General features: G+C 38.3%; 3 protein-coding genes and 1 long non-coding RNA gene across 11 annotated transcripts in view; 2 read left to right on the forward strand and 2 right to left on the reverse strand.

The window, feature by feature from the left end:
* Nucleotides 1-1,900, reverse strand: part of LOC143862617 (uncharacterized) — a 5,948-nt gene extending 4,048 nt beyond the window's left edge. The window contains exons 1-3 of one of the 5 annotated variants that reach the window (XR_013240385.1): nucleotides 1,637-1,890; nucleotides 1,076-1,316; nucleotides 1-599 (exon numbers count right to left, since the gene is read on the reverse strand). The exon at nucleotides 1-599 is cut by the window's left edge and continues 9 nt beyond it. This is a non-coding gene — a long non-coding RNA (uncharacterized LOC143862617). Of the gene's footprint in view, nucleotides 600-1,075; nucleotides 1,317-1,636 lie in introns of all 5 variants that reach the window. The other 4 variants (XR_013240388.1, XR_013240390.1, XR_013240389.1 and 1 more) reach the window with 4 other exon arrangements.
* Nucleotides 1,901-14,669: 12,769 nt separating this feature from the next.
* Nucleotides 14,670-40,913, forward strand: LOC143861731 (trihelix transcription factor GT-1-like). 2 transcript variants are annotated; one of them, XM_077372621.1, is made up of 5 exons: nucleotides 14,673-15,907; nucleotides 32,194-32,232; nucleotides 36,992-37,123; nucleotides 40,127-40,354; nucleotides 40,495-40,913. In XM_077372621.1, the coding sequence occupies exons 1-5, from the start codon at nucleotides 15,403-15,405 to the stop codon at nucleotides 40,692-40,694; spliced, it is 1,104 nt and encodes a 367-aa protein (XP_077228736.1). In that variant the 5' UTR covers nucleotides 14,673-15,402; the 3' UTR covers nucleotides 40,695-40,913. The 2 variants fall into 2 exon arrangements, with proteins under 2 accessions (XP_077228737.1, XP_077228736.1); XM_077372622.1 differs by lacking the exon at nucleotides 40,127-40,354 and having other exon boundaries at nucleotides 14,670-15,907.
* A 5,662-nt stretch (nucleotides 40,914-46,575) lies between these two features.
* MAD2 (DNA-binding HORMA family protein) lies at nucleotides 46,576-48,494 on the reverse strand. Its single transcript, XM_077372698.1, has 7 exons — nucleotides 48,231-48,494; nucleotides 48,109-48,124; nucleotides 47,878-48,008; nucleotides 47,641-47,761; nucleotides 47,442-47,545; nucleotides 47,060-47,181; nucleotides 46,576-46,922 (listed from the first exon to the last, which is right to left on the reverse strand). The coding sequence occupies exons 1-7, from the start codon at nucleotides 48,301-48,303 to the stop codon at nucleotides 46,866-46,868; spliced, it is 624 nt and encodes a 207-aa protein (XP_077228813.1). The 5' UTR covers nucleotides 48,304-48,494; the 3' UTR covers nucleotides 46,576-46,865.
* Nucleotides 48,495-63,982: 15,488 nt separating this feature from the next.
* Nucleotides 63,983-72,089, forward strand: part of LOC143861937 (putative ABC transporter C family member 15) — a 12,326-nt gene continuing 4,219 nt past the window's right edge. For all 3 annotated transcript variants that reach the window (XR_013240082.1, XM_077372903.1, XM_077372904.1), the window contains exons 1-5: nucleotides 63,983-65,395; nucleotides 65,580-67,006; nucleotides 67,117-67,203; nucleotides 68,033-68,635; nucleotides 69,315-69,479. Coding sequence is in view for 2 of the 3 variants with exons in the window: in XM_077372903.1 (XP_077229018.1) it covers nucleotides 64,567-65,395; nucleotides 65,580-67,006; nucleotides 67,117-67,203; nucleotides 68,033-68,635; nucleotides 69,315-69,479 (3,111 nt within the window). In the remaining variant the exon portion in view is untranslated. The remainder of the gene's footprint in view (nucleotides 65,396-65,579; nucleotides 67,007-67,116; nucleotides 67,204-68,032; nucleotides 68,636-69,314; nucleotides 69,480-72,089) is intronic.

Below are 72,089 nucleotides of genomic sequence, written 5' to 3' on the forward strand. Positions count from 1 at the left end.
AGCAGCTTTTTTACTGCCACTTCAGTTTCGTTAATCAGCCACCCCTTATAAACTATTCCATACCCACCCTCCCCAAGGACATTCTCCTTCAAGAAACGATTAGTCACGAACTCAAGATCCCTCAAAGTAAACCAGTGACCCCATCCAAGATGTGAGAATTCAGGCAGACCAATCAAAGGTGACTAATACAAGTCCATATGAAGAAGATGATCCCCGCTTTGTCATGCTGATAAACCGAGCTGCATTGGTTGATATTATTAACATCACTTCATTTGTTCATACTCAAATGCACTAACATCTCTGAATCCTTATCAAATGATTTATCATGTATACGGAGAACCCCTTCATGGGCATTGGGAAAAAGTGTAGACCCGCACTGTCGAATTCTATCTCGTTTGAAACATTGGCTATTTGGGAAATGGGAAACTTGTCCAGCATCCTCTTTGATTTCTCCAGAGATGTTGCCCATATAGATAAGAGAGAGAGAATTAACATAATGAATGCACCAACACAGATGTCAACCACAGCCCACAATTTCAGGTCAAAAAATGATGTCTTCCTTGATAATTCAACATTCAGAAAACCACCAGATGACATTTCTGAACGAGAATAGAACATGTATCAGGGACTTTTAACTTGCCCACTATGAAACAAAACTAAAGCTTTAAAACCAAACCAATTGTCGCCTCAATGTCGGCATAGTTAGGATATACAACTGGAAATATTATTTCCAAATATGTAGAGAAATCTAGAACAATCAGGTTTTTAGACATGTTTTATAGATCTTCATATGCACAAAGATCTAACATAAAGATTATGGCTACAAACATTAATCTATACAACTGAAGTGCATATAGGGAAATAACGTTTCCCCCCTTTTTTATTTAGTCTACTGATTTTGGCACTACCATGTTTTAATAAATGCATAAACATGAATTATTTATTGGAGAGAATTTAACAAACTTTACATGTTTTTGAAGGGAATACTTTATAAAAATACAGAAAAATACTTTACATGAATGACAGAGGTTCCCACAATGGGGAGAACATGGTTAAAAAGAAAAGGAAATTATACCTTGAAAATTCTCCCAGACCCAACAAGCAAAACCCATCTGTCATTTGATATGATTTAAGTTTTCAAAAGGCCATCACTTAAACCCTTCATCTGATGTGGTTTGAGTCTGCAAACGGTGACAGACTTGGTGGCCAGGGACTACCTCAGGTGTTCTAATTCCAAAATGTCAGTGTCGAATCCCCTGCTGCAAAGGCTACTTTGCATATCCATCTGGGCTCTGAAAATAATGGAATAAAAATGCCTGCAATTTTCAAAGAATGATCAGAAATCAAGGAACAAAAGAAAACCAAATGCAAATGGAAGAGAGAGTTGAAGAAATCACACAGCATACACTGAAGGAATATTTGTGAATCACTAACAAAAAAGAGTGGATACTATATCTATCAGATTCTTATAAATAATTATATAAAAAAAAACAAGAAAGGGGTCGAGAGCATCTATGGGCTCGATTAAAGTAGGAATGTAATGGAAGGAAAAAATCAAGGAGGAGGTCTGGGGCAGAGAACTTCACTTGATAATTCAAAAGTTGGAAAATCACTTCTATTAAAGAAAAATGTATACCTCGTCCTTAATTTCTGTATGTGTTGTTGTCCCAGTAATCCCAATCAGAAGAAAAATGTACAAAACAAAAGAGATAAATGCCCAAGGAGAAGAAGATGTGGGACGATCTGTAAATGAAAAAAGAAAAAGAAAATGAACACTCCAGCAAAAGTGACCAGAAGAAGGGTTTTGCTTGCTCTGGGAGAGAAGACGGAAAGAGGTTTTTTGTGTGAAAGAGAAGGCGTAAAAAGGAGAGGATTTTGGCTGGAAATGACGCGTGGGTTATATGCGAGATTCAAATTTGTAAAGGGACGGGTGGTGGGAGTAGCTAATCCAACTCAAAGATAACCGACGCGTGGGTTATCTGATGGGTTTGAGGGACAGGGGGTGGTAAAAAGCAAATCATGTGGAATGACCAACATACCCTGAAGTAATGAGACTTAATGGGAAGATTTTTTGAAGCAAGGGTAAGGAATTTCTGCAAAAGATGGCTGACGAACTTTCGTTGGTTCACGCTTTTAGAATAGTAAGGATTCAAGGTCTCACCTTCCATTGTAACCTGATCAAACTTGTTGGGCTCAATCATCCTAATTACCTGATGAACCACTTTGATCTCCACCTCATTTGAATGCAGCAAACCCAATCGGTCCAGAGAATTCCCATATCGTTGTTTCATTGTGATTTCACAGGGGTCCACCTACTCAAGCTGCCAGGGTTCCCAAGGCTAACTTGTAATATCCCGTTTAGGAAAAGTTTAACATGTAATGTCCCAGCAGCAATGGTAGATACAAGGGAGCCATTGCATAAAGAGCGGCAAAAGGGCTCCTCATTGGATCCACGTCATTTTCAGTTATGGTTTAAAATCGGTTGAAAAAGAAAAATCAGTTACATTTGATGACGTGGATCCAATCATGAGCCCTTTTGTGGCTCTTTATGCAAGGGCTCTCTTGTATCTATCATTCGTCTTCTATAATACTCAAGATGCTATCAACATCCAATCAGAAAAGTGTAAAACAAAGTGAATAATGCTATTATCAAAATATAGTAGTGCAGATATCAGTCCCACACACTGACACACACACATAGGGTACTGATGTTGACACTACCTTATTTCGATAATTGCACTAACTCACCTTGCCTTTTATTATTTAACCGGCTATCAAAAATTATGACAATTCCCAAAGAGCTCACATAAGCCAATTAAGAAAGAAAAGACAAGGTGAGTTAGTGTAATCATCAAAATATGGTAGTCCGAATATCAGTAGCCAGAAGTAAATGTCAAAACTTTTCACGAAAGTAACAAAACTCATTAATATTGAATATAGGATTTCATTAACGGGAAATTTGTAATGAAAGAAAAATTAGTCAGAAGATCACAACAGTGAGAAAAGCCATTAACCAGGAGCACTCATATAATCAATCCAATCTCATGACAAATCCAATTTCAATAAAGTGAAAGTAGTTGGTAGCTAGTACCTCCACACAACTAATGATGCAAAAAATAAACAGGAAAAAAATCAAGCACTTTAAATCTTTCAGGCGTCTTCAAAGTCAAATCAAGAGCAAAACTTTAACCAAGAAAATTTAAACAATAAAAACCAGTGTTTAAAAACTCCTTGACACGACAGGGAACTCGCCCGAGTCGACAAGGATTTTTCTTGGCCGCGTTCCGTGTCGCACACATTGCCCTGTAGAGTCAATAAAAACTCTTTGACTCTTGAGGCAAAATTGCGATAGATCAGATTTTTCGCGAACCTGGTAATGAATAGATAAGGAGGATGGCATTAATTATCATGGCATTCTAAAGAAATGTAAATTGCAATCCACCTATTTCGGAGAGACTGTATATACATAGTTGAAAGTTTTCATACATCAAAGAAATAGTTCTTTCTATTGTCTTTATATACAATAGTCTGATCAAAGTTTAAAGAAATAGGAACTTTAGGCATTTTCCACTTTTGAATGCATTTCTCAATATGAGAAAGAGTTATATTAATTTTCACTATTCTTGATTGACATAGTCCTAAAATAAGAGCTAGAAGATCCCGAAGTTGAGGGTGAGTTTTGACAGTGAAGACATAGTGATCTTCGAATTCTATCCATAATTCTTCTTAGAGTAATTCTTAGTGGTGAATCAATGCTAAAGTAGCTCAACCAAAAGTCCTAAAACATTTTTTTGGCTAGACGGGCGAAACAAGCATCCACAACTAGGGGACCTCAGACCTAGAAATAACTTATTCGAGACTTCAAATATCCTATTCACCTAAGCCTTTCCGTCAATGGTAAAGTCAAATACATTTTGACGCTGATTAAACAACACCAGAGAACCTGATTTTAGATTGTACGTACTTAACATATGTTGATGCTCCCCATGTTGATCAAAATCTCATGTAGATCTTTTTCTTCCAAAGAAAGGATATTGATTATTGGTCCTGGAGGAGTTAATAGATTATATACACAGATAGAGTCTCTCCCCCACCCCCCCCTCCAAAAAAAAAAAAAAAAGTAGACCCCTAAAAAGTGGGAGGTTTTGCTTATAAAATAATCTAGATTTTTTAAGTTGTTGAAGGGGAATAAAATTGTGATGCCAAGACACCTGGTGGGCCACTTACAGTTACCATAATACAATTGGAAATCAAAAGGAATCTATGATTCATAGAAGAATCAATAGAACTCAGAAAGAAAGATTGGATCATATTGTATCCAACCTTATACCTTATACTCTACAAAAGATTGTTAAAGAGAACAATCTTTGTTTTGATAGAATTGGTCTGGGATGGAAGGATTCGAACCTCCGAGTAACGGGACCAAAACCCGCTGCCTTACCACTTGGCCACGAATGCACTCTAAATAATTGTTACAAAATTCTTGGAATTATTGAAAAATTCTTTAAAAAGGCCAAATGTCTTATGTGTCTTGAAAAAAAATCTAAGAGTCCAATTGATGGTTCTCCCGAAGATGACTAGATGATTGTTGAACACAGCATTGGACCTGTTATTAGAGAGGAATTAAAATTGATGAATTATCGAGACAAATCAGAAGACTGGAAAAAAAGTTTAGGTGAGCATGTAAAAGATTAAGAACTAGAGCCAATGGAAGTTATAATTGAAAGATATTTGTTGTAAATTTGATTTTACACAGAATAATAGAAAGAGGACTCGGATGAAAGAATGATATGAAAGAGAAATGTTGTATACATTAGGATGTCTGCCATGGAGAATTAACTTGTTTAAGCTGGTTTTATTTCTAACAACATAAATAGTTCTATCTATTCTGAAATCCTGAATTATGAAAAATGAGTTTCTTATGTGGTGCTTTAGCACTGTAACTTGTTTGATCGGCCTCAAACCATGTTTACCAACCCAAAGGGTAAAAGACAACATGGTTTTAACTCTCTTCATGGGTAAAGACCTGAACTCATAACAAATCAAATGAACAGATAGTCAAACTTAATCTTAGACAGAATAAAAATATCTCTAATTATCAAGACAAATAGAAATAACACAGCCTTTATTCATGTATAATACTGGCAGTTTTATCAAATGAAATCTGATAATGTTTTCTAATGACCAAATCGAATCATAATAGGATATAATCACTGATTCCTTGAACAAGTACACTCATGATCACAGAATGGTGAAAGGAGCAGCAAAAAGAAAACAAAGAAAGAATTCAAAACAACAAAATGGCTATTCTGTAAGTGACAAATGTCTCACTCTTTCCCGACGGTTGCATTGGTCATTCAGCTCGGTTGGAAGGAGTGGATGCTGTCTCTTGACTATGGTGGTTTGTATCCACAGTACCCACTTTACTGATCTTCTCTGCTACAGCTTTCTCCAGCAAAGCTTGCTCGTGCATGGCTTTTACCATCTCCCTCATGATCTTTTCTTCACCCTAAATTTGATCATTCAATGTTGTTAAAGTATAAAAGAATAAATAACGCCTTCTCCAACAGCTTAAGCTTTGGGAGAAACTGGTTGTTTCACATGGTATCAGAGCAAATGCCTGGGTTCAAACCTGCTTGGTAGCAAAATCCACATGCAATGGCCAAACCCAAAAAGAGGGGCCACATGTGCCACGTGTGGGCCGACCCTAAAAAGAGGGGCCACACATGAGGGGGAGTGTTAGTATAAAAGAATAAATAATGCCTTGTCCAACAACTTAATCTTTGGGAGAAACTGGTTGTTTCACAAATGTAATCTCAGCCTCCTAGTTGGTTGGCTTGAAATACTCATCAAAGGCGACTTCCTGTAAAGAATCATACGTTGCACAAGCAGTTAATATGGAATAGTTAGCAGTCATTCAAATGTCAAGCATCTGCACATAAATGAACTCTTTCTTCCAAGAATAACCATGAGGAATCATAGTCAAGACCACATCTCTAAAATGGAATGATCAGTGGTCATTCAACTGGAAAACAAACCAAAGTTCTACACGTAGGTGAATCCTTCTTTTGATGAATCCCCATGAGGAATCACACTTTCGCTCCTTTTTAAAATTTAATAACATTGGTTGAAGCTCATCTGTTTTGTTGTTTGCAACAGTATTTCTGTAAATCGTCTATTTGCTACATATGCACAAATCATAAATATTCATATATCACCATCTGGACATGACGGGATATTGCAATTTATCAACTACTGATAAGCCAAGAGACTTTCAGGCATTTCAAATATTTTGATTTTTGAGTGGGTGTAATTGCAGAATTTGGGTTTATTGCAGACTTACATATAGCTAAAGCTTGTTGAAAATCTCAAGAACTTGGATGGAAGTAAAGCTCTAAAGCTGGATTTTTTTTTTTATAATGGCAATCAACTAACATAAAAAAGCAAAAGAAACAGCAACACAAAGGAGGTCTCAAAGAAGAGAACAACAAGCTATACAAAGCCAGCTAAAAAAAACAAAAAACGAACAAAACAATCTCATCTTTGTCAATTCCAGAACGTGGAAGCCGATCAGCATCCCTATTAGCTGACCGCCAAATGTGTCTGAATTTTGTCTTGGAATCCCCAACCACATCCAGAATCTCTTTGATAGCATTAGCAAATTAACCTCCAGGGAAAGGGGAAACGGTCGGCATCCCTCATTCATCTGATAACATTAGGGGAATCACCCTCATGATAAACCAATCAAACAAATTCTGATCCACCAATCTGATGCCAAAGAGCCTGGACCTCAGAGCCTCATTAGAGCCCTTCCCACCAATAGGACCTGAAAAAGAGCCTATCCTCGCTCTAAGAACTCTTGAATAGACCCCCAGCACTAGCAAAGCCGGATTGCCAAGGCTTGACTCGCCGAAGTTCAGCTTTAAAAACCAAGGAGGATTTCATCTGGACTGAGGATGATCCTCACCACTACATCTTCAGTTTCCAGTTTCCAATTCAGTGTTTGCATCTCCTCAACCATTCAGTGATCCTCTGATAAAAATAGCTTGTTCTGGGATCTTTCTCAAAGCAGCCTTCTTTTGTTGTTCCTAATGGGACAAAAAAACAGTTTACACCAAGAATTAATATTTCAACCAAAAACAAATGTAATGTCAATGAAATAAGCTCGGTTGCCAAATGAATGGTGAGAGGAAGGTTCAAGAGATTAAGCAAAGAAAACAATACATGGAAAACAAAAGTTGGAGTGACTCAATGTAAATGGTGTGCAACAGTTAGAATTTATCTTCCACCATATAAGCATAGGCCCTGACTGTTTTGGATTTTGAGAAACGATAGTGAGTCCAACACTGATTATTGGACTCAAAATTAAACATAAAATTGAGTCTAATAATCAGTTTTGGACTCAATCGGTGCTCACAATCCAAAACAAGCAGGGTTTTTTCAGTAAAAGCAGATCATATTCCTTTGATGCACGTTAGTCTTTACTTTTATAGTAAAATGACAGACAAATTGTATGAGCTAGTGGTTTTTGTATCATATTATTTAATATTTATATCTCAAACTGGACAAGAAACCAGTATAAGAAAAAGCCGAAAGCGAAATTGGAGGGGCAATCAGGATGGGATTGAGCAATTGAGCAGGTCTGTTATTGTGTTGCTTTGTATTTAAGCCTAATAAATTGGAATTTTTTTGTTTCAAAATTTCTGTTATCGGTAAATTCTCCTTTGTGAAGAAACAAATAAGTTCCCAGTTATACTGAATAAAGATATAACAAATGTGGCTTAAGGCTCAAGTAGAACAGAAAGCTCTACTCCTTAGCATAAAATAAGCTTATAAAGCTCAAACAACACATTAAGTATGGTTTCTAATAAACAAGAGCTACCCAGTTTCCTGTTATACTGAATAAAGAGATAAACAAAAGTAACTTAAGGTTTAAGTAGAGCTGAAACCTATCCTCCCTGGCATAGTGGCATACAATAAACATCCAGAACACAAAGTACAAATTAAATAAAGTATCTAATAAGAAAATTTAGTCTATATATGCTTCATTGGAAAAAAATTGCTATATAAAATTAAAAGTGAATTTTGAAAATGAAATTTATTTACTGAATTATTATCTCACATGCACTGCTACAAAAATATGCAAATTATTAAATTTAGTGGAGAGCATAACTAAACATCAACCATTACTTAAGACTTTGGCATGGAAGGACTATGTGAACTTTTAATGGTAAGCCTCTTCCCCAGCATGGTCTCCTCCAGAATTCAGTGCTCCATCAGTAGTTGAACTATATCTCGCCTTGATTGTGGGGTCTCTAAAAGGAAGAATATTGGAGAAAGTGCTAAGAAATAGCTTGATGCAAATCTATTAAGAAGAATCTTATGTCCAAATGGATGCCAACTGCACCAACTCTTAAATCGTTAAAATTTAATTCTGATATGCAAATTACTCTTAAATCGCAATTTAATTCTGAGTGAAATACCTTGTAAAGAATGGTCCATTTATCTTTTCTTGTACGGCGATGAAATAGTGCTTACAGGTAGTGATAGCCTTAGGATTATGCGTCTCATCTCTTACCTATCGCAGTGCTTTGCAATCTACATTTTTTCCTAGGCATGGAAGTTCGGCACACACCAATTTCTCTAACCTTCACTCAGACAAAATACGCAATGGATCTTTTGAAATGATCCGATATGCTTGAGGCCAAACCTGTCAACATTTCGATGGTCAGCGGCTCCAAATTGTCCGTTCACGATGGTACCAATTTTTCTGATGCCGCCACTCACCACAACATTGCCAGCAGTATGTCCAAATCTCTCATATACAGTAAATCAGGTATGTTAGTTCATGAACAAACCAACCTACTCATCTCAAGGCCGACAAACGGATGTTGGATTATCTAAAGGGCTTCATTGGTCTAGGCATCAACTTCATAACAACATCAGATATCTGCCTCAAAGTTCTCGAATGCCAATTGGGCAGGATCTCCAGATGGTCATTACTTTACAATCAGCAGCTGCATCTTCTTGGGTCCCAATCTAGTCATGTGGTACTCCAAGAAACAGTCCATCGTCTCTCAATGCACTGAGGCTGAGTATTGTTCCCTCGCTTCTACTATTGCAGATTAGTGATGTCTTCAATCTTTGATGAAAGAATTAGGCCTCTTTGCATCTTCCAGTCCTCCAGTGTTATACCATGACAATCCTAGTGCTCGATATACACTGTCTTTAACCCAGTACTCCATGCCCGTACAAAACACATCGAGGTCAATTATCATTTTAGATGCGAAGATGCTGCTCTGGGCTTCCTACATGTTCAATTTGTGACAAACTCAATGTGTTGCCAACACACAAGTTTGAGAGAGGGTGTTAGGAAACAATAGATCACACGAGGATCGCACAGATATCTTGTGAGTTAACTTCCATTTTAAGAGATTGGTAACCAGCCAACCCTATCCTTTTATGTCCATATAGATTGGCATTGTGCCCAATCTTATTCTATTTAGAATTTGTATAGTTACAAACTCTCCACGCAAATGTTCATTTGTATTTTGAAAGATTGATGTAAATCTGTTGTTGCGGACTCTGTTGCAACACAAAAGCTCTATTAATACAGAAACTCTGCAGCCATGTGGAAAGCAGTATTCTACGTATTCTGGTTGTCTCTTGCATATGTGTGGTGCGCAATAATTCTCTGTTCTCTAAACTGCACGTAGTTCTTCCAGTCATAATCCCGGATTGATAAAATTGTTCTGTTTCTGTAACAAATTTTTCTGTTGTTTGTTCTTTATTCGAGAACAATTTTTTTTTTTTTTTTTTTCAAATGAGTTTTATTCTTACCGTGAAGTAAGAATGTCAGGAAATGCAAAAACTAAAGAGACACACCTAAAAAGTAAAAAAACAATTAGACCTGTGCTCCCTTCATAAGATCAACGATCCATCCAAAATGATTAAAAAGAAACCAAAAATAAAAGCATTTAAATTGATAAGCATATCAGAGAGAGAGAGAGAGAGTCTTAATTTTTCTACAAGAAAAAAGAGCCCTTATCCACTAAATAGTAGTGATTCTCCAATTGAACCTTTGACAATGCCATTCTCCTTTTTGTCTACACAAATTCAAGAATTGGGTCATAGTTTCATGTTTGGAAATATTCAAAAGTACAACAGTAGATTTTGCATCCTAGTACATTCATATGAAACGAGTGGATTAAGGTTCAGACCCTGTTGTGAACATTGGTTGCGAGCAACCAATGATGGTGAGAAGAGGGCCCCCGGTTGCCAAATGTAGTCTACTGGCGAGTCGGGTTTTGATCAGATCCCCATCCACTTGGTTTTATTAGCAAGACTTCTTATAATCCGCTTTAAATCATAGTTTCAAAACTCCCATGCATCAACCTATTTTATTGTTACAAACCCAAATCAGCTAGTAACGGAATTGATCTTCAGAAGGAATATCAGCCTATTGACCCACTTCTATTGACCCACTTCAGGGAAGGGTCAATCCTCCTCTATGCTAAGAAACACAATTTCCAAAATAAAGTTCTTCATTTTTCTATAGTGAATACATGTTATTTATAAAGAGGAAACCCACTTACCACTTTCTCTAACTAATCTAGAAACCCCAATCTTTATGTTCAAGACTCCCACACATACCAAACACTACAAAACAAATCCTACTAATTGCTAAAATCTAAACTAATTTATTTCACCACAAGTGGGTCCCATCTAGGCACTTAACCTTAGCCGAGTTCTTGTTTGAATCGTGTTTTCCCCTAAAAAGACAATCAAACTCCATTTCACTCTGTCAGGTTATGATTGAGTCAATGGAGTACTCAGCTGCTTGAGCCAAGAACTTGGCCCCTTCAACCGAGCACTCTATTGCATGATGCCAATTTAGCTACGATTTGCTTTAGGTCAGGTTTGGATTGCAGGAAAAATATTTCTTGGATTTTTTTTCTTTCCACGACATTTGGAGGGAAGTAATATATTTATGGTTAATTTAGAAGATACTATCATAAATTAAAGGTCCATCTATCTAAAACTTGAATAAGATTGGTTCATGTTACCTTTTTAATGTGTAAAAAAATAAACTTTTAGAACTATTTTTCCTTTCTGAACTTTTCCAAACAAATCTTGCAATCCAAACAGGCCTTTTAAGGGATTGAGCCTCTAGTTTAATGGTCAAGGACTCAAGGCTTTGTTCTTCAAACTTGAGGTATGAGGTTGAATGCCATCTTAACTATCCAAAAAGAAAACTTTGATTTGCTTTGGCTGCATTTTAGCCCGCCTCCAAATTTTGGAACACTGATATGAATGTATGAAATTATTATCCTAGAAACTTGTGAAAATACTTAGTGTATAATCGAATTCGTGACCTTTTGTCCACATACAATAAAAGAGAAACAAATGAAGGTGACTCCATAACCCATGCATATCATGTGCACATAATCAAATCCGTTGAATTTGTAGGCTACCTCAAGTACAGTCCAGTGTAATTGACACTACCATAATTGGATTATCTTAGAACCTTGATCTATATGGTTTCTTTTGGAGCTTGTCAAGAGAAGCTTAAACCATTGGTTTTTGTTTGTCTTGATCTTACTTTCGGGGCATCCATGTGACCATGATCATGTAGGCCACCTGATGGGGTTCCACTAAATAAATGGTCTCGATCAGACATGCTTATGTGGCACCTAGGGTTGATCATTAAGATCAATGTTTTGGAAGTGAACTCATAAATTTAAGTACCCACATAGAATTGGATGATTATAACCATTCCAATTTGCCTGTTGAAACCGTTTGAGTGCAGGTTTACTATTGGAAGGCTGGGACTGACAGTTTAACTAACTGTCAATTTGCGGGACATTGATGTCGGTAGGATCATCAGATTAGAGCAAAACTTATGTCATTGCTAATCTAAGATGGATCCAAGATGAATGGTCCAACTTTTTTTGGAGTGTGAAAGCCCTTGTGCAACTTGGGTTGGGTCGGGTTTGAGGCCTACCCTAGCCCAATCCGAGGACACAAGACCTCAATCCTAACCTGACTTAACCCGTGCCTTGGGTCAAGGAGGGTCAACCCTAACCCAACCCACCTTTAAATCTCTCAACCCTAACGCAACCGATGGGTTGGAACAAATTGGGCTCCGTTTGGACCAAGACAAAAACAGAAAAAATACAAAAAACCATAACCCTAAGGTTTTGAAATCACTATAAGATGATAATAAAATTAGGGGGACAGGTTCGGATTCAGGTTGGGTCAGATTGGGTTGCTCAAGGCCTCAACCTAAACCCAACTAAAAATTAAATCGGGATGGCTTTTTCCTAATCCTAACCCTAACCCAACCCAACCCGAACCAAAATCGGTTTGAACTCGTCGGGTTTGAGTTGAGTGTGATCCAAGTTGCACCCCTATCAAATACACCTGATTTTCACCTTAATACAGTGGGTATGTTGTGCAACAAATCATTTCCCATTAACACATTGGAAGGAATTTTTTTAGAAAAGTTTGGAAACAAAAAAATATTTCCATAATTTTCTGTTTTTCACATTATTTAATTACACGTGGAAAAAAGTAGGGCTGCAACTCGAGCCGGGTTTTACCCGACCCGCATCGACCCGACCCGAAAATAACCTGGGTCGGGTTCAGGTTTCATGGGTTTCGGGTCGAGCCGGGCTGAGCATTCAAAAGCCCGCATGAATCTCGGGTCGAGCCGGGTTTGAAGGGGCCCGACCCGACCCGACCCGAGTTACATAAGTTATAGTATGTACATTTTTTTCTATTGTTAGTTACAAGTTAAAAGTGAAAACCCACACACCCACTGTTATTGTATGTGAGTGTAATTTCTGCTTCTATGAGTTGAGTTGATTCAAGCGTTTGATTCAGCATTTGTTTGATTACGGCATTGTTTGATGCAAGTGTAATGTGAGTGTAATTACATCATTGTTTGATTCAAGTGTAATGTGAGTGTAATTTCTACTTCTATGAGTTGAGTTGCCTTGCCAAACAAGAATTTTCCTTAAAAAATTGCGTCAACGTGAAAAAACCCGACCCGACCCGAGATTTATCATGGGTAGGGCCGGGTTTGGGAATCGTGGGTTTTCCGAAAAAAAACCCGACCCGACCCGACCCGAGATATTTCTCGGGTAGGGTTGGGTTCTCCAAAACCCGACCCGCCCGACCCGAGTTGCAGCCCTAGAAAAAAGTAACTTGAACCACGGCTGTTCAAGTTTTATTTTCAGGGCCGTTTTATTTACAATGATATTCATTTAAATAATCCATAATCATATTATTTCCCTCCAAGCTGTGGAAATGAAAAAAACAAATCCTAGTTTAAATGTTTTTTTCGAAACAGGGTCTGAGGCTTCGTGTCTTTCTATGTAAAACAAATTTTACACTTATTTTTAAGTGAAAAAATGAGTGTAAATTTATTGTTTTTTTTCGGCAAAAGAAGTCTTCTACTTTGATTTATCTGTAAAAATAGTCTTCAACTTTGGCAATTTACAGATAGAGTCATCACATTTGAGTGAGTTTTTGAAATCTGTCCCTGCCATCAATTTGTGACTAAAATACCCATGGAATTTTTTTTATTTCTAATTTGACCAAAATGTCCTTATATGTGAAAAGACGAAAATTGCCTTGTAAAAACACCAAAATACCCATGACACTTGATGGAATGTTTTGATAGAGGTAACACCAACTCGACTCAAACCCATGCATCAGTTGGGGCCATCATTTTCCCTCATGTTTGTCCCACGATCTCCACCCGAGCCCATGTATATGGTGGGGCCCACCATTTTACACCTCGTGTTTATTGGGGCGGGCCCATTTTTTGCACCTATGCGCATCACCAGTCAAGAATGCTAGTATGTAAATATGAATAATGATATGGTAACCAAGTTGGGGACCGAGCAAATGGCCTCTTCACACGTTAGCAATCTTGTTTCTCTTTTTCTTCGGGCTTTTTTCCCTTAAAATGGCGAACTACCTCTCCATGCCATGTGGCATGTGGTGATTTGTTCGATTCTGCTCCATAGTAGCACCCATATTGAAATGATATTCCAAGGCCCTTGTTTGAAAACATAATCACTGAACATAATGGGAAGGGAAATGAATTTTGCGCTCCAATTTTTTGATAAACATGCGCTCCAACTTTAGTTGTGTAGTATTTAAAGAGCTGTCAGAGGAATATAACGGTTCTCAAAAAGCCCTTAAATACTACGCGACAAACATGTGGAGCGCATGTTTATCAAAACATTGGAGTGCTGAAATCATTTCTCAATGAGATTTATGGTTTTTTTACAAAGTATAAGGACATTTTGGTCCTTTCATAAGTCGAAGAAATATACCATGAGTGTTTTGGTCAGAAATCGATGGCATACCATAACTGGATATGAAAAATTCACTCGAATGTGATGACTCTAAATTGTCAATGTTTTTCGAAATAAAGAAAGTAGAAAGACTTCTGCAAAATCCCAAAATTTATTGAACTTCCATTTACTACTAAAGAAATGGGTAGGAATTTTTTTTTCCCGCAAAGTAAAAATAGGACTACTCAGTATACCTACAATCCAAACAAGATCGATTTTTACCTTTTTATCCATGCCTTTGGCCAGAGAGACGACGAAAAATAGGACTAGTCTATAGAGACACGGACACAACACAAAACAACCAAAAAGGTCCACTTCTACTCTTCCCACTTTCTCTGCTCACAATCCAGTCTCTCTCCAAAGAAGAAAAAAATCACACCCTTTACAAAATCACATCCTTCTATGTTTCCTTGTCAGACGACCAAAATCTCAATACCTGTGACTTAGGTTTTTACCCTTGCAGTAGTCCTCTCTCTCTTGAATAATCTTTTTTTTTTTTCTCTCCTCTTTTTCCATGGTGAGAAGCATCAATCCCCAAATCCAAGACATGGGTTTTCTTCTCTATCTCGTCCTCTGTAAAACCCTTGTTTTTGTTTCCCCTTTACCTCTTCGATTCTCGAGCTAAAGCTGCGTCTCTCCTCACTCTCTCTCTCCTCTTGTTTCATTGCTTGTCGCCTTAATCTCCAAATCCCAAATATGGGTTTTCCGTCCAGGCTTCTGTTCTTGAAAACCCATGTCTTATTTCTCTCAATTTCACTCAATTTCTCAATTTAAATCTCCAAACCCAGATATGGGTTTTCTATCCTGGACTTTCTTCTTCAAAACCCACATCTTATTTCTCTCAATGTTTCTACATTTCTCAACTTAAATCTTCAAATCACAGATATGGGTTTTCTTTCCTGGCATCTCTTCTTCAAAACCCACATCTTATTTCTCTAAATTTCTCTTTATTTCTTTATTTAAAACAGCTCCTTTATCTGTCTCTCATTTTCTCTATTTTTGGACACACATTTGAGTAGAAGAAGAGTTAGCCATGTACTTGTTGGAAAAACCACGACCCAATGATTACTACAAGGAGGAAAATAGAGATATGATGATGGAAGTGGTCAGTAATGGCAGCTTACAACAGCAAAATCAGATGATTCTCGCTGAAAGCAGTGGCGAAGATCATGAAATGAAGGCTCCGAAAAAACGAGCTGAGACTTGGGTTCAAGAAGAAACTCGAAGCCTAATCACATTGCGGCGAGAGATGGACGGGCTATTCAATACTTCAAAGTCTAACAAGCATTTATGGGAGCAGATTTCGGTGAAGATGAGGGAGAAAGGATTTGATCGATCACCGAATATGTGTACTGATAAGTGGAGGAATCTATTGAAGGAGTTCAAGAAGGCACGGCACCATGACAGAGGGAGTGGATCAGCAAAGATGTCATATTACAAGGAGCTTGAGGATTTGATGAGGGAGAGGAGTAAGAGTGCTCCCTATAAGAGCCCCAACTCTTCTAAGGTTGATTCATACATGCAATTCTCAGATAAAGGTGTGTTTCTTTTTCTGTTTTCTTAGTTTGTTTTTCTTTCATTGATAATTTGGCTTTCCTTCTTTGATTTGTCAAGTCAGAAACATAAAAATCTTCTAATGTGAAGTGTTTTACCAGCTCTATTTTGTATAACAATAGACTAATCATATTCAATTTTCTTGATACCAGTTTCACTTGCATTGTCAGTCCACCAATTTCACCTTTACACATTGGTATTGTTATATTGATAAAATGAAAGAGCTAATTGTTTAAGCAGATCTACATTTGAATTCAATAAGTTATGGCAATTTTTTAATAGCGTATGATAGTTATTTGCATGGTTCATTCTTATGCCCGAAAATCTTGCAACTAGATGCATTTAGTAGACCCAAATAAGAAATTGATGACTTCTACAGGCTGTTTTTAGTTGTACAGCTCAAAAATGAGTGGATATGACTCTAAATACATTGCCAAACCATAGCATTGAGCTTCTTATCTTCGAATCCTGCAGCTTTTTCCCCCATTGCTGAGTTTAGGCGCTCGGAATCCCAAATTGTTTTGGACATCTCAAAATCATAGAAGCATTCAACTAAATGTACTTTATGTGAGTGTACTTTTTGTTAGTCAATCTACTGTTAAAAACTCCCCTATTCAATCGTCCACTCGCATGTCAACTCCCTTTTACCTCGGCTGAGTTCTTGTCTGAGCTCAAGTTTTGCCCTACCAAGTTAATTAGAACTATTTCGGCCCACCTGAGAATCTGAGATAATGAAAAACTGATCCAATCAATCTTTAACTCAGCAGGGTCTACTCCCTTACCCTGACCATGTTCTCTTCCGAGTTTAGGTTTGAAACAATGAATCAATCTGCCCTTTGGATAGTTGGTCTTCTGCTCCTTGGTCTAAAAAGGGTAGGACCTTATGGAACCTGACTCTGTTAGCATCCATCTGGATCATTTGGAAAGAGAGAAGCGCTCGCACTTTCAAGAATGTGGTCAAGAGTGCATATCTTTCCTTATGCAAGATCATCTCCTTAGTGGTTTCTTTGGCAAAAATCCTCCCTGACTTCTTCTTATATTCAGGAGCAGATATAAAAAGGTGTTGGAAAGAGATTTGCAATAGTTGGCAGAGTGAAGAGATTATTTCCCCTAGGTGGAAACCCCTGCAGCTTGGAAGGCTGAAGCTAAATTTTGATGGATCTGGTTTGGGAAATCAGGGGCCCTCTGGTATTGGAGGTCTTCTTATAGATGAGAATAGTATCACTAAATGGGCATTTTCTGGTCTGATTGGTATTAAAGACTCCAATGAACTGGAAGTGAGGGCAATCCTTCAAGGTCTTAGATTGGTGGCGGATAGAGACATGGACAATCTCATTGTGAAAGGAGACTCCTTAAACATCATCAGATGGTTGGAAGGTCAATCTCCTCATCTATGGAGATTTGCATGACTTTTTGACGAGATTTTGGACCGGGTAGAAGGTCATAGGGTTACCTATCATCATGTTAGAAGGTCAGCGAATGAAGCGGCAGATCATCTTGCTTGAGCAGGAGTGGCAAGAACCAAGTTAGAATTTTTTTATTATCTCACACCGTGAGGATCATCTTGCCGGAGTGATCTTGTATGTGTATTTCTGCCCTTTATTTCTGTTTGTGATGTTTGTTATCTTGGCCCCATGACTGCCTTGGTGATGGTCTTTTTTCTTAGTAATATATAATGGTTCAAAAAAGAAGAAGAAGGCAAGTATCATTTTTTTTTTGAATGGTTACAATTTCATTCAATAAAAGAGGAAGACCGAGGTGGTCTACCAAAGATTACAAAAAAGAAAACAAAGAGAGAAAATACAAAGAAGGAAGAAAAGGGTCAAGGTCAAGGGCCCTTTCCCCACACCCTCCCTAGCTAGCCTATCTGCCACACTGTCGGCTGATCTTCTAATATGCTTGAAGACAATAGACGACCCTTGGATGCGATCTGAGATCTCGTCAAAAGAGTGGGCAAATCTCCACGGAGGGACTACCGATCCACAAAACTACCTAATCACATTCTTTGAATCACCCTTTACAATCACCTTATCCAACAAACCTTTATCCAATATTTGATAGCCTGATAAATTGCCCTAACCTCCTCTTCACTGGCGTCAACAATCCCAAATAGGACCAGAAAAAGCCCAAAGGACGGATCCATAAGAGTCTCAACAAAGGCCACCTATACCAGCAGAACCTGGGTTACTCAAGCTTGAGCCATCAAAGTTAAGCTTAAGCAAAACACGGGGGAGGGGGGCTGGGCTCCTAATCTTGCATGATCTGGGCATGCCTTTCCACACTGTAGCAAGCCTCCGTCCAACCCTCCCAAAGACCGAATACTGACACAGATCGGAATGAAGGGAGACTTCTCGCCCAGGCTATAGTCAGAGCTAGCACTTTTATAAATAAAAATGCGGGGATTTAGCTACATCAAATATTCATTTTCTATTTATTCATTTCCTTTTATTTGGTTTAAATAAATTGGAATTCCTTGTTATTTATCCATTCTTTTTTTGAATGAAAGATTATTTAAAAGAGGGCAAAGGCCAGGGACCGAGATGGTAAAAATACAAGCTAAAACTAAATCCAAAACTAACACAACCTAAATGGGGAAGAAAAAAAAACTACAAATTGAACCTATCTACGCCACTATGGGCAAGCCTGTTGGCCAACTATTGCTTGAGCACCTAACATGCTGAAACATTATGGGGTGATCCTCTATCCGATCCAAAATCTCTTCAACCGCGTCAACAAATCTCCACAGATAACAACCCCTAAGATTCATCCACTTGATAACATTTAGCGATACACCTTCCACGATCGTCTTGTCAAGGTTCCTAGAATCCACCATGCAGACCCTAGTCAATATAGCTTGCACTTCAGCCTCGTTAGCATCCTTCTCCCTGATATGCGATCTTGTTGTCAAGGTCCCTAGAATCCACCATGCAGACCCAGTCAATATAGCTTGCTCTTCAGCCTCGTTAGCATCCTTCTTGCTGATATGCCCAGAGAAACCCAGAGAAGGCCCGCTGAGTATTCCCATCTCTTCACGAAGAAGAACCCTCACTCCAGTTGGACCAGGGTTCCCTATACTAGATCCATCAAAGTTCAACTTAATCTGCAGGGGATTGCGTAGGAGGAGGAGTATTCACCGTGATCTTCTTTTTTTTTAATGGCAGTATTCACCACAATCTATTGGCATAGATATCAACTCAAGATCCTCTCAGGGTAGACTTGGAGATTCCCTTGAAGCCTTGGAGAACTCCCGCCCAGAGAACACTCATCGAAAAGACTTGCTGCAAGATAAAAGAAGAATTTTTGGCCCAAACTTTGAAAATGCAACTATTCATTTCTTTCCAAATCGCCAAAATCGTGGCAAGAAGGGCCAATCTCCACAAAATCCGACCCCTCATTGGCCAAGGGGCAAAGTTCAATCATTAAAAAGGATTAGTGTTTTTTTTGAGAAGGCCCAAGCAATGTCAAACAAATTCAGAATATAGGTATAAATTTCTCTAGCCACACTGCAATGAATGGAGATATGGTTGATGGACCTCAATGCAGAAAGAACAATGATTAACTATAATAACGTTGTGACTATGCAAGTGATCTACCATGAATATCTTTTTGGGGCACATGGTCCAACCAAGCCCACAGACTCATGGCGGGGCAGGAAAGCAATGCCAAAGAAATTCAGAATATAGATCTAAATTTCTCTAGCGACCTTGTAATGAATGAAGATATGGTTGACAGTTTTCTCCACTTCAAGGTAGAAAGAACAATGATTAACTATAATAACGTTGTGACTGTGCAAGTGATCTACCGTCAATATCTTGTTGAGGCACATGGTCGAACCCAAGGAAGCAGGATTCTTCCCTGGGAGCCTTCGATTCCAGTTTTGATTCCCGCTCTGGCAACCTTTAGTAGGATTCTTCCCTGGGAGCCTTCGATTCCCGTTTCGATTTCCGCTTTGGCAACCTTTAGTAGGATTCTTCCCTGGGAGCCTTCGATTCCCGCTTTCGATTCCCGCTCTGGCAACCTTGGTCCAACCAAGCCCACAGACTCATGGTGGGGTAGGAGTCCTCCAAATCATGTTTCTTGGCGAGGAAGGCGCAATCCGCATAAGACATTGGTGGAAAGAATGGACAGAGAAAACCCCATCTCGAGCCCAAATCCAAATCTTCTTATCGATGGGTAGCATGGATATTGTTGGGCACTTAGTTTTCGGTGCATGTGGCTACTCTTTGAACCCTGTTATGCCAATGTCCATCATTGGGAGTGCCACTATTGTGCTACAGTTATGTTTGGAACACGCCACATATCAAGTCCAAAGTGCTTTGCTGATAACATAGATACATTTTTAGGTTAATGTTAAAGCCAGCATGTATCCTTGGTTTTCTATAGGGGACATTTTAGTGCTGATAACATAGATACATTTTAGTGCCTACCACAAGGGTTTTTTTTTTTTTTTGAAAGATGACAATTTTATTGAAACTATGAACATTACATTGGGACGAGTAGTCCTAGCATTCATAACATAGAATCAATTAAAAGTGGCCAGGAGTATACTCCTGGGCCAATAGAAGCCAAAAAAGCTATTAGGCCAAAAACTACAAATAGTTCAACTCTCCCAAGCACTCCACCCAGCCATATGGCTAATCCAATTGCCTTACTAAATCTGCCTTTACTATCGTACCCAACTCCATCACTAATATAACGAGAGGGTCCCCCAAACTCTATATCCTGGATAAATACATTGAAGGTCCATGTCTGCAACATCATCACGGTGGCACAGAGAAACTCTAAAAACCCTGAAATCAGTTAATACGAGCATTTTTCATGTTCATCCAAAAAACTTTGAAACAGGGAGGTCGGCAAACCCTTGCCAACAGCTTCCGGAGATCTCTCCAAGAATCCAGGAGAAGATCGAGTCTCAATTTCTTCCTCTAGGCATGATATAGCCATCTCCCTGGAAACATGCCATACTCTACTCCGTCGCCTCCTATCCTCTGGCAGGTTTTTAGAAATATCTAGAAAATCGCTTCCTCCTGCAAGCTCTTCCACAAAAAACCATGCTTCTTATCTTATTGAGGATTGATTTTAATACCAAGATTTCTATGAAGAGGTTTCGTTTTCGACCCCCTGAACATGAAGAGGATTCCTAATGCTCTTGACTATCCATCTCTTTCTAAAGATTGCCTTTGTACTTGCCACATTTATATCAACACCAAAAGGGTCCAGGCCTTGACCCAAGAGTTCCAAGGAAGTTTCGCAATTACTGCTAATTACTGATTTAAACGTGCCATCCCATCAAGGAAACCCTCTATCTTCCCAAGATGTGACTTGACAAATATCAATCCAACCATTAAATAAAGAAGAAAGCATCCACTCCTAGACCAGAACCCTCAATCGTAAAACCAAATAGAGAGAATCTAACCATTGGGTAGATCAGATCTTCCCCATTTTGGCAAAAGATTTTAGGATCTTGTGGATCCCATTCTTTCTAGATCCAGGAATCAAGGCCAATGCAGTGTTTAGCAGATAAATCATTGTGCCATTGTGGGAGATGGGCCTCTTAGCCACCGCATTCGCACCATCAGCAAATGCCCGAGATTCCACCAAATTCCCAACTCTTGAGGTAAGGCTAGCTGGCTTGGAACTCGAGCCATAGCAGAACCCTTTCCGTCTAGGGAAAGATTTTCTAGCCTTAGAACTTTTCTCAAGATTCCTACCCAATGAAACTTTACCACTATCCTTAATGGGAAGGTCCGACCAAGAAACTCTTTTTCGAGGAGCAGAGTCAAAGGCCCTACTCCTCTCGAGCCCCAGTAGGGGTAGATTAGACTGGCCAGCTAGCACACCTGCAGGCCCCATCGCACATTGGATTTGAAATTTGAAATAGGCATGGGGAGCAACGGTTCACCAAGGGACCTATCCTCAAACGGTGAGGATTCCCCCCAGGCGAAGTGATCTCCCTACTGAAGGGCTCAGGGCCACTAGAATCGATTTGATCTTGCTGAAGAGCAATCCCAATGGAGTAAACCTTATCAAAAATTTGAATTCTAACACAAGAATCATGAAAAAGCCACCGGGGAGCCAGAATTTTGGCCGAGACAAAACTCATACATTGCTTGCCATTTTCTTCCATTTTGGTTTCCAAGACATTACCAAAGAGATTTCCTATAGCTTCCACCGTTGAAACGGCCCAAGCGTGCCGGGGATGCCATAGAAATTAACCCAAAGCACCTAATGCAGCCTTATCTGCACTAAGCGGGAGTGGATTTAGGTCTAGGGGTTGCAAAGCAAGCGGTGCTTCTAGATTATTTAAGAAACGAGCACTTATTTTCCTCAAAAGCTTTGCTGAAAATAGTATGAAAGGAAATTTAATTATGTATTCATATATGTAAAACATAGATATTGTCTTTTTTAACCATAATGAACTTGTATTGAAGAAGAGAAGAAAACCGATACAAAAATGATTGAGCTGGTCAAGGACAACTACACTACATAAGTTGCAATATAGCCTACACTGGTAATTGATTCCTTGTTTGAGGTCATATGAGTATTCTTAGAGCATATTGATGCCTTGTTTGAAGCTTGTGGATTTACACTGTGGGCAGCTAGGGGTATGACTCTTTGGAGCATAAGTTGATAGACATGTTTATCGCTGCTTGGAGTTTATGCCTTCCAACAATCCTATGGACGATCTGGACAAAAGAGGGATTGAGCAGTTATTCAATAGAAAAGTCAAAAGTGCATAAAAATGAAATCGGTTCAATAGGCTATGACAACGAGCTGGTTTAATGCTGTGCAAGCTGTGGTGGTTGGAAGGAAGTGGAAATATATTTTTGCATTTATGCATTCCCAAAACCTTTGGGAAGTATAAAATTGAAATTTGCGGGTTCAAGTTGGGGGGAACTTGGGACGATTAGGTGTGTAGATATTTTGAGATGGAAACGGAGAAATTCGTTTCACTTTTGCGGGTTTGGTAGGAGATCAAAGCTCTATTGAAGCGGAAGCCCTCTTAGGCAAGGATATAGACTCCTTTGTGGCATTCTTGGGTGATGAATCATTTTTTTTTTTTTTTGGAATGGTTTGAATCATATATCAAAAGAGATTCGTTTAATGGGATCAAATGGAATCCATAAAAAAAGGGATCAAATGGATTAGAGTGATAAGATGGATAAGAAAGAGAAGGGTTAGGGGGTTAGGCTTTCCTTGGAAACTTTGTGGATGTGTTCAAAGAGGTGCTTGAGAGACTCGAAGGACATCACATTCATTTTTGTCATGTCAATCAAGAAGTGAATGCGAAGGTGGATAGACATGCCCTTATTCCTTTGATGAATTCTATGATGGATTGGTATTGGATGGAGGCATTGGGGCTACTTTTATTGCCCTTATTCCTAAGGTCGTTGGTGCATCCAGGATATCTGATTATCGCCCTATCAGCCTGGTAGGATGTTTATATAAAGTTTTGGCTAAGGTGCTAGCGGATCGTTTTAAGGTGGTTCTACCTTCTATTATATCCAATAACCAAAGTGCTTTTGTTCCTCAAAGACAAATTTTAGACTGTTCTTTAGTTGCTAATGAAGTCATTGATTCTTACATCAAAAATGGCGTAGGTGGCATATTGTGCAAATTGGATATGGAAAAAGCTTATGATAGGGTGGAGTGGGCTTGGAAGTATGGGGTTTGGTAGTAGGTGGAGAAAATGGATGCGAGAATGTGTATCCTCGACTTGGTTTTCTATTCTGATTAATGGGTCCCCTAAGGGTTTCTTTAAATCATCTCTAGGTCTTAGGCAAGGAGACCCCTTATCACCTTTTCTCTTCGTTATCGTGGCTGAGACGCTGAGTGGATTAATGTCTAAAGGGATTGGGTTGAACTTATTTAATGGTTTTAAAATTGGAAGTGAGCAGGTCGATGTGTCTCATCTTCAATTTGCTGATGATACCCTTCTCTTCTGCGAACCGGAGTTGAATCAAGTGAAGAATATGAAATCTTCACTTAGATGATATGAGATGATTACTGGGCAAAGATCCAATTTCCATAAGTCCTATATGCCATCAACATTCCGCATGATGAGGCAATTGTTCTAGCTAGAACTTTGGGTTGCCAAATTGATCAATTGCCTTCCTCTTACCTGGGTCTTCCTTTGGGAGTAGGGAGACGAAATAAGTCTCTATGGGAGCCGGTGGTGGAGAGAATTGAAAGGAGACTGGAATCGTGGAAAAGGAATCTTGTGTCTAGAGGGGGAAGGTTGGTGTTGGTCAAGGCGCTGTTGGCAAATATCCCCATTTATCTTATGTTGTTTAAATGTCAGGTAAGCATTGTTTTACCTATCGAACAAATTCAACGAAGGTTTTTATGGGGAGGAAATGATGACAAAAAGGGTATCTCATTGGTGAGCTGGCAGAAAGTGTGCCTTCATATCAAGAGAGGAAGCTTGGGTATTACGAGAGTGAAAGAAGTTAACCATGCTTTGTTGGGTAAATGGTTATGGAGGTTTGGGGAGGAAAAAGATCAAATGTGGGTTAGGGTAATTGGGAGCAAATATGGTTGGAAGCTAGGGAAGTGGGAATCTGACGACCATTTTAAAAAACAAGGGTTGACCGTTTGGCGTGATTTAATGAGAATGTCACATATTTTTAACTCATTTGTAAGGTTTAGAGTTTACTCGGGGGATCGGATTAAATTTTGGAGCTATGTGTGGTGTGCTAATGAGCCTCTTAGGAATCTATTTCCGGATTTGTATAGGGTGGCTGTCGAGAAGGAGGCCTTTGTGTGCGACTGCTTTGTTCGTAGTGGGGGTAGCATAGTTTGGTTGCCTAGATTTAGGAGAAACTTTTTTGATAGGGAGTTAGAGTCGGTATTCAAATTTCTTAAGCTTTTAGATGGGTGCTATATTAAGAGGTGCGGTTTGGATATGAGAATATGGACTAAGGCATCTTCTGGCTTTTTCTCTGTTAAATCTTTCTATTTTTGTTTATTGCCTTGCGGTGTATCCTCCATTTCAGCTAAGGTATGGAATTTTCATTGCCCGCCTAGAGTTGGTACCTTCGGATGGGCGGTATGTCGCGATCGGATTCAAACAATCAATTTCCTTAGGAAGCGTGGCATGATGCTTGTTGACCATTGTCCTCTATGCTTGGAAGATGGTGAATCCGTGAGTCATCTGTCATGCATTGCTCCTTCTCTCGTCAAGTATGGAGTCATATATTTCTGAGATTCGGTATTAGTTGGGTTTTCCCTTTTTCTATCCCGAATTTGTTGCATCAGTGGAGCTTTGCGCCGTGGAAAAAGAAAGGCATTATGTTGTGGAATATTTGTCTTCTTGCTACATGGTGGGTGATATGGAAAGAAAGAAATTCTAGAGTCTTCGATGGGGTTGCAAAATCTCCATATTGGTTGTATATGAAAATTATTGTTCTTTCTATTTCTTGGGCAAGAAGTTTTCCGGCATTTCGGTTTGTATCGGCTTTTGACTTATGGGAGGGTTGGAGGGTTGTATGCTTTAGTCGGGAGGATCGCCCTAATGTTGTTCAGAGATGGGAAGCTCCTCCTTGTGGAGTGTTCAAAATTAATTTTGATGGCTCGAGTCTTGGAAATCCAGGACCGGCCGGGAGGGATGGCTTGTGTCGGGATGATGATGGTGTCGTTGTATGGGCTTTTTCCGGCCCCCTTGGAGTATGTGATGCCACTGAGGCCGAAGTGAAGGCGGCGGCATAAAAAGGATTGAAAGAGAAAAAAATGGATCGTACTATTGTGGGGGTGATTCTCTAAACGTGATTCGTTGGTTGAAAGGTTTAGGAGATCCTCCTTGGAGATTTTCTCATTTTTTTGATGAAATAGATGACTTAATTGCGGGGTTTTCTATTGTCTTCAACCATGTGCGGAGATCGGCAAATAGGGAGGCAGATTCTTTGGCTAGGGGTGGGGTTAGTCGGGTGGATTTGGAGTGGTTCGATTTCCTTCCTCCTTGAGTGTTCTCTTGTTTTTGTTTTGTTTTTCTTTCCTCTGTAATTTGGGGGTGGTCCATCTCGGTTTTCTTCCTTCTTTAATGAAATCATCTTGCCATTTCGAAAAAAAAAGGTGGATAGACATGCAAATGAGGGAGTCTCTATTGGAAATCTTTTAATTGGATATTTTATATCGAGCGTCATAAAAAACCCTTAAAGCGGTACGCCTGATATTTGTAGCTTTCATTCTCAAAGCCCGCACCGGGATCTTGCACCTTCCCTAACTTGTGAGACCTCGACTTCTTATTGCTAATGAAGTCATCGAACTCTCTCATCCCCTCTAACCTAAGGGCCAATATCACTTATGATTTTATCGTTAACTTCATGCCCTCAAAATTCTTGTTATGGAAGATCCTAATCCTATTGTTCTGCTCCTATCCATATTACCCTCCATGTAGCTTCCAAACATAACCCCAAAATATTCTTAATCTACGAGGCCAACCAAACCTCGCTAAAAGTTGCAAAAAAGCTAGGTATCTCCTGTTTGAGAATCAATGGTATCCATTACATCATGGAGGGTTGGAGAAGACTAGAGGACAAATAGGAGATAGAGAACTCCCTTAAATCATATTTTTCCAAACTGTATGGCGGAGAGGAAGGTTGGAGGCCTAAGATGGAGGACATCTCAGTTAAAAACCATTTCAGGGAGGAGGCAAATAGAGTTGAAACTTGGTTTGAGTTGGAAGAGGTCAAAGACGATATTCGACATGGCCAAATATAAAGCCCCTGAACCTGACAGTTTTCCTATGACATTTTTGGGACTTTTTTGAAACTTGGTTTTTAGCAAACTGATGGAGGTATTTGTTGAGTTCCACACTCAAGGAAGCATTAATAGAACAATGAACTCCACTTTCATCACATTGATTCCCAAGAAGGAGGGTAGTTTTGAAGCTTTAATTTGATAGATAGACTATATAAGGTGACTTTGAAGTAGGGGTGCAACTTGGGCCCGCATCGACCCGACCCGAAAATAGCATGGGTCTAGTTTAGAAATCATGGGTCTTGGGTAGGGTCGGGTTTAAAGAAAAAAAAACCCGACACTCGAAACCCGACCCAACTTATGTAGGTGTACTATGACATTTTTAATTATCTCTTGAATAACATAGCAAATTATTTTTCAATACATTGATATATAGGGGCGGAGCCAAGAATTTACACTTGGGGGGGGCAGACTAATTTACACTTGCCTGCATTGTGCATTGGGGGGGCCATAGCCACTAAACTACCTAAGCATGAATGGCTGTAAATGCACTTTTAATGGGATTTTTCAAGTCATGGGGGGGCCATGGCCCCCCTCATGCTATATTGCCTCCGCCCCTGTTGATATAACTGTTTTTATTGAGGTGATCATGTTTGTGATGTGGAAATATAGTTTCCTTCTTAAATTTATACACTTGATTACATAAATTTAGAGATTTTTAGTGTGAAGATTTGTTTTTTTTTTTCTACAACGCGTCAACGTGAAAAAACCCGACCCGAGAATTATCATGGGTAGGCCGGATTTGGGAATCGTGGGTTTTCCGGAAAAAAACCCGACCCGACCCGACCCGACCCAAGATATTTCTCGGGTAGGGGTAGGGTTCTTCAAAACCCGACCCGCCTGACCCGAGTTGCACCCCTACTTTGAAGGTTATCACCTATTGCCTCAGAAGAGTGTTGCAGCTTATTATATCAAAGTATCAATATGCGTTCATTGAGGGGCGGATCATATTATTGGACCTCAGTTGCAGCATATGAGAATATCTGCTAATGAAGAGGCGGATCGTTTGGCGAAGGAAGGGGTGACGAAGGCAAGAATTGAAGTGGTTCTAGGCAACTCACAAGGTGGGATTGGATAATTGTTTTAGTCTATGTCTGTCTCTGTTATTTTTTCTCTTTCGCTGTTTTTTATCATATTTATGACCCCTTTGGCTCTCCGTTGTGCCCCTATTTGTTGAGTAATGGGTGCTGATGGCTGGAGACCGCTTGTCCCCCTCTTGTACTCCTTTCTTTATATGGAATGAAATTGGTTTTTTTATATGGAATGAAATTGTTATCTTCCAAAAAAAAAAGAACCATCCATAATTGTTTAACAATATCGCAAACACCTAGTGACATGCAGTATCTCGCATGTCTGATAATTCAGTACATGCCATATTTCGCTTGTAATTCATATAAATATGTATGCATAATGCATACACCATATGATGCAGAACGTGCGGCATTGATCGAATCTTTTGTTTTTTTATTTTCTATTTTCGTCATTTTATTTTTAGTATTTTTTTGGGTGTCAAAACTTGTCTATTTAGCTTTATTTTGGTATTTTTAGAAATGTTTTTCGATTACCTATCTAAAGAGCCCAAGATTATACGATTTGGACTTGATTTGAGCAAGTTATGGTTATTTTTAGGTTATGGTAAGGGCTTAGAAGCACGAAGCGGGTGCGGGGGCGGGGAAGCGTGGGGTCTAGAAGAGTCTGAGTTTGGGAGCGCCATGGGAGCGTGTATGCAATATTTTCTTTATATATCTTTCAAAATTCAAGTACATCAAAAAATAATAGTTTCTAACCATTTTCATATTTATCTTTCAAAATTTAAGTACATCTAAAAGCTAATTTCTAACCATCTTCACCATCTTCATTTGTGTGCACTCGTTCCTCGTGCCTTCTGAAGATGGACAAGCCTTTGTGCTTGCTCCAATGAAGTACTGTGAAGAGTTGGAGGAGTTTCATGTAAGGAAGTTGGTGATGGTGGGACATATAGAGTAACAGAAGCAGGATGGGAGTGTCATTAGAGCGGTTCCTGTCTCTCTAGGGTAGCGCTCCCTGGAAGCTCCCTTCCTAAGGAGCGCCGAATCGAGGTTCTGAGGTGGGAGCAGCACCCCGAGAGAAGGTTCCTGCTTCTAAGTAAGGGTCAATTACGAAATTGCTATTTTAGGGTAATTAGTAATATTTCTAAGTTTTGTTTTTGTTGCCTTAGGTGGAATTAATTGCTTAGGTCTTAAGTTAGTATTTAATGTTGCTATTCTTAGATTTTGACTCTCTATATTATGTAATGTCATGAGGAAAGAAAGACAGATTGAATAAAGTTATTTTTGGGACATCTCTTGTGAAGAGAGCATTGGCTTTTTCATGTGGGTGAAGGAGCTTCGCTCCTTTCACTTGTTATATTCGATCTTTTCTCCAAACCGTGGCATGGGTTTTCAAGCCCCCGCGAGATTATTTTAGTCACTTATTGTGTTGATATTCATCTTGGTGTTGCCACTCTCACGCTCCCTGCGTCACGATATTTCACGTGCAATTCATATAAATATAATTATGTAACACATACTTGTGTACTATACTGCTAATACACTTACGGTTTTAGCTTAATATGTGTTTCAGTTTCAGTATATGTTTCAGTGGGGATGGAAACTGAAACATTTCGGTCGTTTCTTGTATGTTTTAGTGGAAATTTAAAACTACGCCTGCTGGATATTTTAATTTAAACGTCATAGAGGAAGTAGGCAAGAACATCTGTTATTCCCATTCCTGGTTGCGATTGTGGGTGAGGCCTTAAGCAAACTCATTGAGATTGAGAGGGTCGAAATTTCTTGTTTTAACCATCTTGCCCTAGATCTTTGTCGCCATTGAACCTCTTCTTTGAATACCTTCTTCTTATGTGGCTTTTTGACATCATCTCTTTTCACTAACCATATGAAATTGAACCTGATTTTTCTTTTCTATCAACATCAATGTCCAACATCTGATTTTTCCTTCCTTCTATTGCTCCAAATTCTTTACTTTTCCTCTCCTTAATTTCTGACTTAGTATGTCATGGCTTTCTCATTAGACGATGGCATGCCCAAGCATTGGGATTTAATTCCTCCCACCACTCCTTATAGATCCTCCGAAAACTTACTTTTCATGCACATAAACTCGAACCTAGATAGTAGAGGACTTCATGATTCTATTAAAGTATCCAAAATTATTGACCAATGGTCAAATTTGATTCTATCCCCTACCTTCTAAAGAATACCTGGAAAATGGTCCAACCAATGGTTCTCAATATGTGAGCTTATATCAAGAGTGAGCCGGGTAGATTCTTTCACCTTCTTCATGAAAATTTTCTAAAGGATTCATTAGCCGATCCCAACTAGTTTGGGACAAAGGCTTAGTTGAGTTGATTTGAGTATATCAAGAGTGAAAATATGATGGAAACAAGAAGGCAAAAACAATATCATGGTAGCATGGTTGGTGCCTTGGTGATATAAGAGGGTTTTCAAAATGGAACTTGGAGCCCCATCCCAAGGAGAAGATCCTTGCCACTAAGATTCAACATACCTCATCCTAGATGGTTTGCATAATTACTTGTTACCTGGGGTGGATTCTGTAAGTATCAAGTTGATACCTTTTATTTTTAATAATCCCCTCAGTTGAGGTTACATAGTTTATGCGTTCCGTGATATCATTGCACATTTCCCAACACGTAGTTTCAGGGTCTCAAATATATATACTTCACTTTTTCTATTGCTACCTTGTATTTCTTGTTTTTTCCTCGTGTTGCGTACATGTGGCGTACATGTCGATAGTTTTTTTTTTTTTTAATGGCAGAATGATATCATTTAAAAAGGGAGCGGACCGAGGAGGACCACACCCAGGAGTACAATAGAAAAAACAACAAAACAACAAAAAACACAAAACCTCTCAAGGAGGAAGTCAAACCACTCCAAATCCAAACGACTAACCCCACCCCTAGCCAAATGATCCGCCTCCCCATTAGCAGATCTCCGCACGTGATTGAAAACAATCGCAGAGCCTGATGATCAATTTCATAAAAAATAGCCGAAAATCTCCAAGGAGGCACCACCTCCCCCCTCAACCAACGAATCACATTGAGAGAATCACCTTCCACAATAAAGTGATCCATGCTATTTCTATCAATTCTTTTAATACCATGATATACCGCCTTTACCTCGGCCTCCGAAGCATCACAAACCCCAAGAGGGCCAGAATAAGCCCACACAATTTCGCTACAATCATCTCGACACAAACCGCCTACCCCGGCCGCGCCCGGGTTCCCAAAACTCGACCCATCGAAGTTTACTTTGAACATCCCATTTGGGGGAGCCACCCACTGCTGAACAATTTGAGGCCTAATCTCGCTACTAAAGCAAACTTCCCTCCATCCCTCCCATAAATCAAAGGTCGAAACAAATTGAAATGCTGGAAGACATCTCGCCCACGATATAGAGAGGGCAATAATTCTCATATATAGCTAACACGGGGATTAGGCAACCCCCTGAAAGACTCTAGAATTTCTCTCTTTCCAAATCACCCATGATGTTGCAAGCAAACAAATTCTCCACAACAATTTTCCTTTTTTTCTCCACGGCACAAACTCCCATTGATGCATCAATTCCGGAATAGATGAAGGAAAAACCCAAGATATTCCAAACCTCAAAAGAATATAGCTCCATATCTGACGAGAAAAGGAGCAATGCATGAAGAGATGACTCACATATTCACCATCTTCCAACCAAAGGGGGCAATGGTCAACAAGCAACATACCTCGCTTCCGAAGGAAGTTAACCGTTTGAATCCGAGCGCGACAAACCGCCCACCCGAAGATACAAACTTTAGACGTGCAATGAAATTTCCAAACCTTGGCTGAGATAGAAGATACACCACAAGGCATCAAGACTAAATAAAAGATTTGATAGAGAAGAAACCAGAAGATTCTGCAGTCCATACTCTTTTATCCAAACCAATCCTCTTAATATAGCACCCATCTAAAACCTTAAGAAATTGGGAAACCGATTCTAATTCCCTATCAAAGAAATTCCTCCAGAAGACAGGAGACCAAAACTAAACTACCCTCATAACGGACAAAGCAATCACGAACAAAAACCTCTTTATCAGAGGCTACTCTATATAGTTCCGGAAAGAAACCATAAGAGATTCATCCGCACACCACACATCACTCCAGAATTTAATTCTATCCCCCGAATCCAAAAGTACATGACGATAGTTATCATACTATTTTTACATTTTTGCACTACACATGTCTACTAGTATGATGCTGGCTATTTGCTTTTGGAATCTTCCGTTGCTTTCTTTTTCTTTCTTTCTTTCCTTTTTTTTTGAATGGCTCTTCAATTGCTTTCTTTCTGGTTTGTTTTTGAGGCTTCATGTGCTTTTTCTTCTTGTTGAAGTTAACTATTAGCGGCTTATGTATAATCGTTTTGTGTTGATTGTGAACTTTTTCAATTATGTATATTCTTATATTTAGTCGACTGTTTGTCTGTTTTCTTAGGTCTCGAGGATGCTGCCATTCCATTTGGATCTGTAGAAGGTACTGTTGTTGTTTGAATTTCATAAATTTCTCTTCAACTTTATTGTAGTAGAAATGTTTACATCTTTCATTTTTAATTGGCGTATTGTATCACATCATTAAAAAAAATTGGCATATTGTATCTCCTATGCTTTATTTCCACATAGGCTGAAATTATTTGTATGATTTATTGGTGGCTTCATTTTCAAAAAAAAAAAAAAGATTTATTGGTGGCTTATCACTTACTTCCTTACAAGCAAAGGTTAATTGTAAAAATGTCTCTAGTTAAGGTTTATTATTAGTTCTATTATAAATGGCTTATAGTGTAGTAATTGATTTGTCATAACCCAAGGTTATTTACACACTTCATTTGATTTTGTGAAGCTTATTATTTGTTTAAAACTTTTATGTCAATTCACCCTGTATTTTTTAAATGCATTATGGCATAATTTTTATTTATAAAACTATGTGAATATATATATATATATATATATATATATATATATATATAGGGCAATGATATTTTCACTCCCACCTGAAGTATGCATTCGCTCCTCTTTTAATGTGATTTGACATCAAAAAGTGTTAAAGTTGGCCACTCTTAACATTATAAGGGGAATGAATGCGTACTGCAGGGGGAGTGAAAACATCATCGCCCTATAAGTCCATAGGTTGGGCATATTGGCATTCCTATATATATATATATATAGGGAAAGGTGTGCGTACTCGGTCGAGTAGATAAGCTTATCTACTCGGTCGGGTTAAAAACAGTGGGGGCCCACATTTTTGGGGTGATCCAAACCATTCATTTGAAAGGCCCTTACCTAGATAGGGTGTCCACAAAAAATCAGCCCCATAGGATCATCCTAACCCATGCAACAGTGGAGGGGAAAATGGACAAACACAACTTGTCCACAAATCTGCCCATTTTTCCCTCCACTGTTGGATGGGTTAGGATGATCCTATGGGGCTGATTTTTTGTGGACACCCTATCTAGGTAAGGGCCTTTCAAATGAATGGTTTGGATCACCCCAAAAATGTGGGCCCCCACTGTTTTTAACCCGACCGAGTAGATAAGCTTATCTACTCGACCGAGTACGCACACCTTTCCCATATATATATATATATATATATATATATATATATATATGAGGAAACTTATGGTGAGCTAGCTTGCCCAATCACATGGGTCCCACATTTTGGGGAGTGATCCAAACCATTCATTTGCAAGGCCTATATATATATATATATATATATATATATATATATATATATATATTATATATATATATAGAGGAATGCCAATATGCCCAACCTATGGACTTATAAGCTTGTAGTCCAATTTTTAAGACAAGATGCTTTAGCTCTTGAGTTCAATTCAGTTAAAATTAAACTCAAGATGGTATTTTGGGTCATTTGTCCAGATTCATTGTCATTTAATAGCATCTTCTTCATAGTGTTTCTTGCCATGGCTTTCTCACCTCACAATGCTATCACCATCACCACTAGCGCCTCTGTTTCTGCCCATGCCATCATAGCCTCCCTAGCGTTTTTCTCACACATAAACGGCGCACATGCTTCATGCATGTGACTCTTTGTTAAAGGATTTCCTTTTGGTAGCTAAAATCCCTTGTTGTAGGGTTTTTCTTCATTAACTTATGAAGGGCTTTGGTTGCCAGAATGGTCGAGTCGCGAGGAAGAAATAAACAAACCTACCTTTATTCAATCCACTCGAGAAGTCATGAAATAAGATATAAAATCCTCAATCATTATTGAAGGAACGAAATATGCCCATACCCTTAGTTTCTCCCACACCAGGATGTCCACGAGTTTTGTGGCATAGATGTTGAGTTTCATTCGATAAAATAATTGCAATTTGAGTCAAATGAAGGTTGTGTTTCCACAAAGGGAGATATGGGGAGAAGGGTTGGAGGTGGTTCTTTGCATATCAAAGCAAGCAACCACCTCCATAGTAAGGGGATTCTCAAACATAGAGCTAGTGGGGAAGTCTTCAAGGGGATTCGTTACTTTACTAACTCCTATCAACCCCTGTTAAAGGAAAAAAATCATCGTAGTGGTGGTTAGTGATAGTGGCGATGGCCATTGACACTCAAAGATGGAGATGGACACAATAACAGTCACCGCCAATCACTAAATTGTTGGTCGTGGTAGTGCTGAGCGAGAGTGGAAGAGAGGAAAGAAAAAGGGAAGAAAGAGGTTGAAAGGAGAAGTTTAAATTACCAAAATACCCATGTCTTGTTTTTCAAAACATGTGTAATTTTTGTCAATGAATTTGGACTAAAGCTAATGTTGTATGGGAATGATCCCACACAACCCAGTATTATTGTATTACCATGCTTCCTTGCTTCTATCGTACATGTGAACGACCAATTACTCCAAAAGCTTAAGTTGTTGGAGATGGTGTTATTTAATCTTTTATACTTTAACACTCCCCCTCACGTGTGAGGCCCCTATTTTTAGGGTTGGCCTACACGTGGCACATGTGGCCCCTCTTTTGGGTTGGCCAATGGCCATTGCATGTGAATTATTTTAATATCAAGAAGTTTTGAACCTGGGACCTCTGCTTTGATACCATGTGAAAGGACCAGCTACTCCAAAAGCTCAAGCTGTTGGAGATGGCGTTATTTAATCTTTTATACTTTAACAGTACATATGAGCGTACCCCAACTAATTTGGGCCGACCCCAACTAGTTTGGGACAAAGGCTTTGTTGAGTTGAGTTGAGTTGAGCCCTGTTATGGCTCCTAATTTCCTAGAAATTTATTCGGTTTGCACCAGGGATGCGACCTTTACTCATGTCAATGCGTATTCATGTCGGTAAAGAGGCCAATGATATGGCCAATTCCCATGCAAGATGATGTTTTTTCTCTGTTAATAAAATTGCTACTGCGTCAAAAAAGAAAGCAAATCCTAAGGCGGACAATTTAGCCAACGCAGGCATGGTAGGACTGATTTGAGGATCTAATATGAGTGTCCCCACTTTTGAAATATATATTTTTGAGTTCCTGTACTTAGTCCATGGAGTCGACCCCAGCTAGTTTGGGACAAAGGCTTAGTTGAGTTGAGTTGAGTTGTACTTAGTCCATGGGAGCATGACCATCTTGGTTTGTTATACCCTTTCTCCTACAAAAATTTAATTTTATGGTTTCAAGAAAAGAAAACACCATTTCAAGAAAAGAAAACAAACAAAAAAGACTTATATTAAATGTCTTATAACTCTACAACTCAGCTAATTGATATAGATTTTAATCTTCAATAAGAATTGGAGAAAGAATTCGACCATACATCGTTGCAGCATGAGCTTATTGTACTAGAAACATGCCCCTCGGTTTCTACAAAATAAGTAGAACCTGCAAATCTAACTTTCTTGGTGTCCAATTCAGCGTATCCTGTTTCTCCATCCAGTACTATTTTGCATCTGGATATGTTATTTCCATTTAACTGGAAATATGTCGAAAAAATTTCATGTGGATCCAATGAGTTCACTTGGGGATAACTTCATTATTTACTAGAGCGATTTGGAATTGGGCCGTGCACCAGTATATAATCTTTTGTGTAGATGGATGACTTCGCTTTTGTATGATTTCTGATTCATTACCATCTTAGACAACTCATCTGAATTGTTTTGACTTGGAATGACTGAAGTAGATAGAATGTGGTGTTTTTTTCTCATTAAAATTTTTTCCTTCTCCGTAACATCTTGTCTTTTACCAACTCTTATTTTTTCTGTTTGATTCTAATTTGATAGCTTAAAATAGAAGAACGAAATTTAAGGGAAAAATAATTCCCTCTCAGGACGAGCTACTGGAATGCCATTCACAATCTTATATCCTAGGCTATGATACTGTCGATTATGACAACACAGAATGTTCCGCTGTTATGGTCTCCCTGTGAAGCCTGCAAAGTTTGAATTGTCATTGCATGACTCAAGCTTGTAAAACTGTCTGAGGTGAATGCAAGCAATGAATTTGGGGGTGTCAGCATGTGTAAGATGGCAATTATGGACCCTGGACATGTGCACCTCTATTATTTTGGTTCTTTAAAATAAATGTGTTCCGATTGCTTAACTAATAACTGGATGATTGATAAGAAATTTAATATGAGATAGGGTTTTGAGATGGGAAATGGAGATAAATAAGCCATTTACTGTTCTCATCTAGGGATTATAAAACCATTGTTCTTTGAGTACATCTAAAAACATTTATCCATTGTATTGAAAATCATCGAAGGTTAAACTGAATCCAAAGAAACAGTCAGATCAAAGTATTAGGATATTTGTCAATCTTTTTTGTAAACTAATGAGAAATACTGCTAGAAATTTATGATTTGGTCAAATAATCAATAACTAAACATCTGACATCATCTTTTTAGTATATGCATTCCGTATCATTTTTATCTAGCGACGAGCCATGTAAAAAACTAACTTTCATATATTTGGAAGAAATAGTTCCTCGTAAGTTACTTGCCGGTATATTTTGCCTTATCCATAAATAGAAAGGAACATAAGATCGTAAGATTCATGGAACTATACACTGTTCCTTTTTTTATCCAACGATACGATTATCTATGTCACGTAGTTCTTTTGCAAAATGGATGCAAGCTGCATCACTTAAAAAAAAACGTATCGAATAAATTAGTAAGTGTCAGCATTCACTTTTTCCTATACGTATTGGAAAGTTAAATGCTTGGTACCTGTTGTACACTTCTCCTATAAATTTTTTGAGAAGTTTCTGAGAAAATCTATTTTGATTGGTATGCAGCTGGTGGTAGGTCAGCACTCAATCTAGAACGACGTTTAGATCATGATGGGCATCCACTTGCCATCGCTGCAGCTGATGCAGTTGGTGCCAATGGAGTTCCTCCCTGGAATTGGAGAGACACCCCTTTAAATGGTAAGTTGCTTAGAAATCGCACTCTGAACTGTTTTCCATTTGTTATTCACTTGGTTCAGAGTGTTTAATTCATGGGTTCTGTAAAGATAATTTTTGTTGATTGTATTATCTGTTTTCTGAGAACTTGTTTCAATGTTTAATTCAATAAATCATACAAAAAATTTCTCTTAAAAAAAAATCTTTCAAAAATTTTCATTTTATGATCACACTGATTTTCCACATTGTGTTGAAATGTAAAAAAACCACGAAAAGCATAAGATTTCAAGCGAAGGGTGTGATGGCACCGATAATATTGGCTATAATCATCCACATAAAATGTAATAACGTTTTCTTTCCTCAATGTCTATATCATTGTGAAAAGAGACGGAAAACCTAAGGAACATGATCCTATGGTGGATATGCATGCACCACCTTTAACTGACCCAATGCACCTCAAACCATCTGAGGAATGCCCTCCACACAAAAGAAGCCAAAGATATGCTGTTTGATTCCTCCCTTCCATTGAACACACTTGTTTGTCAACTGGAAGCTCTTCTTGTTCATAATGTCAATCATGTTAATATTGTTATGTACAACAACCCTATAGAAACCTTAGATTATAGGGGAATTGATGCCTTCCAAATCCTTATCCCAACTCCATCCTTATCTTCTTGGAAGCTCCCTCGAGGTTTGCTCGCACTCTTCTCCGCGATGAGGCTTCAAGCTTCTTCCACTTCAAGTTTTTTCATGATCACAACTAGTAGGAAATCCAAATCAGGTCTGAAAAAAAAAACGAAATATCATTTGATCAAATCATAATAAAGAGGTTGGGTATTTTTCACAGGGATAAAGAGGGTAGTTCTCATCCTCTCAAGAATATCATATCTTTGTCTTTCCTTCCTCTGTCACCAAAAAAAGAACACAAAATAAATGGAAAAATTGAATGCTGAGAAAATTGCATCTCAACTACACCTGGAAACTGATAGATTAGCTAGAGAGAGGGTGTCTTGCAGTCGGACGTGGAGTTGTTTGACTCCCCCTCCCCCCCAAGATTGTTTTTTCCTCCTTGCCACATGCGGGCTTCTGCATTTTTTCTGTTCCTTTTTCTCCTTGTTCATTGTATAGACCTCCTCGGTCTTTTTCTTCTTGGAATGAAATCTTTTACCATTCAGGAAAAAAAAGAAGAAGCTAAACTACACCTGGAAACTCCCTTCTCTCTGAGTTGAATTCTTTCTTGTCGCTGCCTCAAACTCAATGCAAAGAATTGGGCTTTTCCAAGGCAAGACTGATGCAGGACAATACCTAAACGAGGAAAAATCCTACACTCCTAATGGGATAATTGGTTCTAGGAAAGTTTAGGGCTAACTCTTAAGAGGCTAAAGGCACCTACTGGTTAACTAGGATTGATTTAAGGCAGAATTAATTGGCGGACAGCAGCAATATTGAGGCTTAAATTTGCATTGAATAATGAGAAAGATCACAATTAGCATCAAATAAACCTTAAACAAATTAGTCGACAGTTAAAGAGTCCTTCGGGTAACTAGTTAAGGGCAAAATTAGGCTAAAACGGGGTTTTAAACGTGCGACAAAGTAGAATAATTAAAACAGTACCAAAACCTATGAATTAAACCTTATTTTGATGAGAAATCAGCAATAATCCAATGAAAAAAGAAGTAATAAATTTCTGCAGCAACAAAACGGGGTCAAATCGGTCCAATTTAGGCCAAAATGGTATTTTGGTAATTTGGACAGATCTGGAAATTCTGGATGAACTGCTGTGGGTTGAAAGATAATAGGTTTAATTGATGAAAGAAGTGAGAAGATGAGAAGGGATTGAGAAGAATGGCTCCAAGCCACCAAGAAGAGAGAAGAAAAGAAGTTCCAAGCTTCAATAGCTTCTTTTGCAAAAAAACTTTAATTCCTTATTCAATAGTCAATAGTCTCTTACATTGCTTTCATAAGATATATTTATAAGAAAAGAAACCCTAGAAGATAATTTAAAGTTAAAAAACTAATCTCAACCATTCATCTAATCTAAAGCAAAGCTAAATAAACATAAAAACTTATCTAAAATAGTAATCCCGTAATAGACCTATACCACTTCCTAAAAACACTCATAACTTGCTCAAAACACATCCAAATCATGTGATCTTGGGCCCGTTAAATAGGTAATTGAAAAATCTTTCTAATAATACCAAAAACACGCCCAACGGATGAGATTTGATGCCTAAAAAGTAGGCTACAAATAAAATGAAGAAAATATAAAGTAAATAATAAAAAAAAAACTAAAAGAAAAACGCCAACATAGAGTGGACGTCATGTGGCATGTGGCACATGTGGTATATGTAGCATGTGTGAACGTCCATCTCTCATGCAAAAATCAGTCTTTCTCCTTCCCACGATTCTTTCTTCGCTTGTAAACTTTGAATCCTCCTCCTTCGTTGGTGTCCTCATCAAAGACCTCCATCTCTTACTCTACTTTTTGCATTGCCACAATCTGAATCCACAATGACTCTGCAAGAACCCTATTAGAATCCCAACAACAACCCTCCCCTTTGGTTGCTCTTCGATAACAGAACCCATTGAGACCGACTAGGAGATTGTTTTTACTTCTTACAACAGTCCGAGATGGGCTCGGTTCTATAATGCCATTAGTGGATAGTTGCAGTGGAAGAACCCTCTTTGAATACCAAGAACAACTTTCGCCTCCAGCTGTTCTCTTAGAAGACGAAGCCCACCGAGGTCCACCAGGAGACGGTTTCTTACTACTGCCAGAGAAAAACTTGGGTTTGTAATGCCATTAGGGCATTAATCAGAATTTGTGGACGAAATGTTCTTATTCTGGTGTCATTATCACAACTCAGGGTTAAAGCTTTCCCAGAAATTATTCTATAGATGTTAGATGTGTTGTGATTAGCAAATCCTATATGTTTGTATGTCTATACACATACATATATGATGAAAGCTGCTGGCTGTCCTACGTCCAACTAGTTTAAATTAATTGGTCCCCTTTTTCTTTATTAGGTGGAGATAGCAATTCCTCGTATGGTGGAAGGGTTATCTTAGTCAGGTTTAGGGATTACACTAGAAGAATTGGTATTGATGGCACAGCGGAGGCAATTAAGGAGGCGATTAAGTCTGCTTTTGGATTAAGAACAAAAAGGGCTTTTTGGCTTGAGGATGAAGATGAGGTGATTCGCAGCTTTGATAGAGACATGCCATTGGGGACTTACACACTTCATCTTGATCAAGGTGATTTTGATTTTTATATTTGCTCTGTTAAAGGATTATCTAAGAAATGCTTTGGAAGGCCAAACAAATGTTTGCTCTGTTTAATTATGTTGTTAGGAACTCCATTTAGTGTTTAAATTTAACTAATCTGATTGTTTCAGGACTAACAATAAAATTTTGCCTCTATGATGAATCTAACGCCATACCACGGACCGAAGAAAAGACACTGTACACTGAGGACGATTTCCGTGACTTCCTTACACGTCGTGGTTGGACTGGCCTAAGAGAGTTAAGTGGCTTCAGATGTGTTGATACTTTGGATGACCTTCAGCCTGGCCATGTATATCAAGGTATACCCTAATTGAAAGCACCAAATGATCAAATCATTTTTGTGATTAATGAGCACGACTAAAGTACTACGCTGCCTAATGATTTTTCTGTTGAAGGGTATGGATTATCTCTTGAGCCTCTGACCTTCTGTTTTACATCTAATGCCACATTATCTGTAGCAATATGCCAATTATGTATAATATGCGAAGAAATATTTTCTGGAGAAAGGAACTGCGTCAATTTTGTTTAAGATGTATTTATGCCCTGGTCTTTCATGTTTATAAATCAATTCCAAAGCACTCTGGTCTATTTCAGAAGATTATCATCACCCCGAATCAGAAAAATCCTTTTTGAGTTTGAATGCCTTCATTCAGAATCTGGGTCTTCTAGTTATTTATTATTTATTTACTTATTTATTTTCTTTTACTCTTAAAACCCAAAGCAAGCCACCCCTGAGAGAAATAAATGAATTACAAATATCTTGGGCAAATCCAAGGAGGGTTTTCCCGTCTGCTTCCATGAAGGAGAATGGTTACCCGAACACAACCTTAGTATTCCATGGAGTTAACCTTGCAGCATCCCACTCATCGGGTCTCTGCACCAAGCTAACTTTTTTCAATATAAGTTGTTCATTGTTGTAATTTATTTCATTCTATAATTTTTCCCACTAGGTCCTGATTTCTTTTAATTAAACGGCCCCATTACTATATATATGCAATGTCAGCTGTTAAACCAGTCTTTTGTTTTTTGCAATCACCTGTTTTAATCCTCGCCTAATCATGATCAGTTTTTTGCCTAATTTTGTAACGTTACGTGAGGATTTTTTTTCCAGTATTTAGATTAATATGTACAAATTTGTCTTGATTTTCCAACCGATTTTGATATCTAGGCATGCTCATGATTTCCAGATCCAAATAGGGTCTCCAGATTTGTCTAGACTTTCCCAACAGTGAGTTTTTATGTATCCCAAGATGATACTGTGATTTTGATATCTGTTCATGGATTGCAGTTTTCTATTATATCACCAAGATCTGTAAATTTGTCTGGGAAAGGTTTAATTTTCCAGTTATAGTCATTTCTCCTGTTATCTAAAGAAGATTTGTCTTGAATGTGTGTGCTAGAATGACAATATCTTACCCAAGATTTCTGTTTCTTAAATCTTTGTTTATTTATTTATGTCTCATCTATCTCATGATGATGAATGGAAATTCTATGTAAAAAGAAACAGTAAATTACCTCAAAATGTTAAGATTTTAGAAGTAAATTACCTCAAAATGTTAAACTGCTTCTAACAGCAATTTTTCTATGTGAAGAGTGGAGTTGAAAGTGTAGTAGAATAGTAAAGTACTGAACAGAGATGATCTGAGTTGGCCCAAAATCCATAGCTTCTCTTTTTCAACTTTTCCCTTTGATTCTGTCAAGCAGAGAAATGGTTTTCTCAGAAAAAAGGAGTGTAAATTTGAATCTCAACTTTTTTCTGAAGCTTTTCCTTTCTTCTCTATTCATTTAACTACCAGATCCTATGAATTAGGGTCAAGTTCTTACTCCATGGCTACTAAGAGAGGAAGTGTTTGTAAGGGATGTTACTGTTGGACCTACCACTTTAACATTCACTGTGACACTTCTAGGTCTCTTTTATTTGTTTTTACTACATAGGGTAATGCTGGGGAGACTGAGAGTATGACGGAATAGGGGACTAAACAAATAGGTTGTGGCCACACCATTACAAGTGACAAGTCATCCCTTAGATTTAGAAAAATCAGCAAAAAGTAAAAATAAATAAAAAAATTGTACACATGGCACTTTCTCATTGTTGGGTTCTCCTACTGGTCGTAAAATCGGTCTCCATTGATTTTCTTTACTACAAATTATATGATTAATGGGCGTACAAACTAATACTCATCCTCGACGGAGGTGAGGTCAAATCCCTTTAAAGGAAGGCGCATTATCCTACAAGGGGGCTAAAAAATCATCACCCGAGAATAAAACATTATATTTATTTAACTAGTTAAATTTTTTAATATTAGTATTTATTATAATTAAATTGAAAAATTGATTAAAATATTTTGGTGAATCCATGAATCTTTCTTTTTGGAAGTTTGTCGAATCTGACATTAACGTTTGGATACGCGGATTTTATAATCCGGGGTTTCTTCAAAATTGTAGCTAAGAGACCAGAGAAGCGGACCAGCCGTCATTTTTTACTCATTTTTCACTCCCATATTTCCAAGTTTTAGAAATCTCAAGATGCGGAAGAGATTTTTAAAACCTGAATTTCTCACTTAAAATTCAAGAAACGCTGTCAGGACAGCATATAGCAGCTTGATCATGAACCCTGCTAAGTATGTGTATATTGGAATCTCACACTCGTACCCGTACTTATGCAGCATGATGCAAAAGAAAATTTGAAATTCATGAAAGGAGGCAGTGAGGATATTGAAATCTCATCTCCATCCTGGGATTTCATATTACTGCCAGCTTCTTCAAGTAGTAAAATTAGTCAACAATAGGCAGAGATAATTTTAAGGTATTATCCAAGCAAGGATTTCAATGAACAGAGAATCCTAGGAACAACTAATCCACGGATTTATATATTCGTGGTGAACAGACCTATTGTCTTTGTTAGGCACGGGGATTCGAGAATCCATAGATAAGGTTTCTGCATGCTCTCTTCAGTCATGCCCTCTCAATTCTCTACCTCTTCATCATTCTCCGCACATCCGCCATAATTGGGCCCATGAATATTTCATGGAAAAAATTTTCATGATTGCCAAACATGCCCTTAGAACGATTAGTCGGACAGTGATGACTGTTGGGATCAATTGGTAACATCCGATTTGTGCTGATTCTTCCCCCAACTAACAAAGAGATCTTGGCGGAATTGCCACATATGAAATTGAGCGCAATTCTGTAAAGAAGTCCATTCAGAACATACATAGCAAAATCCAATGTTTATATTTTCATGGAGCAGACCTATAAAATGGGACTTGATTGATTCGTTCGATAAAATAGATCAACGATCCGGATCACTTTCAACTGACTAGAAAAACATCCCTGACTGGATAAATGTTCAGGATCATCCAATTGACTTGTACACAGATTTACATTCATTAGGAAGGATGACAGGTAAACAATGAGGTTGTTTCACACATGATCTCTCTTTGGAATTGAATATTTTGTCCATAAATGAAGAACACAACACACACACACTCTTTGCAAAAATGACAAAATCACACATGATCAATAAAAGTTAGCAAATATGACAAATCATTATAGCTGAATGAGAAATTTCCAAAATGTTGTGAGAGAAATAGCTGAAAAAATCATTAACAGAATATCACACATGATCCCCCTTTCTTGGTTTCTGGCAACAGAAATATATGTGTACTTTGACCATGTTCAGAGAATCCCAATGACATGCATTGCCATATAACAGACATTTTTTTGGCATCTGATGATCCTTCAACATGCTGAGAAACCACTGGTTTTCTGTATTTTTTTTTTTTTTGAACTGTAACCACTGGTTTTCTGTATTATTGCCCCAGCAAAAATTAGATTCTAATATGGGTTTTCTGTTCATTATCATTTTTCCTTAATTTAAGGGAAATGATATTTACGCCCCTTTTATCACCAGGGACACCCAGTGACAGTGTACGATGCAATCAAACCCACTGGATTTTTCTGACATCAAGTACATTAGCCGCTCTTTTGTCATTGATACACTGACGCTGGGTGTCCCTAGTGATCAAAAGGGGCGTAAATATCACTTCCCTAATTAAATTTTACCTTCAAATTATTCAACATAAAAATTTCAAAAATGGAATCAATCTTAATTTATTTACCAGAACTTCAAACAGATAATATCAGAAACTTTATGTAGTGTCGACTAGCCCATTTTCTTTATCTGATGACCACACACTGATCTTCAAAAAATAATCAAGCTTAAATTATGCAATCAATCTGTATTAGTTGCCACAACTTTCAAATAGATTATTAGTATAGAAGAAAGGACCACACTTCACAGTGTCAAATTAAATTGATTGTAATTGATCGAACAATTCTTACTGATTATAACCACAAACTAACCATTTTCTTCTAAATGATCACAAACTGATCTTCCAAAAAAAATGAACCTTTTAAGAATTGGTAGCCCGTTTAAAAACCTTTTAAAAACCTAGCTGATCACAAAACTGATCTTCGAAAAATAATCTAGCTTAAATTATGCAATCAATTTGAATAATTTGCCACAACTTTCAAATAGATTATTTCAACTATAGAAGAAAGCACCACAGACCACACTCACAGTGTCAGATTTTATATTGATTGCAATTGATCGAACAATTCTTACTGATTGTAACCACCAACAAACCCATTTTCTTCAGTTGATCGAAAACTGATCCTCGAAAAAAATTCAACCTTTTAAAAGTTCAAAGAACACAAGCTACAAATTTTCTTCAGAAAGAAAATTTGATTGTAATTGATCAACATTTCTTACTGATTTATAACCACAAACTCATTTTCTTCAATTGATCACAAACTGATCTTCCAAAAAAAAAAAAGGTTCAAAGAATTGGCAGCCCATTTAAAAACCTTTTCAAAACCTACTAGTGTCGAGTGTCGACTAGCCCATTTTCTTTAGTGATCACAAACTGATCTTCAAAAAATAATCTAGCTTAAATTATGCAATCAATCTGTATAATTTGCCACAACTTTCAAATAGATTATTTCAACTATAGAAGAAAGGACCACCTCACAGTGTCAGATTAAAAATTGATTGTAATTGATCGAACTATTCTTACTATTATTATAACCACAAACTAACCATTTTCTTCAATTGATCACAAAAACTGATCTTCAAAAAAAAAATTCAACCTTTTAAAAGTTCAAAGAATTGGTATCAAAGCTATTTTTTGCCTAACTTATCTTTAACATAATAAAACCCCTCAACATGTTCAGAACTTGAGTAGAGTAAATGAAACCACTGGTCCAGAGTTGAATGAATAAAAAAAATGCAGTACTCATATACTTCAAAATAGTGGGAGGGAGCAAATGGCCCAGCTTCTTAATCTCTTTGTCTAAAAAAGGTTGCAATCACAATCTGTGTTATTTGCCTTATCTGTGTTATTATTGACTACAGAAGAAAGAACCACACACTTCACATAGTCAAACTACGCACATATAAAGAACTTGACAAGTTGATTGAAAATGATCGAACCATTCTTACCAATTAACCACAAACTGTTGGTAACCCTTAATTTCAAGTTACTGAACATGTTCAATTCTCTGTCTAAGAAAGTTGCAATCAATCTGTGTTATTTGCCTGATCTTTCAAACAGATTATTTCAACTATAGAAGAAAGAACCACACTTCACATAATCAAACTACGCACATATAAAGAACTCGACAAAATTGATTGAAAATGATCAAACCATTCTTACAAACTGTTGGTAACCCTTAATTTCAAGTTACTGAACATGTTCATTCTCTGTCTAAGAAAGTTGCAATCAATCTGTGTGCCTGATCTTTCACAAACAGATTATTTCAACTATAGAAGAAAGAACCACACTTCACATGATCAAATCACGCACATATGAAGAACTCGACAAAATTGATTGAAAATGATCAAACCATTCTCACCACTTAACCACAAACTGTTGGTAACCCTTAATTTCAAGTTACTGAACATGTTCAATTCTTTGTCTAAGAAAGTTGCAATCAATCTGTGTTATTTGCCTGATCTTTCAAACAGATTCTTTCAACTATAGAAGAAAGAACCACACACTTCACATAATCAAACTACACACATATGAAGAAAGTTGCAATCAATCTGTGTTATTTGCCTGATCTTTCAAACAGATTCTTTCAACTATAGAAGAAAGAACCACACTTCACATAATCAAACTACGCACATATGAAGAACTCGACAAAATTGATTGAAAATGATCAAACCATTCTTACCAATTAACCACAAACCGTTGGTAAACCCTTAATTTCAAGTTACTGGACATGTTCAATTCTTGATAGAACAAATGCCACGCAAACAATTGCTCTTAGTTGGGTGAATTCACAAACTACAGACACAAATTGTGATGTAGTTCCATCCTAAAATTTCTCAAACTACAGACACAAATTGTGAATGAAAGGATTCACAAATTCACTCTCACCAACAACAGTGACAAAAGGGGGGAAAAGAAGCAAAATACTACTCTTCATCCCATTCATCGTTCTTGTACGAAACCAGCGTGTCAACCTTATGTATCTGCAGAAATCCCACAAGAGAGAAACAAAAAGTGAAGAAAACAAAACCCACTGGTTAATACTAGCAAAGCTTAACATTTCATTATGTATACTTTCTTTATCAAATAAGAAAAATTCCAAACACCAGTGCAGCGCTACCTTTGTATCAAAAGAATGAAGTTTCACCATTTGAGGGTTCTTGATCAGTTTGGCGTCACTTTCGATCCAAGTGAATGGAACAGCCACATCTGTGTCAGTATATGCTAACACGTCGAACACACCTGAAAAGCAGAGGAACTATGATATGTGCATACTACTATTACTATTATGTGCATACCACTATTAATATTATGTTGTTTACAGGGGGGTTAGTTATAATTTTAGTTATTGTGTAGTTAGGGGAATGTGTTTTAGGGTTATGGGTCTTAATGAAAAACTGGAGAGAATTTTACACCTTACGCCCCCAATTAAGTACGTAACAAACTGATCAGAAACTACCAGAACAGACCTGGATTTTAAATACAATGAGAAAGAGACTCACAGGATTCTTCTAGGCAAGGCAAGTAAGTAATACAGGAAGCAATTTGTCGCATTATCGCTTGTATCTCTCTCATGATTTCTTTGTCGCTCTTTTCCCTCGACACTCTGAAACTCAAATCAAATGAACGGATTATAAGATTGAAACATCCATTAACAGACCCCTCATTGGTTTCCTTTTTCTGGGTTTGAAGAGAAATTACCCCTTTTCAACGACCTCATTGTCGGTCTCAATATTGAAATTCCATCTCTCCAAAACCTCGGACGAGGCCTTGCTCATTATCACAAGAACAACCCTCTGTAACTTCCCAGCTTCCAGCCATTCTTTAGAAGTATAGCAAATTACAATAAAAAAAAAGAAAGAAAGAAAGATTTCAGAACATTAAAGAGAAAATAAAGATCCATATAAAAGAGACTAAAAAAAGAAATCAAGAATCTACCAGATAACTGCGAAGTTATGTTGGCGATGAAGGTTTTAACGCCCTCGTCCTGAGTCAATAACATTGAAAGCCCATATTTCTTCACTTTGGCAAAACTTTCTTCAGAATAAATACCACGATTATAGAGAATGCTGGATTTCCCCCCATGAAGATTACTTTTAGGGTTCAATTAGGAAACAAAATAGAAACAAAATTCAAATGGGTATATTTCATTTTTCATTTTTTTCTTACCTGTTTGCAGCATAACCTGTTAAAAGGAAAAGAGGGTTTCAAGAAATCAAGTGAAATTCCATGAAAGAAGATGGTAAAGAGACAAAAAAGAAAGAAGGGAAAAGGGTGAATGAGAAATTTACCAAAAAACTCGCTGACGATGGCCGCGGATCCTCGGAGAGTGATGATATCTTTTGCAATGGTTCTTGAAGCCATTTTTTCTTGTATTCAAAAAGAAAAAGATGGTTTGGTTTTTATTTTGTTTTGTGGTGAAAAAAGAGAGATGATGGGGTTTTCAAGATGGAGAAGAAACAGGGAAACAACTTAAGAAATGAGTTAGGGTTAGAGTTTAGGGTTTCTTTTAGGAAGGGAAGTGCAACGGCTAGTTTTTTTGATCGGGTTGAGGCTCCAACGGTTAGTTTTGGGTATCATTTCCTTAACGGTTGGAAAAAAGTGGGCTCCACTGCCTTTTTATGATTTGGGATTCAAATTTTAAGGGAAACTATAAATTAGTTCTCCTTTCTTTATCAGCCCACCCCCTACTAGTGTTAAAGGAGTCATAAAGACGGTTTCGATATGTATTTCGGCGCTCACCTAAACCGAAATTTCGGCTGAAATCACGAAATTTCAACCGAAATCCGGTACACAATAAAAATTAAATTTTGGGGACTGATAAATCGACTCCCAAATATGATAAATCGACCCCCATGTGTCTTTCTCTCTCCTCTGGGTTAGAGAGAGAAAGAGACCCAGAGGAGAGGGATAGACACATGGGAGTCGATTTATCATTTTTGGGGGGTCATTTATCACTGCGCTAAATTTTTTGGGAAGTGACATTAACACCCCTTTTGATTATTAGGTACACCCAACGAGAGTGTATCAATGACTAAGGGGGGCTAATGTACTTGACGTCAGACAAATCTAGTAGATTTGCTTGCCACGTACGCTGACGCTGGTGTCCCTGGTGATCAAAAGGGGCGTAAATATCACTTCCCATATTTTATTCATTGCAAAATTTCGGAAAAATACCATATTATTTTTTTTAAAATTAATTCTCCAAATTTCAGATTTCGCCAAATTTCAGTTTCGGTCTCAGCCGAAATCCGAAATTTTGCTCCGAAATTTAAAACCATGGTCATAAATACATTAGAGGCCTAAAGGGGGTGGCCCGTGGAAGAAAAGGTGGCAAATATATCACTTCCCAATTTTAGTTTTTTTTAATACTCCTTTTTTGTTCATGGTAGGGCAATATGGTAAATGAAAATTGCTAAAAGGACCCGGCTGTTAGGCTCTTACCTAACATCCACAAACAGCCCTACCCCAACAGTCAGTTGTGGGCCGCACATATGCCGTAGAAATGATCGAGTCCGTTGATATGGTCTGTGACAAAAAAATCCGGGCTTTGTAGCCATTATCCCACCGGGTTACTTCTTAGGATTTGGAAAAGGAGTAGTGGACCCCCCTATTTTTCATGCTTGGACCATGACATGAGGTGAGTCGATAAAGCATAAAGCTAGGAGTATAAAACGGGAGGCGTGCAACACAGGTTGGGTTCTTCAACCTGAAAAAAAGTCGGGTTGGGTCAGGTTCTTTCGGATCGGGTTCGGGTTGAGTTTTACTAACCCGGGTTAAGTTCGGGTCGGGTTCAGGTTGCGGGCTTGGGCAATCCGACGCGAGTGAAATCCGGCATTTTTTTCTCATATTTTTTTTGTATTTAGTTTTTAGTATTTTGTGAAATCCACGAGCCTTGGCGCAACGGTAAGGTTGCTCCATTGTGACTTGGTGTTCACGGGTTCGAGTTATGGAAACAGTCTCTTTGCAAAGCAAGAGTAAGACGACGTACATCTAGCCCTTCTCAGACCGGAGCCTCGTGCATTGGGCTGCCCCTAGTCTGTACATTTAAAACTTAAAAACTTAGGTTGGAACTTGGAACACGGGATGGGTCGGGTCAGGTTGAAAACAAATGGCTCCTCGAGTTGCGTGGTGTTGAACCTCATCGGGTTGGAACTCGGGTCAGGTCGTAAAACCAGACCCGAGTGGCGCTGGATAAGGACCACGTGAGTCTCCTCTAGGCCTGGCAAAAAGTGACCCGGACCAGCGGGTCCACCCGGCCCGCCCGCACAGGCTGGGTTCGGATCACTAAATTGCTGACCCGTAGCATATAAAAAAATGGGCCGGGCCGGGTGCCTTCCAGGAATTTAAACGATAAGAAGAAGGTTTTCCTGAATATAATATTGGAAAGTCTGATAGAGTAGGTATAGGATGGGACAGCTATCAGGAAAACACCCTTCACCTCTCTCTCTCATTATGCCTGTAAGTGTACAAACCGTACAAACTGCTCTTGGGTGGAGAATCAGATGCCTTTTGTTCTGTTCTTTTCATGCTTTCGGTATAGTTTCTGTTTTCGGAAGAATCTGGCCTGGGTATTTTTGTGGTTTCTGGAACCTCCTCACTAGAATCTGTTTATGATTTTTCTTTTTGGTTTTTCAGGTGTTTTCTTACCCTGTCTGGGCTTTGTTTAAATTCGATTTATATAATTATAACCATGTCCTCGGTCCACCCGGCCCGTACGGGTGAGGTCCGGGTTCACCAAATTGTGACCCCATTTTTGACCCGGCCCACCCGTTTGCAGGTCTAGTCTCCTCATGATAGAGCGAGGCAGTGAATCCAAGTCCAGGCCCTGGAGTGGTTGGAGATCTCATTCACAAGATTGAGGCTTGCAAAAATCAACGGCTTAATGACATATAAAAAGGCGTTAATCAAATTTTGTAACCATTTTTAAGTTGAAAAATGGGCGTAAAATTTGTTTATGCCCATTCTGCGCAGAAAGATAAGGAGCCTTATCTTCTGTTTGAATTGCAAGAAAAAAAAACATTTCTTTTCAAACTTTAGCAGAAAACTCAAGCAATCCAAACAGGGTCTTAAGGAAAACAATGCTCATCACAGAAGGTTTTTCCTAAGCCTATTTGAGAGTAAGTTTGAGACGAAATCTTGACCATGCTTCAACTGCACATCATCATTTTGCCTGGATGAATGTTGGCTGTCCATCCTCTTGCCCCATTAATGTATGGCTAGGATCATCCAATTGTTGTAATTTTCTCGGGTAGGACCCAGCTGAACCGAACCGAACCATGAGAGAGAGAAATGTATTTAAACCTTTTTTTTATAGATAAACTTTTTTTTTTATAAATAAACATATTTAATTACTTGATTGGAATTTGTACTGGATAAACCGTTAACCGAACCCAACCGGTAAAAATCGATTCGGTTTGGTTTGGTTATACCCCCGATCGGTTTGGTTACGGTTTGAATTTTCTCCAAACCGATGTGATTGGTTCGGTTCAAAGAAACTCCCTGAACCGAACCGGACCGAATTGTGTGCAGCCCTAGTATTTATGACTATTCTTGTTATTTTACACAGGAGCCCTATCCCAGGTTAAAACAAGAGAGGGGGGGGGGGGGGAGTATATCATTTCCCATTGATAATTAGCAAAATGATGACAATTAGGGGTGGCAATGGTTCGGTTTCGGTTTCAGTTTGACTCCCCAAACCGAAATTTGAATCGGTTTGGTTCTACCAAACCGACCAATCTGTTTGGTTTAACCAAACCGAAACGGAATTTTCAGTTCGGTTTCGGCCAATTTCGACACCCCTTGCTCATATTCATTGGAAATCGGGGGCAACGGTTTGGTTTGGTTTAGTTTGACCCCCAAACCGAACTGAAATTTGAATTGGTTTGGTTCTACCGAACTGAAATTTGAATCGGGCAAATTTTCGGTTCGGTTTCTGCTCAGTTTCGATTCGGTTCGGCCAATTTTTTCACCCCTAGTGACGATCACTTAAATTATGAGCAAATATGAAAACTTCAAACTTTTCTACACCAACAGAAAAGTGTGTGTGTGAGAGAGAGAGAGAGAGAGAGAGAGAGCCGGAAATTATTCGGATCTTGTACAAATGGATCAGATAAATTACAGAAAAAATCCATCATATGCTTATGATTAATTATAAATAACAAGAATATTTTAGAAATTTTTATAACATGGTTTAGTATAATAATAAGGATATTTGACCATTTTTTTATAACATGATTTGGCAAAAATTATAAGGGTATTTTAGTAACCATATATGATACAAGGGAGCGTGACGGTTTTGCAATTGTTTTTCCACTCTCCCACAAATAGCATGGGCAAAAACTGACTTTGTAGGAAAAGAATTCGAATTAATAGAGGGAAAAATGAATGCTAGCGGGAAAATGAAATTTGTCACAGGCGGCAAACATAAAATAAAAGGGGATAAATTTTGTAGGGGGTAGGAACCCAAATTAATGTTGGTGGGATCCGATGTTGATGGAGATCTAAGATCAATAATTAGTGATGCTTCAAGGCGCATAATCGATTTCCTTAAGACAAACTTCGCCCCCACCAGTAGTATGTAGGGGTGGCAATGGTTCGGTTTCGGTTCGGTTTGACCCCCAAACCGAACCGAACCGAAATTTGAATTGGTTTGGTTTAACCAAACCGACACCGAATTTTCAGTTTGGTTTCGGCTTGGTTTCGGTTCGGTTCCATCAATTTTGTCATCCCTTACTGATAATCATTGGAAATCTTCGGTTTCGGTTCGGTTCGACCTCCAAACCAAAATTTGAATCGGTTATTGGTTTGGTTAAACCAAACCGAAACTGAATTTTCGGTTCGATTTCCACTTGGTTTCGGTTCGGTTCGGCCAATTTTGCCACCCCTAGTAGTATGCAAAGAGGATTCGTGAATTGCCTCCAAGATACAATGAAGTCTTGGAGGAATATCCTACAAATGTTTGACGACTCTTTGCACAAGCGGAATCAAACCCAAAACGCCCCTTAAGAATTACAAGCCTCAAAGAAATTCACTAAAATTGCTTCTGCAGAAAAACAGTATTTAGTGCACTGTTTTGTATGAAACTCAACCTTTAAAAACAAGAGAATAGGAGATTTCAAGAGAGAAAAGATCCACCAATAACTAACTATAAAAAGACATTTTCTTCTCTTTTTATAGAGCCATAGATGTCTTTTCAATGTGAAAAGCATCTCTTCAAAGTACCCTTTAGATTGGTCGTATAATGGCTGTTAGATCGCACCTCTTCGCGATATAACTAATTTGGATCATCCATAAAGTGTCCCTTGAGTTTGAAATCATCGAAGACTGTTGGGAAGCAAAGGGACACGAAGAAATTCAAATTTAGAAGTGAAAACATGTGTCCATTTTTCTCCCAACGGATAGATTTTTGAGCACGCGCGGTCGACCGGCCCTGTTTGAAAATCTGTTTTATTTCTCTTTTTATTTTGATAAAACACTTTCAAATATTTTGAATTGACCCGAAACATTTTGAAAATATCTAACATTTAATACATCAAATATCTTTCCAATGGAATGACTTTCCTAACAAATTTTTTTCTTAAAAAGGTAAATGACATTTTGAAAAGTTACATTTTTTATTATATAATATAAATAGGGATCCCTATAAATATATGTAAAGGGATTTACTAGGGACCATCACAGAAGCCACACATACTCAGATTATGTCTTATTCATTTAATTCATCTGAGGTGGCTGCTCTCTCATTGGCCCCTGGAAATTCCCTAAATATTCACTCATTGGCCCATTGCACTAGGTACAACGTACATTACATATCATTTTTGTAAAGATAGTGAAGTATTTTTAATATGTTGTTGGATCTAGGACGGTTCAGACGGATAGTATGAATCCTAAGGGACTTAGATCCAAACAACGAGGGTAAATTATCTTAATCAAAGTGATCTGGACCCGGGTGTATCCAATATGAATGTGGCACTTTGACAATTTCTAATCCCCTGAGAGAGAGAGAGAGAGAGAGAGAGAGAGAGAGAGAGAGAGAGAGAGAGAGAGAGAGAGAGAGAGTATGGCCGTTGCGTAATCCAAATAAATGACGATGGAAAAAATTATGGTTAGCATATTTTATAGGAGAATGCACTATGGTGACGTGGATCCAATGGGGACGCCCTTTCATCGTGCTCTTGCAAGGGCACCCCTTAGTTTAGCATTCATCATATTATAGATAGATATATACGTACAAGACGGCACATTTATTACCATCCCATAGTATGGGTGCACTTGGGTGGGGTCGAGTTGAGCTCTTGCTAAAAAATAAATAGGAATCAACTCGAACCCGACCCAATTTTAAGGTAAAACCTCAACCTGAATTCCAAAAAATCGACCCGAGTTTCACGCATATCCCATAGCGAATTTATAATGTAGAATACCATTGCTCGTGATCCAGAAATGTACTATGATCGAGTACACAGCCCTGCGAATGAATAGATCCGGTTGAATTGCAAAATAAGTTTTTACAAAGTTAGTAAGATATTCATGTGGTTGCCAAAGAAGTGACGTATGAAGGGATTGTGGCCGGGTTGCAATTTTTTTCTCTTTTGGATATCCCCACTCCAATTGGGGTTGCAATTGTTGCAAAGGGAAGTGATAAGAAAAAGCTGTGTCATATAGAAAAAACCAACAAAAGATGTAAGAAATTATCAAAAGAGAAGTGGAAAATCATTTCATTTGCACTATATAGCCCTGTCAATTTTTGGTGGTGAGAAAGGTTGTTTGTGGGTTTCCCTTTACAATGTTTAGTGCAGGGAGATGGCAACCCACATGGCACAAAAGCCTTGCAGAGTCTTGGGTGAAAATATGGTCCAACTTGTGATGTACCCAACCACTATCAATGGAAAAGAAGTGAGGCAAAGCATGTGGCCAGTCTCTATGCACTTCTTAGTTTAGAATTTCAACTAGGATATTTTCTTCTTTCCCCACTCAATCAACCCTGAAATAAATGAAGCTCTCTCTCTCTCTCTCTCTCTCTCTCTCTCTCTCTCTCTCTCTCTCTCTCTCTCTCTCTCTCTCTCTCTCTGGTCCATTTAATTTGTATGAATATAAAATGAACCAAAGATAGGCCCCACAAGCCTAACTACACATGGCATATTACAAAACTGAAGTTGTGTCACACTAACATGTGTCTCCAAAAACAATGACAATAAAGTGGCACATGAAATGAGAGCCTATTAAGATGCCATTCCAATGTTTGGTAAACTAATTTTTCATAAAAAAATTTCTAAAATCATAAAATTTCCTTGCTTTTAAAGGAAAACTGCAAACCAACTACAGCCTGGAAATTTATTTCAATAATTAAGTTTTAAAGTTCCCTGCTTGAAGATAAACTCACCCACTTAAACGTTTTCCTTTGCCTTTTAAACTTAACGAATAATTGGGGGGGGGGGGGGGGGGGGGGGGGGGGCGGATGGGGGAATATCATTTCCATGGAAAAATTATTGTTAGTATATATTATAGGAGAATGCACTATGGTGATGTGGATCCAATGGGGATGCCCTTTCATCGTGTTTTTGCAAGGGCGCCCCTTAGTTTAGCATTCCTCATATTATAGATAGATATATACATACAAGACGGCACATTTATTATCATCCCATGGTGAATTTATACAGTAGCTAGTGTTTCAGGAATGTCTATGATCAAGTAAACACCCCTACGAATGAATAGATCCGATTGAATTGGAAAATAAGTTGACAGAGTTAGTAAGATATTCCTGTGGATATTCATGTGGCTGCCAATGAAATGACGTATGAAGGGTTTGTGGGTTGCAATTTGTTTTTTTTTGGGGTATCCCTACCCCAATTAGGGTTGCAATTGAGAGTAGTGCATGTCATATAGAAAAGACAATCAAAAGGGTGAGAAATGGTAGGAAGAGAGGTGGAAAATCATTTCATTTGCACTATCTTGTCCTGACTATTTTTGGTGGTGAGAAATTAGGTTGTTTGTGGGTATCCCTTTACATTGTTTAGTGCAGGGAGATGGCAGCCCATATGGCACAAAAGCCTTGCAGAGTCTTGGGTGAAAATGTGGTCCAACTTGTGAGACATATCATGTACCCAACCACACTATCAATGGCAAGGAAGTGAGGCAAAAGCATGTGGCCAATCTCTATGCACTTCTTAGTTTAGAATTTCGACTGGGATATTTTCTTCTTTCCCCACTAAATCAAAGCTGAAAATAAATGAACTCTCTCTCTCTCTCTCTCTCTCTCTGGTCCATTTGTATGAATATAAAATGAACCAAAGATAGGGCCCATAACTCCATTAGCCTAACTACACGCGCGTGACATATTACAAAACAGTGACAATAGAGTGCCACATGAAATGAGAGGCTATGAAGATGCCATTCCAATGTTTAGTAAACTACTTTTTCATGAATTTTTTTCTATAATTATAAATTTTCCTTGCTTTTAAAGGAAAACTGCAAACCAACTACAGCCTGGAAATCTTTTTTGATTGCCCTATATCCTAGTTGGATGCAGAGAAAAATGAACTTGAAAATAATTTTTTTCACCGAAAATGAGTTTACCAGCAATGAAAGTTTGGGGGATGCTAAACGTGATTAACAAGGAAAGAGAGAAAATGAAATAAGCAGATTTTAGCAGAAGGTTTGAGGGTCGGTTGGTCCACCCCAAACTTAGGAAAGCGATTTTAATAGCCTCTAAAATAACAACCTAGGGTACTATTATGGACCGTAAGGAAAGGAAATACTCTCTCTCTCTCTCCCTCTGAAAAGTGAGCCTGTGCCACTATTGAACAAAGGAGTGGAATATCAATTCTAGAGAGAGAGAGAGAGAGAATCTTTGTGGCATGCATTGTGTGGGAAAATATTCATGCAAATATCTTTATCTAAAGATTTTGTCCTGTTCGTTTTGTCTCTAGAATTGATATTCAACACAGGCTCACTTTTCAACGGATTTTGTCTGATTAATTTAATTCATCCCAGGTGGTTGTTCTCTCATGCAAAAGTTAGCCACAAAATGGCATTCAGCAAAATTGCCTAGCAAATCCCTTGTAATAAATTTATGTTTTCTATTCTTATCCCATATAAGATATTTGCATGAATATTTTCCCACATAATTCATGCCATTTTTCATGTCCTTTCAAATGTACAAGTTCAAACTTCTTATCTAAGAGTCTAGAGATTTCCACAGGGAAAGATCTCTCCCACCCATTTAATTTTGGTGGTCCTCTCTGTATCTCTCTCTGTCACAGAGTGGTCTCTAAAACCGAGTAATGTCGACACCATGTGTTCACTAATACCCACACTTCCTTCTATTTCGTTACCTCATCTTTCAACACTGTGTGCTCTCTGCAACATCACTTTCTTTCTCTCTATTGATATTGAAGCATTTGAAACTTCTCCTACTTTCCTTCTTTTTATTTCTTTAAGTTAGTGGGGCCCACTCTCACCAAGGACTGATTGTTATTGGACGATGGTGAACAGCTAGCATATGTTCCTTAAACTTTAATGTTTGTTTCCTTCTATGTGATAGCTTCTTTGTCCTTTTGGTAAACTCATTTTCAGTATTTGGTTCAATGGACAACTTTTTTCAACATCTAAAATCTTCGTTGTTTTTCAAGGAAAACTGCAAGCCTACTAGACCCTAGTTTTCCTGGCAATTTTGAATCTTGATTTGCTAGCCAATAATCCGTAAAGAAAGAAGCTAGGAGTAAAGTTTGGGAGGAAAATTACGGACAATGGGTACCTGGATATGACAATTACGGAAAAAACTACAAAGAAGAGGTGTCAAAATGTGACAAGTACGAAAAAACTACTTTGCCTTGTTAATTTTTTAACGATATTGCGAATTCCGCACACCTTTAAAAATATTTACAAATTCCAAGCACCTTCAGAGGAACAACAGATTATGGAAACCTCTATAAATTGGAGGGCTAGGATCAGCCTATGGAAATGATTTTACGAGCACAACCTATTGATGTTGTGTTCCATCACATGGACGGTTTGGATCAATCTATATGGGGAAAGTGATTGTGAGCGGCTCCTCATATAAGCTTATATGAGGTGACTGCTAAAATCATGGTGGGCCACATTTTTGGGGTGATCCGAATCGGTTATTTGATAGGCCCTGACATAGATAGGGGGTGCCGAAAAATTCAGCTCCATAGGATCATCCCAACCCTTCGAACTGTGGAGGTGAAAGATGGGAAAATGGACGGGTAAGTGGGCAAATTTATACAAGCCCATTTCCCCCTCTTTCTCCTCCACAGTTCGAAGGGTTGGGATGATCCTATGGAGCTGATTTTTTGGGCACCCCCTATCTATGTCAGGGCCTATCAAATGACCGGTTCGGATCACCCAAAAAATGTGGGCCCACCATGTTTTTAGCGGTCACTGTATATATATATATATATATATATATATATATATATATATATATATATATATGAGAATACAGTTCCTGCGGGTGCCCTCATATAAGCTTACCTGCGGTGGCTCTTTCAAAACATATGGGGCCCACATTGTTAGGATGATCTGAAGCATTCATTTGAAAGGCCACATCATAGATAGGGTGTGTACAAAAAATCAGCTCCATTGGATCATCCTATCCCCTCCAAAAGTGGCGGCAAAAATGGGCAGATTTGTGGACAAAATGTGTCTATCCATTTTTGCCCCTACTTTTGGAGGTGTTAGGATGATCCAATGGAGCTGATTTTTTGTACACACCATATCTATGATGTGGCCTTTCAAATGAATGCTTCGGATCATCCTAACAATGTGGGGCCCCTATGTTTTGAAAGAGCCACCTCATATAAGCTATATGAGGGCACCCTTAAGAACCCTTTTCTCTATATGTGTGTGTATATATATATATATATATATGAGGAAACTGTTGGTGAGCTTAAGCTCACCAAACTTATGGTAAGCTAGCTTGCCCAATCACATGGGTCCCACATTTTGGGGAGTGATCCAAACCATTCATTTGCAAGGCCTTATCATAGATAGGGGGTGTACCATATATATATATATATATATATATATATATATATATAGGAAAATGATGTCAGTACAACAAGTATCCGTATTGCAGAGATTTTGTATCACAACATTTATCTTTATCTTTAGGTCATGTTTCTTATATCTTTTATCTTTTTTTTAAGGAAGAAGCTAAACTAATTTAGGTCATGTTTGGTAACCATGAAATTTTTTTCAGGGAATACCAGTTTTCCAAGTAGGAAGAAAGGGTTAGAAAGAGTGGGCGAGGGAGAGAATTGAGAGGGCAGGAATGAGGAATGATGAGACAGTGCCAATTAAGTGGCTGAAAAGAGGAAAAATAATACTGTAGATATTTTAAGCAGAGTTTTTTACGCGATCATGGCCTCTCAATTATCTTCCTGTCCCATCCTTTCCCCTCTCCCACGACATGATAAACTAATATTTAGAAGGAAATGACTTGATAATGCTTAATTTAGAGGGATATTATAAGGGAAATGTTATCAGCACTACCATATTTTGATGATCGCACTCCTCACTTTATTAAAAAGTAAGGTATGGCCCGCACCATAGGATGATCCAAACTGTCTATTAGATGGGCCACAGCCTAAATAGGTTGTGCCCCAAAAATTATTTCCATAGTTTTTATGAAAAATGGAATGTTTTTTCTTCTTACACACAAAAGGACATATCATAAGTGTTTTGCATGGGTGTTGGTGTAACTACGAGACCAATTTTAGTTGCACATCCTGTCACGGCTACCAATAATAAAACTCACGTACAACGCGTGCATTGCAGTCACTATCGGATGTTGCAATATTTGCATATGATATCTTTTAAAAGATAGGGTGAGGGTTGATATGGCCACCCATAAAAAAATTTACTTGCACCTATATTCCAAAAAGTATGGTGGGTCCACCTTGCTCGAAGATCCAAACCATTCATTTTGGATCGCTCCAACGTAAATAAGTTGGGCCCAAAAGTGATCTCCGGGCCCCGTATGGTTCGATGATCCAAACCATTCATTTGTTGGGTGTTTACATAAATTGGTTCGTGCTCCAAATATTATCCCCACAGAATGATCCTGGCCCTTCGTTTTGAAGGGATTTTTATAATGTGTCACCCTCAAGAGATTGCATACCACCCGTTGGGTTAAGGCCTGCAAATATCAACAATTTTATCTTTTCTTGGAGCATTTTATGAGGTTTGATGGATGAGAGGCTATATCATCAATGCAGACTCATCAACAAGAATAGGTCGGACTTGTGTTTAATGGTCTGATCACATTCATGTGGCACAGATGGGCCTAAAAATTGTTGTTAGCATTTACTAGTTTTGAGGTGGGATCAACAAAAATGGAGTGTAAGTTAGGTTTTCTTTGCATAGGACAAACTAGTTGGTTTACTTTAACCTTCACTTGTGTAGAGGACAAACTAACAGAGCTGGTTTGCTTAAGGGTATCAATATCTCTCCTCGCTCCCTCTAAGAAAAAAAGAAGAAGGGAAAACTGCTAAAAACCCCCTAAATAAAAACTTTATCTACACAAATCACACCCAAAATTCTCTTAGTTACCAATAGGGCCATAAATAGCTTTTAATTTTTCCTTTCCCCATGTTCCCCTTGTATCACCCTTATAAATCCCTAAAATCTCTCCATCCATTAATCGTTTGAACTCTCTCTCTATTAGGGAAATTATTGGGATTCATGCGTGCAGCCAAAAAATACAGTGGGCCCACATTATTTTGGTGATCAAAGCCATTCATTTGTTGGTCCCTGACGTGGATAGGATGTGCCCAGAAAATGACCTCCATAGGATGATCCTAACCCTCCGATCCCCATTTTAAACCTAAACAAATCAGAGGGTTAGGATCATCCTATGGAGGAGATATTCTCGGCACTTCCTATCCACGTCAGGACCAACAAATGAATGGCTTGGACCACCAAAATAATGTGAGCCCACTGTATTTTTGAGCTGCACGTGCATGCACGGCTAAAATTTCTCAATTAAGAGAGCCAGAGAGAGAGTTCAAACGATACTGAGAGAGAGAGAGAGAGAGAGAGAGAGAGAGAGAGAGAGAGAGAGAGAGAGAGAGAGAGAGAGAGATTTTAGGGATTTTTAAGGTGACATAAGAAAGGGTAAAATTGGTAATAGGCAAAAATAAAAGCTATTTATTGGGTGATTGGTAATTAAGAAATTTTTGGGGGATTCATGTAGATCTGTTTTTATCCAGGGGGTTTCTAGTAGTTTTTCCAAAAAAATCAAAGAAGGAAAGTAAGAGGATGTCATATCCCAAGTATAAACAAAGTAGAAGTAAAAATCATGTTTACTTTTCCTTTTCTCTTGATTTAGGAAATTTGAGAGCTTACGATCGAGGGTATTTTTGTCTTTTCCTATCTACCAGGTAGCATCTCCATATGCTTAAATCTAAATCCTAATAAATAGATTTGTCTGTCCCGTCTTTCTGTGCGTCCATCTTCATCTCTTTCTCTCACCAACATCTTATCTTCTTCACTAATCTAATTAACGTTGTTTGAGAGCTATGGCTCAAACCGCCTGTGAGATGATGTGGGTTAAATCTCTACAGTATGAGAATAAAATATTCCTATTGATATGCCAATGAATATAATGTGGGGTGACTAGCCGATCATTTACATTGTTAACAATCTAGTATTTGATAAGAGATCGAAGCACATCAAAGTTGACTACCACTTTATTATGGAATTGGTTACAAACAAGAAGATTGTAACATCTCATGTAAAATCATATGATCAACTGGGTGATGTGTTTAGTAAAGTTGTGGGCATAGATCATTTTTTAAGGGATTTGCTAGGGACCATCGCATCAGGCCTTTCGCGGGTCGGCTGTTGCATGTGAGAGCAACCACCTCAGATGAATTGAATGGATGAGACAAAATCTGAGCATGTGTGGCTGCTCTCAAATGCAACAGCGCATTCGCCGAATGCATTCTAATGGTCCCTAGCAAATCCATTTTATCAATATATGTGTATCAAGCTAGGCATGCTTAATATCTATACTCCAACTTGAGGATGGTTAGGAGCTTACGATCATGGGTATTTTTGTCTTTTCCAATCTATTAGGTTAGTATGTAATATATATATATGCTTGCTAACATCTAAACCCTAATAAGTATATTCCTCTTTCTCCTCTCTTTGTGCCCACATCTTCATCTCTTTTCTCTATCACAACATCTTCTCTCCCTCTCTTTTCAGTCATTTGAAAGTGGTGGCACGCTTTCTTCTCGTATTTGCTCTTGCCACCCACACGCCCAAGCGTGTGTTCCACATTTCTGAGAGAAAAACACCCCCTATATAATATAGAAATGTGAGCAATGATAGATACAAGGAGCCCTCGCATAAAGAGCCAAAAAAGAGCTCCTGATTGGATCCACGTCGTCAAATGCAGCTGATTTTACTCTTTATGCCAGGGCTCCCTTGTATCTATCATTGCTCTAGAAATGTTTATCTCCATGTCTTTTCTTTCCAAATTATTTTTTATTAAGTAATCTTTTCTATACTAATGAAGAATCCTAATTATTATATTTGGATAGGTTCCCTTTTGTTTTCTATATCTCTTGAGAAGGCAAATATCCAAGATAACAGCCCTTTTAAGTATAATTATCCCATGTCAGACCTTTTTAACCTTATTATCAAGCACTGTAATCTGGTGCACGTGACATGTCCACGTGATCACAACGTTCATCTGAATCCTCGTGATGATAAGAGGGTTTTTTTTAAGGGAAATGATACGTAGAGTAGTCATAAATTGACTAGATGGGGGCTGTCCCAAGTAAAAACAAGAGAGTGAATATATCACTTCCCTTTTTAACTATTACAATAAAATATTTATATTATGATATTATCTAAGCCATTCATGCGGCCGGTCTCACCTTAGATGGTTCAATCTCTATGATGTGATGATCCTAACTATCCAATATTCAAGATCCATGAAAAATACAATAAAAAAATAAAAAAAGTAACGGTCTGGATTCACTTGCCAAAAAAGCTATTGAAGATATGATTTATATGAGTGATTTTTGGGATATAGGTAGGCATCGGATCCTTCATCACTTAAAAATAGAAGGTAAGATTCTCTTAGGCCACGTTTGGATATCCACAAGATTTAGATTTGGATTTCTCACATTTGCGGTTGAGATTTGGAACCGGATCAGATCCTTAGATTTCCAAATCAACTACAACATTTTAAAAAAATCCAATTTGAATCTGTTCTGCAAGACATTATTTAGAAATTAATATTTGTGGCAATTACCTTCACCCTCGCTGCTCCTCGACCTTGCTGAGGATGAGGATGATTGATGTATTTTATATCCAAAACTCAAATCCAAATCCAAATACAAAAACATAAGGTATCCAAACCTGGGTTAATTCAATTGTTTGCTATACAGGTGCTTAACACTTTTAGATAACCTCCTTTTGCTAAATACACAATTGAAATATTTTTGAGATCTTTTGGCAAGTAGTTACAACTAATTTCCCTAATAAAAGGAGCAATCTAAGGACGTATAGGCTAATACTATACATAGAAACTCAGTGTGTACCATAAACTATCTATGGTGTATGAGCATTGAAATGGCATGACCTAAATATAGGTAAGTGAAATAACCACCCCCCTTTTTATTAACTTGGGACAGCCACCTCTGGTGTATCTATGACTGCAAGGGTTGATTTACTTCATTAGAGTTGGCTGTCCCATGTAAAGAAAATGGGCGAATTTATCATTTCCCTAACTATATCAGCATCAAATAATCCTAACCATCCAATTAATTGAGTCGACACTAACAATCAAGAAAACATATAGAGAGTTTGTGTATAGCTAATACAGAAAAATCAAATAAAACATACCAACATAAATGCAAATCAAATAAGACAAACTGACATGTTAGAAACATTCTAAATCTATGGGTGTCAATATCAATTCAGTTCTGATTATATGTTATTCTAATTGCTTAAAATTGAACTTATAAAAAGGTGGCAAGATATATGAAGAATTGCTTGAAGAGATTAGCGTAGAAATATTTTGATTGGAAAGATCATGACATTTCTGAATATTCAAAGAAAAATATGTCCACACAACAGTTTACACTTTACACTACCACTTGGAACATGTGTCTCTCTATGAAGACATGAATGAAGACATCATAGACAGCAGAAAGAGAGACTGTAGAGATTCTGATCCATTGCAGCTTTGAATATTGAAGGAAAAAGACAGGTTTGCAGAGAGAGTAAGAGGTCTAGTTTTTGTTTATTACTATAAGTACTTATTTTGGTGACTAAGTAAAAAAAGCAAGGAATCCGGTTTCAAGATTTCAGAACCACGTGCTTCTCTCTCCCAAACAAAAAGATGAATTAATTTTTCATATTTTGGTGGGGCTTTCTGTTTCATCTGTGTCCTCTAATCCTTTTCTCTCTTTCATCAACTGGGTTTTTCTTGTTTTACCATAAGCTTTCATGGAGATGTTTTTACAGCTTTGTTGCAAAGCAATTTTCTCAATGTCTTTAACATGGGTTTCTCTAGTCTTTTAAATCTACTACAGTTTTGTAGTCATTTAAAAATCTGGGTTTTTTCTTGTTTTACCATAAGCTTTCATGGAGGTACTTTTACAGGCTATCAACTTGGCAGCTTTTTCATTGTTTTGGATTGGGGTTGTTGTAGAATTTTTCAAAGAGAGGAAGAGATATTTACAAGATGAAGAGACAAAACAGAACACTGCTGATAGAAAATCTATATGTTTCACCAAGATTACTTTTCTCTGTAATGTTTTAATCTCTTTTTCCTATCTGGGTTTTCTCGTTTATGAGATTTGGAAGCTGAAAACAATCTCCCCAAAATCTGTTTTACTGTCAATAACTTGGATTCTAATAACTGTTTTTGCTATATTTATCAAAACAAAAACTGTTAGAGAAAACAATATATGGCCTCTGGTCCTTCGTTTCTGGTGGGTCTTTTTTGGCATTCTCAACACCTTCTCCATCTTCTCATTCCTAATTCTACATTTCAAATGGACATCATTACCGGATTTTTTACCAGTCGCGAAATTTTCAGATTTCGCATCCTTCCCCTTCTCCATATTCCTCTGCTTCAATGCACTTGCCATGAATTCTACCAAGAATAACCAAGAAATCAAGCGCCCGTTATTATTGAAACAAGAGGATAAAATCTCTAGAGATGCTTTTGCTAATGCTGGAATTTGGGGTCGACTTACATTCCGGTGGCTGAACCCACTCTTCGAAAAGGGTCGAACCGGAAAGCTCGAACTCCACCATGTCCCGTCGGTTCCTAAATTCGAAACTGCGGAAAATTCATTTTCTTCATTACAAGAAGCATTCAGCAAGCAGAAAACTGAAGGTTCTACGCTGCCAAATGCTGTAATACGTTCTATCTGGAGACCTTTGGCCATAAATGCGGTTTTCGCAGGTAAAATATAAATAAATTACACCCACATAAGTCTTATGTGTTTGTTCTACACTAATATTTACAGTATTCAAAGATTTACAGAATGTTGAGTTTGATATCACGTGTAGAAACATAACATTCACAATCTTGTTTATGTTTAGTCTATTTTGGTGCCTCAATTATTCAGAGATTTGAAAATTTGCAGGTATAAACACACTTTCTTCCTATATGGGTCCATTCCTAATCACCAACTTTGTCGACTTCTTAGCCCGAAAAGATGAGAATTCAAGCCAAAACTTTGGATACATTCTCGCATTCTTGTTCTTCTTTGCCAAGATGATTGAATCCCTCTCTCAGCGTCAGTGGTATTTTGAAGCACATCGGATAGGTATCCAAGTCCGAGCAGCACTCATGGTAGCGATTTACCGTAAATTGCTTTCCACTAAGCCTGGAGGGATGAGTAATGGTACAATTATAAACTTCCTCAACGTGGATGTCGAAAGGATCGCAGACTTTTGCTGGTATGTCCATGGCATTTGGTTGCTCCCTATTCAGGTCACTCTGGCTCTTGCCCTACTGTATAGGAATCTAGGTGGGGCAGCCTCAGTGGCAGCACTATTTGCCACATTGATTATAATGGTGAGTAACACCCCCTTAGCTAATTTGCAAGAAAAGTTTCATTCCAAGATCATGGAAGCTAAGGACTCAAGAATCAGAGCCATATCAGAGGCTCTAAAGTGTATGAGGATCTTGAAATTTCAGTCTTGGGAGACTACATACTTAAACAAAATCCTTAAACTTAGAGAAATTGAAAGAAATTGGTTGCAAAGATATCTCTATACATGCTCAACTGTTGCCTTTCTGTTCTGGGCCTCTCCAACTTTAGTTTCAGTTATGACATTTGGTGTTTGCATTATAGTAAAAGTGCCATTAACATCGGGCAGAGTTCTATCAGCTCTAGCCATTTTTAGAATTCTACAAGAACCCATCTACAATCTCCCGGAACTTATCTCAATGATGATACAGACAAAGGTCTCCATTGATAGAATCCAAGACTTTATCAAAAAAGATGAACAAAAGAAGCCTGTATGCAACTATATTCCGAAAGAATCTGACGTTGCCATCGAAATAGAAATAGGGGAATACGCATGGGAAAGTAGTTCAAATTTGAACAAGCCCACGATAAAGATTGATGAGAAGATAAAGATCATGAAAGGTGAGAAGATTGCAGTATGTGGGTCGGTGGGGTCAGGGAAATCAAGCCTACTTTGTAGTATAATTGGTGAAATTCCGAGAATTTGTGGGGGAGGGGTGAAGGTATTTGGATCGAAAGCTTATGTACCGCAAAGTGCTTGGATTCAAACTGGGTCAGTAAGAGAGAATGTTTTGTTTGGGAAGAAATTGGAGAGAAACTTTTATGAGGAAGTTTTGGAGGCGTGTGCGTTGAACAGAGATATTGAGATATGGGGTGATGGAGATTTGAGTGTGGTGGGAGAGAGGGGAATGAATTTGAGTGGGGGTCAGAAACAGAGGATTCAGATAGCAAGGGCCATTTATAGTGATTCAGATGTTTACTTGTTAGATGACCCTTTCAGCGCTGTCGATGCACATACAGGAGCACATCTCTACAAGGTAATGACATCCCTCTCTCTCTCTCTCTCTCTCTCTCTCTCTCTCTCTCTCTCATAGATGATAAGCTTAGTGATAGTATATCTAATGAACTGTGTGTATCTCAATTGCAGGAGTGCCTAATGCGACTCTTGGCTGATAAGACTGTCATTTACATAACCCATCAACTAGAATTCTTAGATGCATCAGATCTTGTTCTGGTAAAATATCAATATCTACATCTTTTCTTTTCTTGTTTTACAGTAGTAATATCTACAGCTTTATGTTGCAACCTTAAGATCACTATTTGAAAACACTAGGCGCCAATCGTCGACTCATCAGAGGTGGGCTCCCTTTTACCTTTGTTGTGTTCTTATCCGAGTCTGAGCTTTGCTCTGACAAGTCAATTGGAACTTTTTTGATTTGACCACGTCAATCATTGACTCACCAGAGTCGACTCCCTTTTTCCGTGGACGAGTTTTCGTCTGAGTCCAAGTTTCAAGTAGAAAGGCTCATTTCAAGCACATATATGCAATGGAACCTCTAGGTTGAACCCTGCATCTCAACCATGATATTTCAGGTTCAAGTACCTAGCTTGTCATATTAGGAAGTAGAATTAAGAAGAAAAAAGAACAAGAAAACCAGTAAGTCAAACTAGGATTAGCCTTTCTACCAGGAGAGGCCTAGTGGGTGTTTATTTCCTTTGATCTTTCCTATTAGAAAGAATGATTTATGGCGTAGCACTACACGGAATATTAGATGTATGCACTATTCACCAATGTTACAACTTGATCAACTGCAAAAATTGGTAGGGCCAATCACCACGACTATCAGTTTGTTATCAGCCAGTGGTGAATAGCATATACACCATAGGCTCGATGTATATGTTATCCATCCCATCAATCTCTTTTAAAATCGCTATACACCATCAATAGTTAATGCTAATTTGAATTTTGAAAAAGATAATATTTTCCTCTGAATACCCTTCTATGCATTTAAGAATCTTCATTCTGAAAATTATTTCTCAGCATGCCTCATATGTTCCTATAGGTGATGAGAGATGGGAAAATTATTCAATCTGGCAAGTATGAAGATCTGATCACTGACACCAATGGCGAGCTTGTTCGACAAATGGCTGCACACAATCAATCTCTAAGACAAGTGACCCCACATCAAGATGACAACTCCTTAAAATGTGAATGCCATAAGATAGAGGAATCAGAGCTGAAAGAAGAAAAATCCAACAACCATAACAGCAATAGCAAACTTTCAGAGAGAATTCAAGAAGAAGAAAGAGAATCGGGAAGAGTGAAATGGAGTGTCTACTCAATTTTCATCACCTCAGCATATAAAGGAGCTCTTGTTCCAGTGATTCTTATCTGCCAAGTTCTCTTCCAGGTATTGCAAATGGGTAGCAATTACTGGATTGCTTGGGCAACCGAAAAGGAAGGGAGAGCGAGCAGAGAGAAGTTGATCGGTGTGTTTGCTTTGTTGTCCGTGGGAAGCTCAGTCTTTATCTTAGGAAGGGCAGTTTTGCTTGCGACAATTGCCCTTGAGACCGCTCAGAGGCTCTTCCTTCGCATGCTTACCTGCATTTTTCGGTCACCCATCTCTTTTTTTGACTCTACACCTTCCAGTCGAATCCTCAACAGGGTCAGTTTCTAGACTATTTCTAATCTATTTATACTCTTATTTTCTGCAACCTATGATTTAACCGACCCTTTGAATTGATTGCTGACACACCTGTCTTAGCGTGTCGACACGACACGTGTGTCCACACATGTCGAATCTCCTTCAGGCACTTCTAAATGTGTTGCTAAGAGTGATAGAGTTAATGTCGGCATGTGGACACGTATTTGTGTAACAATCAATAATTTTATGTATAGTATATGTACGTGTTACCATTTCTAGTTTTTTAGATGTTGCCATGCCATACAACTCATATCCGTGTCGAAACTCCACACACAAATCCATATCGACAAATTATGATTATACATATTTTTTATTTTAGCAGTGTCTCCATTTCTAAATTTTGGGGGTTTACCGTGTCTGACACTACGTGTAAATGTCAACACGCGACACTCGTGTCCATATCCACAAATCATAGTCTGTAACCATGTACTATTTTAGGCAATTATAAACTCCCAGAGTCCATCAATCATTGGCTCACCCAAGTCAACTCATGTTTTGGGCAAGTTTTGTCCAAGTACGAGTTTTTTATCGTGATGATCATGTTTTTTTTTTCTTCTGGCCGATTTGAAATATAGTGGTCTTTGTACTTGATTTGAATTTAAAAGTTTTTATGCATCTTATTCTTGTCTCTTTTCTCCAGTCATCTACAGACCAGAGCACTGTGGACACAGACATTCCCTACAGGTTAGCGGGATTGGCATTTGCACTTGTTCAGCTCTTGGCGATAGTCATTCTCATGTCTCAAGTCGCATGGCAGGTCTTCCTTCTCTTCGTTGCCGTCCTTGCAATCTCCATCGTGTATCAGGCAAGCAAACTAATTCTCACCCTTGGAATATTGCTCCTTTAAGCTAACTCTATTTTCCAACTTACAATCGATAAGGCCATGTAAGAATGGATATAATTACCAATTATAGACATTATTGAATAAAGAAAAATACTAGTAGAATCCCCTCTTATTTTTTCTCTACACATTTAGATATGTCAAGTTCATAGCAACGTTTTAAATTTCAGTTTTGATTTCAGTTTTGGTCGTCATGGAAATGAAAACATTTCGGTTTTGGTTGGAAACTTCAGTGAAAATCATGTAAAATCATGGACATGTATGGAAAGATAGGCAAATGATAGAATTTTAAGATAAAACTTCAAAAAATGTTAGAATAAGCACAAATATACTCTTAGAAACCATCGCATAAGCAAGAAAACCATCCATAATGGTATAGCAAGATCAAACACCTATTGCATGTCTGATAATTCAATCATATCACGTTTCACATCTAATTCATATAAATATGTTTACATAATACACACACCACATTTCACATTCAATTTGTATATATAAATTATGTAACACGTACCAATATAGTATACCACTAATGCACTTAGGTTTTGGTTTCGGTATTCATTTTGATTTCAGTATCGTTTCGGTGGGACGGAAATGACAACATTTCATAGCTACATACATAGGAAAAAAATCGACCAAGACTACTCCCGGTTTCATCTAGGGTGGGGCTCAGACATGTTACACACTGTATGGTAGTCCTATGAGTCTTCCACAAAGCGTCCCCTTAGCAGAATTCATGTCAATATCAAATTCTGTGTTTTTAAAACACGATGAAATACAAGTGTGGCAACCCAAGAGGGGGGTGGGGGGTGAATTGGCCAATTAAAAAATTTGTCTTAATTAGATGTGGCATTAAAAACAATTTACAAATTCAAGCTATTTAAATCTAACCGTTGTTAGTTTAGATTAAAAAATAAATGCAAAGGGAAATAGATTACCAATCACCAATGTGCAAGAGAAAGAGAAGAAGAGGCATCCACAAGGAATTCAAGATTTATAGTGGTTCGGTCTATCACAAGACCTACTCCACTCTTCCAAGTTTATCTCCTTGGGTTTCTCCACTAAAAATGAGGTTCTTCAATGGCAAACCTCCAAGCCGTAAAAACACCTTCTCCAATCTCCAAAGGGGACAAACCCTTTCTGTACGAAGCCTTGCGAGGGGATACTCCCTCTTACACCGGATTCACCTTTGTTACCGAGCCGAATCCAAGACCCTCAATACAAATGAAGAAACAAAAAATAGAAAAACACTCAAAGCCTCTTGATAGGCGGATTTTACAAAGATTGAAACTCACAATCTCTCCAAAAGAATATACAAGTGAAAAGCCCTACGGAGATCCTCTTGATAAATGGAAAATGCAAAGTCAAAGCATAGAAGAGGATAAACCTTAGATTTGAAAGTTTAGGTTCAAAAATGATGTGAAATGATTTGCTACAAGGTTGTTTAGTAAGGTTTGGATAGGGTATATATAGCCCATAGAAAGATATGACCGTTTGGGGGCAAAACTGTAAAAAACAGGCCAAAAGAAAGCTAGCCGTTTGAGCCCCAGCGGCTATTTTTCGATACCGGGGCGGTCGACCGAGGTGTCGCGGTCGCCCACCCTATCGGGCGCTCTCTTTTTTATTTTGAATTTCTTATCGTCGCGGTCGACCGAGCTGTCGAGGTCGCCCGACGAGAGCAACCTGGACATTTTTATTTTTGTCCAGTTCTCTATCCGTGGTCGCCCGGCCCTATGGCGGTCGACCGGCCCGACCATGATGGAGTGTTTCTGGATTTCCAGTAACACCTCCGCGATCGCTCGGGAAGCCCCGGTCGACCGGCCCACTAAAATTCGGTAGGTGCTAGATTTTCAGTCACCTTACCGCGGTCACCCAGGGTACCCCGGTCTACCGGGGTACCGGCTCTGTTTGAAAATTCAATTTTAAATATTAAAATTTCAGGAACTTGGGCCATGGTCTTTGGGCTTTTGTCCAAGGTTTTCAAATACATTTTGGGGAGTGTTGATGGTTTCTAAATATATCAAATTTGTTTTAGGAAACCATTTTGAAAACCTTTTTGAAAGTGCAAATACAAATAACAAGAGGACTCCAAATAAATCTAAAAAGATAAAACCTTGAGTCTTCTTGGATCGCTTGGCTCCTCCGCACTTTCTTGGACTTCTTCGACTTGCGAGTGAACTCCTTGAACTTTCTTTGGTTCTTGTGACATCCTCCAATCTTCAAAGCATGTTGAGAGGTACATGAGGTGTCACCAATGCCTGTTCAACTCCAAGCTTCAACTGGCACTTGCTAGGCAACTTGTGGGATCTTCAACTTGAGCTCTTCGACTTGAACATCTTCCAGGGATGATTTCTTCACTGTGAGTGCAAGCTCTTTGATCCATTGTGCATGATGATCCTCAAGCCATGTGTTGCGATGAGTTGTGTAATGGCGATATGACATGTCAAGTTCATGTCTGAGACACAACACTCAAAGACAACACATTAGTCCATAAAGACTAATCAATTTAGGTTTGCTAGCATCAAAACAACAAGGAAAAGGTGAATGTATGAACCCTTGGGAACCCTTGGTCTT

The sequence above is a fragment of the Tasmannia lanceolata genome, unplaced genomic scaffold (assembly GCF_043159265.1).
Source record: "Tasmannia lanceolata isolate RefF3 unplaced genomic scaffold, GAP_Taslan_0.1 ptg000037l, whole genome shotgun sequence".
Taxonomy (NCBI): Eukaryota; Viridiplantae; Streptophyta; class Magnoliopsida; order Canellales; family Winteraceae; genus Tasmannia; species Tasmannia lanceolata.

Excerpts from the sequence above, each read along its gene's own strand:
- MAD2 (XM_077372698.1), bottom strand. The coding sequence starts at position 48,303 with ATGGCTTCAAGAACCATTGCAAAAGATATCATCACTCTCCGAGGATCC. Across the intron at positions 47,762-47,877 it reads CATAACTTCGCAGTTATCTG|AATGGCTGGAAGCTGGGAAG; the intron begins GTAGATTCTTGA and ends ATACTTCTAAAG. Across the intron at positions 47,546-47,640 it reads AATGAGGTCGTTGAAAAGGG|AGTGTCGAGGGAAAAGAGCG; the intron begins GTAATTTCTCTT and ends TTTGAGTTTCAG.
- LOC143861731 (XM_077372621.1), top strand. The coding sequence starts at position 15,403 with ATGTACTTGTTGGAAAAACCACGACCCAATGATTACTACAAGGAGGAA. Across the intron at positions 32,233-36,991 it reads TCCATTTGGATCTGTAGAAG|CTGGTGGTAGGTCAGCACTC; the intron begins GTACTGTTGTTG and ends ATTGGTATGCAG. Across the intron at positions 40,355-40,494 it reads CACACTTCATCTTGATCAAG|GACTAACAATAAAATTTTGC; the intron begins GTGATTTTGATT and ends TGATTGTTTCAG.